Consider the following 58,761-nt stretch of genomic DNA (forward strand, 5'->3'; position numbering starts at 1 on the left):
CTAGCTGTAGTAGTAATTACATGTGTAATACCTAGCTGTAGTAGTAATTACATGTGTAATACCTAGCTGTAGTAGAAATTACATGTGTAATACCTGTCTGTAGTATAAATTATATGTGTAATACCTGTCTGTAGTAGTAATTACATGTGTAATACCTGTCTGTAGTAGTAATGACATTTGTAGTACATGTCTGTAGTAGTAATTACATACATACCTGTCTGTAGAAGTAATTACATGTGTAATACCTGTTTGTTATAGTAATTACATGTGTAATACCTTTCTGTATTAGTAATTACATGTGTAGTACCAAGCTGTAGTAGTAATTACATGTGTAATACCTGTCTGTAGTAGTAATTTCATGTGTAATACCTGTCTGTAGTTGTAAATACATGTGTATTACCTGGCTGTAGTAGTAATTACATGTGTAAAACCTGTCTGTAGTAGTAAATACATGTGTATTACTTCTCTGTAGTAGTAATTACATGTGTAATACCTGTCTGTAGTAGTAAATACATGTGTATTAACTGGATGTATTAGTAAATACATGTGTTATACATGTCTGTAGTAGTAATTACATGTGTATTACCTGGCTGTAGTAGTAATTATATGTGTAATACCTGTCTGTGATAGGGTATACAGGTGTAATACCTTTCTGTGATAGTATATAGCATGTGTAATACCTATCTGTGATGATATATACATGTGTAATACCTGTCTGTAATAATATATACATGCGTAATACCTATCTGTGATGATATATACATGTGTAATATCTGTCTGTAGAAGTAATTACATGTGTAATACCTATCTGTGATAATATATACATGTGTAATACCTGTCTGTAGTAGAAGTTACATGTGTAATACCTGTCTGTAGTAGAAATTACATGTGTAATACCTGTCTGTAGTAGTAATTACATGTGTAATACCTAGCTGTAGTATAAATTGCATGTGTAATACCTGTCTGTAGTAGTAATTACATGTGTAATACCTAGCTGTATTAGTAATTACATGTGTAGTAACTAGCTGTAGTAGTAATTACATGTGTAATATCTAGCTGTAATAGTAATTACATGTGTAATACCTAGCTGTAGTAGAAATTACATGTGTAATACCTAGCTGTAGTAGAAATTACATGTGTAATACCTGTCTGTAGTATAAATTGCATGTGTAATACCTGTCTGTAGTAGAAATTTCATGTGTAATACCTGTCTGTAGTAGTAATTACATCTGTAGTACCTGTCTGTAGTTGTAATTACATACATATCTGTCTGTAGTAGTAATTACATGTGTAATACCTGTTTGTAATAGTAATTACATGTGTTATACCTTTCTGTATTAGTAATTACATGTGTAGTACCTAGCGGTAGTAGTAATTACATGTGTAATACCTATCTGTGATAATATATACATGTGTAATACCTGTCTGTAGTAGAAATTACATGTGTAATACCTGTCTGTAGTAGTAATTACATGTGTAATACCTAGCTGTAATGGAAATTATATGTGTAATACCTAGCTGTAGTAGTAATTACATGTGTAATACCTGTGTGTAGTAGTAATTACATGTGAAATACCTGTCTGTAGTAGTAAATACATGTGTATTACTTCTCTGTAGTAGTAATTACATGTATAATACCTGTGTGTAGTAGTAATTACATGTATAATACCTAGCTGTAGTAGAAATTACATGTATAATACCTAGCTGTAGTAGAAATTACATGTATAATGCCTAGCTGTAGTAGTAATTACATGTCTAATACCTGTCTGTAGTAGAAATTACATGTGTAATACCTTTCTGTATTAGTAATTACATGTGTAGTACCTAACTGCAGTGGTAATTACATGTGTAATACCTGTTTGTAATAGTAATTACATGTGTTATACCTTTCTGTATTAGTAATTACATGTGTAGTACCTAACTGCAGTGGTAATTACATGTGTAATACCTAGCTGTATTAGTAATTACATGTGTAGTACCTAACTGCAGTGGTAATTACATGTGTAATGCCTGTCTGTAGTAGTAAATACATGTGTATTAACTGGATGGATTAGTAAATACATGTGTTATACATGTCTGTAGTAGTAATTACATACATACCTGTCTGTAGTAGAAATTACATGTATAATACCTGTGTGTAGTAGTAATTACATGTCTAATACCTGTCTGTAGTAGTAAATACATGTGTATTAACTGGATGTATTAGTAAATACATGTGTTATACATGTCTGTAGTAGTAATTACATATGTAATACATGTATGTAGTAGAAACTACATGCGTAATACCTGTCTGTAGTATTAAATACAGGTGTATTAACTGGATGTATTAGGAAATACATGTGTTATACATGTCTGTAGTAGTAATTACATGTATAATACCTAGCTGTAGTAGTAATAACATGTGTAATGCCTGTCTGTAGTAGTAAATACATGTGTATTAACTGGATGTATTAGTAAATACATGTGTTATACATGTCTGTAGTAGTAATTACATACATACCTGTCTGTAGAAGTAATTACATGTGTAGTACCTAGCTGTAGTAGTAATAACATGTGTTAAACCTGTCTGTAGTAGGAAATACATGTGTATTACTTGTGTGTAGTAGTAATTACATGTGTAATACCTGTCTGTAGTAGTAAATACATGTGTATTACCTGGCTTTAGTAGTATATACATGTATATTGCTGACCATCACAATTTGGATACACTTTTTTTAGGATTTTGGCAGGAGACTGGTCCTTACTCAGTGCCTCTTGTTTATTATAAAATATAACAAAGATCTCTTTACAAAGAAATATTGAGAAGGTTAAATAATGATAGTATATAAGATTTGGTTTACAGAGTATATAAAGCGTGATATGCATAGTAAACAGAAAGTGGTATACAAAGTATATAAAGAATGATATATAGAGAGTGGTATACAGGGTACATAAAAAAGTGTTTTACAGAGTACACAGGGTGGAATATAATTTGTCTATATAGTACACAACGAGTGGTATACAGTATATGTAAGAAGTGGTAAACACAGCATATAGAGTGGTTTACACATTATATAGGGAGTGGTATGCACATTATATATAGAGTGGTAAGCACAGTATACATAGAGTGGTATACAGGGTATATTAGAACTTGTCTATATAGTACACAAAGAGTGGTATACAGTATATGTAAGAAGTGGTAAACACAGCATATAGAGTGGTTTACACAGTATATAAGGAGTGGTATACAGGGTATATTAGAACTTGTCTATAAAGTACACAAAGAGTGGTATACAGTATATGTAAGAAGTGGTAAACACAGCAAAATTATGTTATTATAGTTACATTGATCATTAAAATAATATATGTTTTTTGTAATAATAAAGGCAACATTAACCGCTACAAAAGGATAAAAACAAATCCTGAAAGTAACACCTTAATAATTAATGCAGTAGTTGAAGACTTTGTTACTTTACCAACATGCGGTTTTGACATTAGACCTTGGTCGTTACCTGTGGTGTTAAGGCTGTGTTTGGAGATATTTGACGATCAAATTAACCTCGTTTTATACGTAGTAACTTCACTATTTTAAAAAACGCCTGATTTCGCGTGCAATTGTGTCTATCGTTTGACAGATCTCCCTGGCTGTATTATTGATCGATTGTTTGTGCTACTTCAAAAACCTGATCGAGGTCAAAACTTTTTCCACCTATAATTGAACTTCACTTACCTGGTTTGAAGGATTTACACTTGCTTGCATAATACAAATATCGTGGGAATTTGTTATGTGAAATATCTGCATCAAAATAAAAGACCAGGAATATCAATTTTATAACTTCTTCATTATTTCCATTGTAATAGACAGGTATGATATTCAAAATATCTACAGGACAGTAAAACCTGACTCATACTACTAATTGATATATAGGGCGTTGGGTAAATAAACTGACAATGAGGTTTATACCCACACCTCCATATGACAGATTTATTATAGAGTTGGGAATGTGCTTTCTCTCCACTGTTTATCGTGTTATGGAAGTGGAAGTGTTGGCTGCAGGACTCGAAGTAGAGGAACTCAATACGGATGTGTGTACCCAGGTTAAATGTAGGTAGTATATAAGTCAGGTATATTGCTCCTGTCCATTTATAATCCTGTTTATCTTACTAAGCATACAGTGGGCCTACTTCGTATCACGGAGTACATGAAGAACAAGTGCGTAATATGACGTTCCTTGTGATAAATTAAAACAGCAAATATAACCGCAGCATGAAGAAGAATGTTTCGAATCCGTCCATTACACAATGTCGAAAATGATGTTTCAACTTTAAAAATAAATATTGTTTATAGTATTGTTTGGAAAGAGCAGATGAGAAATGAACAAGAAAAGATAGCATGAACCCAAACAAAGAACTGAAGGTAACACCAAGTGTTTCTCAAAGCTGTATGATGCAATCGGAATATTTTGTTCTTCTATTCGTTGCTTGAGACGATCTTGGAATGAGGTGAAAACGATCTGTTTCACACCCGAAAGGCAACCATTGACCTTTTGATAAGTTGTGACTACGCTTCCAAACAGAAAATTATTCAGCTTTAAACAGTCATATATTTTGTTTCAAATCAAGCTGAAAATCATAGCAACCAAAGAAAAAAGACGCTCATAATTATTTACGATTCTCAATATTGAATTTTCTTTATCTTCCGCATTATCACTATCTTGTCTACGGAAGTAAATTCTATACGTGCTTTAATGACAACAAAAGCTAGATACTTCAAATGACACGCTTAAGCTATTTCTAAAATTTACGAAGGGGTCTTACAAAGACCTGCCCTTGCGTCCTAGGTCAATCGTTCCGATACCGGACTAAAACAGCCCAAATACGATTGTGATCAAACATCGAGGACACAATCCTAAAAGAGGAAATCGCCGGAAATGGCAAGACTTTATCTCCAAAACTTTGTCAAACAGAATTATCGGATTTAAAAATACATTCCTGTACTTCCCCAATACAGTGTTATAACATTGACATATATATTAAGTGCCGGTCCTATCAAGAAGGAAGAATTTCATTCCTGTTTTTTGTTTTGTTTTAGGTTCCTTTTGATATCCTCTCCCACCTTTACCTCATAATTTTCGCTTTTTAAGAAGCGATTTTGATAAAAGTTGTCCTATGAGGTGATGATGTTGAAAAATTAAGTAAATGTTGACTTTGTGTGTATGTGTTGCTGACTGTGGTATATTTGTTCCAGTGTGTTAATGATGTAGTAGATTTTGTTCGTGCATGTTGCCATGTGTATAAGGTAGCAGTGTACAGTAGAAATGGCTTGACTCTGAAAATACAGGGCATATCTCAGATAAACATGGATAGTGAATTCAACCTGCACAACACACCTACATATATATACATATTTTTAAACTACATTTCGATTTCATTTTGTTTAGAAGACTGATTTTTTTTTTCAAAAACTGTTTTCTCCAGATTTGGCACTTGTGAAAACCATAGTTACCACAACAAAAAACACCAATATACACAAAAGAAATCATGATTTTTAAACAAAAGTTTGACTCCCGCAAGTAATTTCTTCTTTTCTTAAAACCTGTCTGATATTAAATATCGCCTGTTCGGTAACAGAAATACTCACGTTTTATCATTGGTCATTCCGGGGGATTTTTCTCAATATTTACACATGTGCTGAGTACAAAATAGACAACATGAAAAGCTAGCTTTTGTTTTATAGACACAGATTTGTAAATGCCCAAAACTGTAGTCTCAAACTAAAATTCGAATTAATATTTTGAAAAATTATGAAGCCCACATAGTCCACTTCATCATGTATAAACCAATTTAAGTGCTGACTTATTTTTTTATTTTGATAAATGTTATATTACAGGGGTTATTCATTGTATAAAAATATCACCCATGGCCATCGTACGCTACTGTACGCTGCTACCTAACTGCCTTAGGTATTGGAAGCTTTACATGTGAAACTCCTCGTTTTATATTCCTTACGTTTGTAACAACGCATTAATAGCGGTTGTGATGTGACGATGCGACATTAACAATGTGAACCATTCCTATTGGTGCATCAACAAAGTAGTCACAGTAATACATCTGTCGATCACCATTAATGCATCAACGACAACTGTTCAGTTCTGATAAACCATTACCAGTGTTCCAACAATGTCTGTGAACATGTGATCATATAAGAGAGTGAAAATAGAAATGTATTACTGTGAGTATATATACATTCACATCAGCACTATGTTCCATAAATAATACCCTTTCAATAAAACATTCAAGCTCACTCTTTTTATCTTGCTTTTACAGATGATAGTAAATCAAAGTCAGGTAACGACGGTAATGTTATTTACATATAAACATAATAACATAACACCAACTAGAACAGTTCACTGGTAAAAAACAAAAAGTAAATTGAAGTATCATTCAATAACAATTACAGTACATGTATGATACACAGTATATACATATTTGGTAATTAAATCGTTACGCGTACTTTATATTTGTTAAATATTGCAATTATAAGAACTATTTTATTGTCTGAAAAATAATTCGCGCTACGGGGAGGGGGCACACATCACTTCATGTGCAATGTTTGGACTCTGCATGGAGGAGAACAATCGAGCACGTAATGATTTACCGTTCTCAAAACATGGTCACTAACACGAAGCGCTAGAGGCCGAGTTATACAGCAATGTAAAGTAGAAGAGACAGCATCTTATCATTACAACAGTTACAAAAGAAACAATCACATCGTTAAAATGTGTATCAATACAACATGTTTAAAAATGCATTTAATTATAAATTTTATACCATTGATAATTGACATTCCCTTTATGTGTGTCAAACAAATAAAAAGGAGAATGCAATTTTGTCCTCTATCTAATATAGAATGGTCAACAAAGTAATGAAAAATATACTCACACAAAGAATAAACGTTCCAATATATTCTGCAATTATCTCTCGGGCTAATGGGTTTTGAAGTCTTGTCATTTTTTTTAAAGAAGACATGTTTATTTCACTGAAAAGCTGCCAGGCGAGGCCGCACGTCGCGCTGGTCTACGACAATCTTACTACTCTTCAGGTCAGCGCGATTTTCTTCAGAGTATATCCTTCTTTATCGCTCCGGCTGATAAACTGGGATATCGTTCGCACCCATGAGTATGCAGCTATGTCCCAACTTGACCCTGCGCATAACACCTGTCCAAAATAAGGCGTGACACGCTATTTGTACACCTGCTTAATTAATGACAATGAACACGAACTACATTACCACTTTTGTATTTTGAAGAACAACCTCACCTTATATCATCTAGCACGTGACCTTTTGCGAAAATTAACCAGCATGTGCATCAACAGTTCTCCATTTATCGGATATATATAATATATTTTCAGTGAAATGAAAGTAAAATATAGCTACCATAATAAACCAGAAAAGATAATTGATACAACAAATGTAAGTCGTTGGATGAATAATAGTGATCTCAGAATAAACCAAAATGTCACCAGGTAAAAATACCACCACCGTGGCCCAGTCATCAAGGTGTACATCACTTTCACGTAAACTTTGAGTGACAGCTTAACCAGACGAAATGCCCTCGGACATCACAGTTTACCTACAAGATTTATCGTCGATTGAAGCAGCTATGAGATAAAAACAAGACCTTTGTGTAACATTCGGACAGTTACATTGTCCGGCGGTGCGCAACAAGTACTTAATGTGATGGGTCAGTTGTACCTGGACATTGGTCATCAGAACAAATACAGATGTTGACAGCTAGAGGATGGTCGGCTAGTCTGCAACATTAGGACTTTATCATGAATATTTGCATTTGATTAAAGGGGTCAAATAATAGTGTAAATAATATGTTATGATGTGAATCATAAATACACAATTACAATTATTTTTATTAAGCTCCTTCAATTTAAATAGAATTGTTTAAAACGCTGTATAATATATATATTCGAAACGCCAACTTGAGAGTTGAAGATTCAGGTGAGACAAAACTATTAAAGGTTATGCATAGAAAATATTACACATTGAAACATCAAGCGTTTATTTGGGAACATTAGACTTAAAAATCTTCGCAATTTCGGAAATTCAGCTCTAATTAGGCAGATCCTTAATGTCAGTCAAATTATGTGAGAACTGTATCACCATAGAAAAAACATTTAGTTCTAATAGAAGGAACTGTTTTACACATCACTCTAACAAACGCGGGTTGAAGGCTTCCTACATTTGTATCTACTGACGGAATGCGTACACTTATGTTTACATTTAATTTTTCTATTTTATTTACAGTGAAATCACTGAAATAATGCAGGTATCTAATCAAATAAAATGTAGATAACATAATCACACAGGTAGTGGACCATGTATAGCGATATACCGTCAATTGATAACCATTTAGGCCTTTCTGTCTTTAACTTGAGGGGTTTATCTATATAGCTTACATTTCATTCATCTGATAACTATAATTCACCTTCATCTCTCGATATTTAAACTATCACTGGATATGTGCCAAATAAATGTGAGATCTGTAAATCACATCTCAGATTGACCTGACCTGTTCAAGTAAAGTAAACGTCATTCGTAATTTGTTCAATAACTCTGAGTGTATCTGTTAATGTGTAAACACTTGATCGGATGGCGGATTAACAGTGAAAAGTGCAGTATGTGGTTATCAATCGTTACCTTGTCCGAATTGTCCAGCACTGCCCTCATTGCTAAGTCAATACGAGAAATAAGTAGAACTACAGTCTTATCAGGATAATGATCGTGGGGGTCACGTGTCTTATACTGAATATGCATCTTGTCAAGAAACACACTGGTGATGTCGTAGTGAACACATCAGTCCTACTTGCACATCGTCAAAAGAAAACAGGCGACGTTGTAGTTGCAGCTAAATAGTGCATCTGTTCTTTAAACGCCAATTTGTCATTAAAAAAGTCATGTTTAGTGAAGATACTTTTTTTTATGGTGTTTTGCAAAAGAATGAGTTTAATGACATTTTCCGAGTTTTAAAATGAGTACATTGTACAGCAGTATATATTCGTATTCACATGGCATATACATTTTTAATTGAAAATGTCGACAATAATGAAGCTTGGACGTAATGAAATTGTAGAATTTAAAAAAGGAAAAAAAAACCTACTTTGTTGGTATTGGTGTTTGGAAAAAGCAATATCCAAGTGGATTTTATTTTGACAATGGTATATTGTTACATGAAGACTAAATGGTATATATATAAAATATTTGTTTTGCAATGCCTTATTAAAGGCCTTGAACTTTGAAACATGTGAAAAAGACGGGTATTGGGGGTAGCATTTTGAAGGTGGACTTTAATGGAAATAACTTAGGAAGCACGTAAACGGAATTTATTTTAAGAACCGACACCATTATCATAGTAAAGATAAGTGTATGTGAGACCGGTACAGGAACCAACAAAGCTGGACGGGAGTTCTAGAGCACACAAGGAAATACAACAGGAACCAGATCACTTATCAGTCTATTGAATATGACCCAGTGCCTACATAAAGACCCAAAGCAAAATTGTTTTTTTCTGTATTTTAGGAATTGGTGATTGTTTATACGTGGAATGTATATATGATAACGGATTACTTTACAGGAATGTATTTAGTTTTATTGCTTATACCTTAAGCATACACATGTTCATAAAATTGTATGCCTGTAATAATTGGTCGGATTTATTGTAGTATTTTCGTACGTGTACATGACATTAACTTCAAACTCTAGTATGAACTATGTCATGAACAGTGTGCACTTAAAACATCTATTTTGCTGTGGTGTGTTAATGTACAAGGGGTAATTTGGTATTTAGGGGATAGTACGTTTTTTTGAGTGGCTATACCTGCGATTAGAACATGAAATTTGGGTTTGAACTCGAGACCGATAGGTCGAGAGTTTAAACCAAATTTCATGTTCTAATTGCAAGTATAGACACGAAAAACAACGTACTATCCCCATTCTAACACACCTTAACACATATACTACATGCACGCTAATATGTTTAGAAACATTGTATTTCCTTGTACAAAAAGTACGTAGTAAAATACTTTGTGACCTGAACTGGCGACGTGTCATTCTGCAGCGGACTGACCAATCGGAAAGAAGCTTTCAAATGTCGGTCATTTGGCCCCGCCCATACTGGCGAGCGCTTGATCTGTATGTTAACGAGGCAGAATATTTGGATTGTTCGTGAACGTCCTGTCATCAAAGTCTATACGACACATTTGGATTAATATTGACATTTCCATGTCAGTATGCATACCAATCTGTGCTTATTTATTATTTGTATAGATTTGTGAAGAGTTGTGTGTAAATGCATACGACACATGTGAAATGTTTCATTTGATTTCGGATCTAAATAAATGCCTTCACACTGATGGAACGAACGTTTTAGTAATAAATGGAGGTAAGAACAAGGAATGTGTACTTTTTACTTTTTAATTCATTCATCAAATACATTTCGTCGGTCGTTTCTGTTCTGTTGCCTCCTAGCCTTATCAGCGGGATTTCGCTAGGCGGCGAGCTTGACGCCATATTGTTTTGGATAGAAACGGGGCGTGGCTTAAGTGCTTTGGGAGGACCTAAACACGATTGATCACGATTCTATGGCAGATTAGAACATGGTCCGTATCCAATCAAAACACGCGTTGCAAACAAATCGTGTTAGAGTATATGTTTTAGTATGTCTTGATTAATATATAACCCTGATAATGAAATTTATGTAAGATATGTTATGATTTCTTCATCGTGTGAGTTTGATATATTGAGATGTCGTAAATCTATAGATGTTAGACGTTGGTTGTTTGTTTGTGTATGGTCCTGAATATCGCTGTTGGAAGTTTAAAGTATGGTTGTCCCTTTGATGTACCTTATTCCTGTACGTGTGACGACGTTTTGGTCCTCGATCAGGAGGTCGTTTTAGCTCGAATTTGACAGACAATGTTGAAGAGACTTGACGACATCGTAAGTAACCCACTGCATGTAATTTACTTACTGTAAGAGATCTTTTGCCAGTTTCTCTACATACTGTTTGATGTAATTTATTTTATCAGTTTTCAAAAGAAACAGCCTTATTTCTTTTCGAATTGCATCCGTATTTACCACGATGACCGACGTCAAACATAGTGCGAGCGTCAATAAAGGAGACACGGCAAACCACTAAATACTGAAACCGCCATATACTGACGTGAGCATGAGACACGGCAAACCACAAAATACTGAAACCGCCATATACTGACGTATGCTCACATGAACGTGTGTGGCATTAAAACTAGGTTAAATTTTAACAGACAATTTGTCGGTTTATCACTGGTATTGGTGAAACGTAATTGGATAATCCAAATATCTTGCGTATCCAAAGTTTAACTGTTTATTGAAAAGATAAAAAAATAAATAAAAAAATGCTTGTAATGTCAAAAACAGTATATAGATTGTATTGTATTTGTTTTCTAAACTAGTTCTGAACATGTTTTATAGGTTGACATAAACATTCAAGATAATCACCATAGGTATTGTTTATATTCCATCCATTGATTCCAAATATTATGATTATGATTTATTCAACACATTTGTTGAAGAAAATGGTAGTATTTGTATAACTTGGGATGTTACTGGAAGAACAAATCCCAGACATGATTTCATTCACTGTGAAAGTGGCCTTTACTTAACTGTTAAAAATAGGCCATTACTACTTTACTAACGATACTAGTGCATGTTCTGAAGAACGAAACGTGCTGTGCAAGTTCAATATCTGTTCAAAAAGGTCTAGTCAAGTAAAAACATCCGGTAAACGGCGAACAACTTGACTTGTGTGAAAACCATAATCTGTCTATTTCAAACAGATGTTGGTCATGGTAAAGCCACTTATAAAGATATATCAGGTGTTAACCACACTATAGTCTCTTCAAATATGTTTAATATCTGTTCAGTGGATGTGGCGGAGTTTGACCAAATTATATCATATCTTGTATGTGCAAATATCTGCCATTGAGTTTTCTTTTAAGGTCAACTTTCCTTGGGGGGGGGGGGTTCAGTCCAGCTTTCATCACAGTCTCGAGGGTCTTTGTCTTCCTCAAATATTTCTGATCAAGAACAACCTGGGCTCAAATATATCGGGGATATTCCGGGATCAGAAGGTTTTGGCTTGTCGTCATATTTTGAATATCAGATATGCTAATGCTATCGCGTTTGCTTACTCATGGATCTGAGAAACTACAGTCAGCCATATTTTTGCCTTCGACAAAAGTTCTCCGGTGACGTCACAATGTCACGTGGGTGTCAAGTATTTCGCTATTTACCTTTTTGAGACAGGTGAGAAAAGGTCGATTCAGCAAATCAAAATCCACGATATTTTTTTTATTAAGAAACTAATCTCCATAAGTTGTTTTTTGGGTATATCTACCGGTTTTTCTTATTGTGTTAATACACCTTAATACTAACAAACACTAGATGTACTCTTTAAAGTAATGATACGAATGTTATTCAAGGGAGATAAGCCAGTGACAATTCTTGAATCTGGAATTCTTGATGATACAAATATACGAGTAATCCCCCTTCCTCCTGAAACTGTCACAAAGGAGACTTAATAGCCGTCGGTCGATGAAATTTTGGCCCTTGCGTGTTTCTCCCTTTTACACCGTACACTGTCAGGTCTATCTCTTTATCATACCTACTGAATAAGTGAAAAATCGGTCTTGAAGTATTTGAGCTCAAGTTTGATATACCTTGAAAATTAGCCATATATTGTAAATATAATGCAAGCGGGCGGAGTCCTCAGCTTAGTGCTGTTGGCATGGTATTGCAGTTAGGTAGCACTCTTGAGCCGGCTTCAGACAACACTAAAATATCGCATCAAACAATGCACGTGGAGGCACGTCCTTATAATACCTCATCTGTTAATAGGACGCTAAACTCATTATACTATGACTTGTTTGCGGATGCAGTGTCACTTGAACCCTGAGCGCTAGTGACCTTTAAGTCTTTGGCATTAAGCGTAACGCCGTCTTAAAGATAATGTAAATTTTTGACACGTTAAATTGTCAAAGAAACGACTTTTGAACGAAACATGTTTACGTCACCTTTGCATTATAAACGTCCATAGAACATCACAACTGACCATGTTACTAAGGTGCGTAACTTACATATTGGTATTTTCGCTTTACTCGTCGTATTTTCTTTTTCATTTTCTGCCATTTTTAGTTATGGCAGCAGGAAATGCATGACAATATGTTTAAAATTAAAAAGGTAAAATTGACGAGAACCAATCATTAACCTAATGATAATAAAAAAAGTTAATCATGTACTAAATGTATCGGGTTTGTGAAAAGATCGTACCCTAATTACACATTTCCTCATCATATACATCTTTTAGAATCTCTATTATCTAATTTTCTTTTTTTCCGTTTTTGTGTGTGTGTGTGTTCATACACTGTTACGTATATGTGTAAGGCCGTTTGCTATAACCTGTTTCTTTCGATGTATTAACCAAGAGGGTGGTCACTTTGTATGCTTGTAACGGGGAAGGGGAGTACGGCATTTTGACTAATTGCAAAAATGTTCTACATAAAGCTGGATATATATATATATATATATACGTATAAAAAGCAAACATATAAAAATGTACATGTATATTGTTTTCATAAATTATGTAAGTCTTCAAGTTAAGAAAAGGCCTTCAATATCATGTCCATAGAACCAGCCGATAGAACTGTCCTGAGCGTGTTGTATTATTAAAGCTCACTCAAACAACATATCGTTTCATGCGTCAGTACACAGATCGGAATAGCAGTCACAAAGAATACATTTTATCAGTCTTTCGTACACGAACAACACAACAGTTGGTACAGCTACCCAAAGACCATCGAGGTAATCAGTGGTTTCAGCATGTTCATTTGTTAATATATTTTTTTCTTCAATGAAACAACATTTAGTAGTTTTCGAGGGGCAAACACTATACCACATTATTTATTTTACACTGTTCAGATGTGTTTTAGTAAATCATAAAATAATATATGCATAGACAAATATCAGCACGTAATAAATGTCACTTTTGTGTCAACGACCGACTATAAACCTAACAGTGGTTCAGACGGAACATTTATACTATGTAAACAGTGCAGAACAACGTACGTATACACTATTCGCCTTATCTGAACAGGTCACTCCGACTATAGACGTTGTCGTCTAAAATAAGCATTCTTCATATAAATGTGTTTCGCAACAATTGCTGTGCTAAGCAAATTACTTCAAACATGTGTGACAAAAAGAGTGATCTCCAGTTATGGTCTATTTCATCTGGAATGCATCCCATTGGCTATTTTGGATTGTCTAGACTCTCTGATCGATTATCGATGTAACTCGTTGCATGTTATTAGTTTAAGCTCTGTACAACAAAACTCAAGAAAGATACAAACGTCCGCGTCCCAAGGTCAATATAGTGCATATTTCAACACAAAAGCCTGAGTACATTAAACCGTTGTGTCGTCATGGATACCATATGATTAATAATGTTGATATGCTACGACACAGGGATATCAGATTCCCTTAAATACCTATGATTAATACGTCAGGACTGAAAGTTTACAAACGATGACACAGTCAAAAAAATATGCCATATTGCATTATCCTCATTCATCAACATAGCAATTGGTGAACTGTCGACATATATTGGAGGGTTACGTCTATCCTTTCACTTCTCAGCAGGATGTGTTGTCACAAACTTCACAACAGGATGCGTTTGCACTAACCTGTTAACCACAGGTTCTGTTACTAACCCTAAACACATTCACGAGTAGTACGTCAGCACGCTTTGTTGGTTTCCGCGAAGTAACAACATGGGTGGCATATCACGTGTAAGTGTTTCCAGCCAACCCATATAGAGTCCTGCCGGACAGTAAGCCTTCCTCGGCACAGGCAAAGTCCTGAAGTCAAACAAAAATTAAATAGGGTTGAAATGTATTTGAAATAATGACCATGTTACCATAAGATGATTAACCACAAAAGAATAGATCGTTATTCACTCTTCATATCGATAAAACAAAGGCAAATTTAAACAAAGGAAATATCTAAAAGATACCTTTGCAAAAGTGTTTAGAGAACAAGACCATATATTCTGGAAGTGTAAGGTACATCTGCGTCATCGACGAAACCGTCAAGTGATATAATAAAAATTCAAGAAATGCCACGTCCTCAAATTATGAACCACGGTAATGACAATGCACACTAATGAATATAATCATAAACATCGACCTTCATATCACACAAAGATATTGCATATCGATGAGATAATGATTACTACGATAGAGCTAACCCAAATACAAAAACCTAAAAAGGACAAGTGCATTTAAGACAGATATTGCGTACACTTTATCAAACAGCTGGTAATTTTGTATTGCCACACCTAATTTTACTTTCGGGTAAAACAGCAGTCGATGATACTTACATTACGATTAGCGACGCCTCTGTTGAATGAATGAGTAGCTGTTCTCGCAAACGGATGTTCCGGTATATCTAAAAACAAAAGGTGACATAGTATGGTTACATATTGTCAGAAAAAATTCACTTGCCTACCCGAAAAAAAACATTTGAAATATCCTTTACAAAATTTGATAACGAGTTCAAGGAAAGAAAAGCGATGATTTTCATATTTTAGTTAATTCATTATAATAGAGGAATTACTATTTTCTTTCTTTTTCAATATACAACATAAAAAATATACCTTTGCCTTGTTTGAAACCATATCACTTTCACTTATTTTCCACGGAAACTCATCTGGGTACTCTCCACCACGTAACCGCCATTTACGAATTGTACTTTCAAATTCCCCACCCGAAAAAAAACATTTGAAATATCCTTTACAAAATTTGATAACGAGTTCAAGGAAAGAAAAGCGATGATTTTCATATTTTAGTTAATTCATTATAATAGAGGAATTACTATTTTCTTTCTTTTTCAATATACAACATAAAAAATATACCTTTGCCTTGTTTGAAACCATATCACTTTCACTTATTTTCCACGGAAACTCATCTGGGTACTCTCCACCACGTAACCGCCATTTACGAATTGTACTTTCAAATTCTTTGTACCTGAAAGAAAATATTGAAGTTTTAGTAAAATGCATTGAAAACTTTCCACTGCATAGGTTATGCTAAGAGTTATCGTATCTGATGGATGATTGTTTGGATTTGGATTTGCGAACTATTTTTATATTTCGAGGTAAATATTTTTATTATGATGTATTGTATACCCGACAGTACAGGTACATACATGTTGAGAGACGGCTTCTTCCACAGGTCCGGTATTACTGTCAGTTGGGAGTACTCTATCCGGAACTTTGCCAGCAGGGAAGCCATTCTAATAAAAAGCACGTTTATCACATATATACTTTTTTTACTGATATAGATTAACGTATATACATATGTATACATGCAGCAAAAAACATCTATAATGTTGTTAAAAAATATTTGTACCATATTTGAAGCATGCATATTTCACACACAATAAAAATAATTGATTTATAAATAATTATCGAAGCGAATATTCAAAGTAGGAAAACAAATGTGGTAAATATCAGCAAACGTTTTACACTGGTGCAATATTGATGTGTCAAAGGGGATATAATGTTTATTTACTTTACCTCATTTGGTCTTCGTTTGGATTGGAATGCTTCGTGCCAGCACAGAATACTCTCAGTTTGCAGTCTTTCCACTTTCTCCGCGTAGAAAGGATGTAAGGTATCAGCAATGTCAGGCCTGTAAGAATATATGAGTAGTTACGGTAAAGATAGTAAATATAACAATTTGGTACGTGCTTGATGGTCATCAAAACTCTCATGCCTTTCATCCGAGTTACATTTTACAGCACGATCTAATGCATCTACATCAACGATACAATTACGCTCGATATCGTCACTGAACATTCTCCTGACAAGATTTAGTCATGAATTGTAGTAAACAATTCATTTATTATCGAAATGCAGAATATTTCGTAATTGCTTGTAAATACTACGTCTTGATTAGAATTACAACTCATCTGTTCTTAATTAGAATTACAACTCATCTGTTCTTAATTAGAATTACAACTCATCTGTTCTTCATTAGAATTACAACACTAATCTGTTCTTAATTAGAATTACAACTCATCTGTTCTTAATTAGAATTACAACTCATCTGTTCTTAATTTGAGGAAATTGAGCGTTTCAGTTGAGGACAATGCCTTCATATTTAAAGATGTTCAACTCTTTGTAATAAGATGAAGCATGTTTTTTTCTAAGGTCACCTTCATTCCATTTTAAACATTTATTTATAAGTTATGTTACTATAAGGTTTTCATACAGTGTAATTTATAGTTTTATTTAGCCTAATATTTCTTTATCAAATGTAAATGGTAAACGTACCAACAGTATATCTATCTTACAATGTTTTACACCAGATAATACTTGTTTTAAGTAATAGAAATTATATGAATGACTTGCAGTTTTGCCGTATAGTTATGAAGGTAATTGCACTAACCTCCGTCGTCGTAAAGCCACCATACATCTATGGTGCCGTACTGCTTCTCTCTGAACCTTTCTGCGTTGGAATCACAGGACAGTGTAGATAGGAGAGTGGTGTGTGTGGGGCGTGCCTCATCCCTCTCCTCCTCTTCTCCCAAGTGTGTCCCTTGGTCCCGTACATAGGCATTGTTTTCCTCCGCCCCTTCCTCTACAGTGTTAAGTCTCTGTAGTACCACGTGGTTCTTAGGTGGAGTGACTTTTGGCTTGCTATTTAAAAATTTGTAAGAACTTTCGTTTTCGGTGTTTTCTCCGGGAATGTCACTATGTCCTGTTGATATGGTAGGGGATTTTTGTGAATCTACCTCCAAGTGAATATCTGTAATTGAAAATAAGGACAGTTTTTCGTGCTTGTTTAAGTTACGCGTATATTTGTTTGAATTTCTAAAGTAATTTGATCGATATAGTGTAAATACCAAATATTCTACTTTTTCCATATTTCGTACTGTTCATTCACTCATCCATTAGAGAAGAAGAAAACGGACAACTAACAGGAATGACAAGATGACATGAAAATACTTTCAAAACCATTAAAATATCACTTCGGAGTGCCCTCGGTCTGTTTTGTGTAACACCTTTAATATTAGGTAACAGAGTACAGTAGAAATGGCTTGATCCTAAAATACAGGGCATGTCTCGGATAAACAAGGATAGCGGATTCATCCTGCACAACACACCTACATATATATATATATATTTATAAACTACATTTTGAATACTTTTTTTTTTAGAAGATTTTTTTCAAGAAGTGATTTCTCCAGTATTTTTTTTTTCTTAAAACCTGTCTTAAATTGAATATCACCTACCCGGTAAAGGAAATACTCATGTTTTAGCATAGGTCGTTCAACTGGATTTTTCACAATATTTACATATGCACTGAATACAAAAATAGACTACATGAAAAGCTAGCTTTTGTTGTGTAGACACAGATTTGCAAATGACCAAAAAAGGTAGTCTCAAACCAATTTTTTTTTCTTCTCAATATGAAGCCCACATAGTCCACTTTATCATGCATATGCCAATTTTAGTGCTGATTGTTTTTATTAAATTTTGATACATGTAATATTACATGGGTTATTCATTATACAAAATTCTCACCCATGGCCAATGTACGCTACTACTGTACCATGGCCACCGTACGCTACTACTGTACCATGACCACCGTACGCTACTACTGTACCATGGCCACCGTATACTAATACCGTACCATGGCCACCGTACACTAATACCGTACCATGGCCACCGTACGCTAATACTGTACCATGGCCACCGTACGCTAATACCGTACCATGGCCACCGTACACTAATACCGTACCATGGCCACCGTATACTAATACCGTACCATGGCCACCATACGCTACTACTGTACCATGGCCACCGTACACTAATACCGTACCATGGCCACCATAAGCTACTACTGTACCATGGCCACCGTACGCTGATGCCGTACCATGGCCACCGTACGCTACTACTGTCCCATGGCCACCGTACGCTGATGCCGTACCATGGCCACCGTACGCTAATACTGTTCCATGGCCACCGTACGCTAATACCGTACCATAGCCACCGTACGCTACTACTGTACCAAGGCCACCGTACGCTGCTGCCGTACCATGGCCACCGTACGCTACTACTGTACCAGGGCCACCGTACGCTACTACCGTACCATAGCCACCGTACGCTACTACTGTACCAAGGCCACCGTACGCTACTACCGTACCATGGCCACCGTACGCTACTACCGTACCATAGCCACCGTACGCTACTACTGTACCATGGCCACCGTACACTAATGCCGTACCATGGCCACCGTATACTAATACCGTACCATGTCCACCGTACGCTACTACTGTACCATGGCCACCGTGCGCTACTACTGTACCAAGGCCACCGTACGCTGATGACGTACCATGGCCACCGTACGCTACTACTGTACCAGGGCCACCGTACGCTGATGACGTACCATGGCCCCCGTACGCTACTACTGTCCCATGGCCACCGTACGCTGATGCCGTACCATGGCCACCGTACGCTACTACCGTACCATGGTCACCGTACGCTACTACTGTACCATGGCCACCGTGCGCTACTACTGTACCATGGCCACCGTACGCTGATGCCGTACCATGGCCACCGTACGCTAATACTGTACCATGGCCACCGTACGCTAATGCCGTACCATGGCCACCGTACGCTAATACTGTACCATGGCCACCATAAGCTACTACTGTACCATGGCCGCCGTACGCTGATGCCGTACCATGGCCACCGTACGCTACTACTGTATCAAGGCGACCGTACGCTGATGACGTACCATGGCCACCGTACGCTACTCCTGTACCATGGCCACCGTACGCTACTACTGTACCATGGTCACCGTACGCTTCTGTACACTACTACCATTAGCATGTTAATCGATTTCATAAATAGACATACATAACATAATTGTGTTTCGGGTAAGTGACGAATACCTTGCTCAGTGTCCTGCTCGTGATCAGACTCAATATCATCGTCCAGTCCGACACAATCGTCCGGAACCTTGTTCAAGTCCAGTCCTTCGGGCACGCGCAATATCCCTACACCGTAGTTCAGATCAAACGCATCCCTGGAATTAAGTCTCATATTTTCAAATGATTTTAGATACCATGTATGACTATTATACATACTGTACACATACCACTTATTTCTCTGCGTCACGTATTCCATATCAGTGACTATACATGTCCATGGGAAGTAGATACAAACCGTTAACGTAACTTCTTTCTTACCAAACAAAACCGCAGACGTACCAAAACGAACAATAATTGAAAATACGTTTAAGCTTTATACAAACATAGATTTTCTTTTGTGACAGTAAAAAGAAACAAACTTGGTTATGAAAGTCGATCGGTATTAAAAGTCCTTATATATCCACATCCACATCCATAGCAAGTAATTGATTTCTAAACCAAATGTAAATCGATTGTTGAGAGATAATATAAAACAAGTATGCATGCAAATTGAATTGCAAACTGTGGGTTAAGTATGATGATAAAGCCCTCACTGTATGATGTTGTAGTAATCGTCCACCTCGTACCCGTCTGCCTTCTGCCAGTCAGATTTGTAACCCATGATAATGGTGTTGGGTCGAAGTTTCCCTATACCAACGGCCTGAAAAAGAAAATAATACAAAAGCAATGTCAAATGTCTAAAAATGACAACCCTTGGACTCTAAAATTATAATTTCAAACAGTTAAAGTATTTGATTTCGTCCTTTCATACTTCTTATTTTAGTTAGTATAGTCACTACAACTACGAGCGGCCCTACCTGCATTAACACCTGCGCGCCTATCCTTAGTGTCGGAGTTACCACACTATTGTAGAAAGCCTTAATACTGCGTCTCTCAAACCACTTGTAGGCCGCGTTCGACCTTAGGTTCTTTACATGGTCGGACAACTCTCCCTGCCACATAAATAAAAATCCACATTGTTTAATTTACATATTCAGGAAAATAGAAAACAATTGATTTGAATACATTTATTAAAAGAGACAATTCAGAATAACGATAGAAATTAATGCAGTAACTAGCTATTAAAGAATTATAATAATTGTGGTGCCTACCCTGAATATGTGACCACACATGAGCAGACTCTGCCTCTTGGTGAGACAGGCCACGAAGTCGATCAGTTGGGGTCGGTTACGAGGGTATCCCGAGAGTACCAACACCTGCGGCCTATAACAAAAATAAAGTTTGATGTAACGGGAAAGTAACTGTTCTACATATGTGTGTGGTGCAGAATACGTATCTACGTATTGCCTTCAGCTCTGTGAAATGGCTGTAATCGCCACTCAATGTGTTCACAGGATAATTCTGATGTTTATAATTGTTTACGCACGATATGTTTAATTGTCATATATATTGCTTTTCTATTCCCGAAATACGAAGAAAATCAAAGAGAAATACATATGGAACACAATTTTTGTAGAAAATTAGGAACACCGCCCATATGGAAATTTAACAATTCTAGAGAAATAAATCAGTAAACGTTGTCTCCCTTCCCGCAGTTCAATCCCTTTCCATATCCGACGTAATTTTTGAATTAAAAAGAAATGGTAAGGTATGAATCCTAAAAATGACCCAATCAAATGTATCGCCGAATCTACCTGAAGTTTTTTACATGCTCGTCCATTTTGATGAGTTTCATGCTGGACTTGAGCGCCTCTCTGTACACGTGAGCCTGTGTCGAGGATCCCCAGTTTACATCTGAAACACAAAGATAACGGTAAAAGCATTTATTAAAATATTTAGTAAAAAAATGTTATGCTACTAACTTAACCTTACATCAAGGATGATGTAGTGGTACACGCAGTGTCAATATCAACATAACGTAAAGTCCGCATTTATGTACATGTATATATCATTTGCTAAATTTCACATCGGCACACGTTTCAAGACAACATTCGTTCTAATGGATATGAAACTATCAATAGTGTCCCACATCACACATATTCTACCTGACCCTAAACCATCTAATATTGTCTGTTAACAAAGTACCTAACACACTTCTGTGTCATACTAAATGCATGTTATACAATGGTGCGAGTTTTCATGTAACCATCTAAAGAATACTACATTTCACTTTATAATATCATGAGTCAGTAGTATTTGATTTTACTGAAATGCTTCATCTGTTAAACCAACCTCCATACACGGTGTGCTACCAAGCGTAGAATTCATCATTTCATTGAATTTTACACTTTTTATTGGGTATACAATACATTGACACATACAAGTTACGCATTACTCGTACCTGGTTTCTTGATCTTGACATACATGTAAAGGGAACACACAAAGACGAATGTGATTAATGCTGACCACCAGTTGATAAGGAACATCACGGCAAGACAGATCAGAGCTCCTAAAAGACTTGTCCACTTGTTGTAAAACCTAAATGCCGGTCGGAACCCTATCAAAAATACATATAATCATGAGTTTTATGATTTACTAAAATGAATACGTAATACGCAAGCAAAGCTTTCGAACTTTTAAAGTATACAGTGAACGGTCGGCTCACTGCCAGGATATGACAAGACGCAAGGCCAGATCGATAGACGTAGTTAATATGTGGTGAAACAAAGCAATTTTGAGGGAAATCAAAAGATATATTTTTGTATTTTTTTGGTGTAGAAAGAATAATCATGTTTGTCGCAGAGAACTTTATTAATAAATTAAAAAAAGTAACACTAGCTTACCAGGCGAGCCAGCAATGGAGGCATCGAAGCAAGAATAGTTAATCAAAGCGTATGCCATCAGAAAAAAGTTCGATATTATGGGCGCGATCAGATCCAGGGCCCCTGTAACAAGACAAATATAACGTCAGTAGACATCACTATACGTGATACAGGAGAATAATTCTATAAGTTAAGGACATTCAGGGGTTAAAACAAATATGTATATTGAATGTTTGTTCAGCTACTTACCGATACATGTCATTGCCACACAGATGAAAAAGGCGAGGAGATAACCACGTCTTGGCTCACTACTGCGACCGTAACCTTTGGCAAAGAATTCAATGAATGGAAACAATTTGTCCTTTCCGAGAGCCTAAGAAACAAATACAGTATGAAAGGTTTGATCAGTTTATCGGCTATAATTGTGAATGATAATTCAAAGGATGCATATATTTGTTTCAGACCAATCACTTATCATATAGTAAATTAACTTACCTGAAACACTTTAGGAGCCCCGACCAAACTGGCTAAAGCAGAGGAAAGGGTTGCAGAAAATATACCAGCGAGGATGAGAGGCCTGAACGCGGAGGCTACACCAACAGCCTGTACAAAAACAAAGGACCACAGAACTGTAAGCGATGTCGATTTCACAGTGTTAGTCAAGAAAAGTTCGATATGATCTATTCCTAAATTTGTATCAGATCATGTTTTATGCCTCACGACCTTCTGAAAAAAAGCAATTGTAAACACGTAGACATTTGACAGATGTTTTATCCTTAAATGACGAGGATACCGTGAGATCTATTAACATTTGATTCATTCATCAGAATTTGGAAGTAATTAGTTGCAACTAATAAAATATGCAAGATGTATTATTCACAAAATAACAAAAGCTGAAAAGTAATTTGTGAGTTGGCAAATATTTACCTTCTTCTTAAAACAAAAACGTTTAAAAATAAAAGTAAAAATAAAACGAACAATACTGCGATCAACTGTTATTTGACAGAAACTGAAATCCCTTAGTTGGGAGCCATGCTATAATATCGAATGCCGTTACTTTCATGTAGACTGAAGCCTCTCCGATACGTTTGAATGTTACTCGATTACACTTAAACGTATTGGAGAGGCTTCAGTTAAACAATGTATAAAATAGATAAATAACTTAATAAATGTTTTTAATATTAACTATACTGATGTCTGTAACAAACAACTTTACCCCGTTGTCATTCATCAGTCCGTACTCGCACGTTTTGTTGAACATGTCACAATGTCGGACGACTTCGGTGGAGGGTACAGTAACTGGGCTGGGGATGACGGTGACGTTGTTTGTGACGTTAGCTATCATTTCCATGGCAACTGGCCCGACGGCATCCCGCATTATACATGACCCGGCGATCCACAGCATCGCCAAGTATACTAAGGTGGTCAAGAAAATGGCAAGAAACGTACCCTTCGGTATAGCTTTCTGTGGATTCTGCAAGCAATAAAGAAAGCGACTTTTACTGCAATATACATTCATGTGATCTCACTTCAATAGATTAGAAACGTATGCTTTGTACTTGAGACCGTTATGAAAATTGGCCTTCTATTTTGTGTGACGAAGTTTTCATATGTACTGAGACGAAAAGAACCTACCTTCAGGTCACCAGATATGTTAGCGCCTGCCAATATTCCAGTAGCAGCAGGAAAGAAGATGGAAAAAACTGTGAAGAAACTATTGCCGTCACGGAAGGCTGGACCGAAGTTTTCCGAAAACACATCAGCTATAGATTACAAATAAAGAAAAGTATACTGTCGCCATTCACGTACGAGGGATCTCAACGGGTAATACTTAACAAATTATAAGTTCTCTGTTTGATATTTTGTAAAAACATTTTTATGTTTAAATGATTGAGCTGTTAACTATATAGTGACTGGCATTTACCTGAATATTCCTACCTAACAAGTCATATCTATCTCTATTGTGGATTTCTGACAATTCCATTATGACTATTAAGCAGCGGCAGTTTGGCATTGTTTTGTTGGGTTTAGCGTGCTTTTAACCACTAAGTTCCTTTAAGCACATGCCTCCATGGATGTAATGTATGCGTTGTGCTAAAACGGTATGTTGGGGACAGGACGCACAGCCTTCCCCGACTTGGATCAACGTCAACATCAAGGTCAAAAGTAAAGTATTGTGAACAATGCGCTAGAAAGCCAAAAGGTTATTGGAAGGAAGAGAGACATATGAAGGCGTCAAATAATGCAGTGGGCGTAGAATATTTATTTTGGTTGCTTTTGAGTTTCTAAACTCAGCAAAACTCCAATTCTGCAAGGGGATTTCCAAATTGGTTGTCCCTTAAAACAAGCAGCGGGTAACAGTAGGTACAAACGTATATACGTTTCTCACCAAACATGGGCGTGAGCGTAGAATGCATGAATTGCATGTTTAATTATATGTCCGGCATAGACACTTTACCATTGTATCCCACGAATCCTTTCAACTGTTTCTCCTCTGTCGGGGGGATGAATGTTCCCACGACGAAGTTGATTATTGCGATCGTCAGAATTACCAGCAGACCCATCTGTGCCTGTAATAGTGCGGGAAATATTAACAAACAGTAACAGTATGATTCATGTCTAAATCGCTCGTTATTTCATAACTTACGTTAATCTTATTAACATATAGAGTTTTGCATCAGCGGGTAAATTGAAACATAGTGACACTTTATAGAACACTAGATTTAAGCATCATTCTAAAACAACAGATAGGAAAAAGGTTCAACAACATTTCTATAATGTTGAAAATAAGATTGTGTAGCTTTTAAAATTGTCAAATTACCAGAGAGTTTGAGAGAAATTTTAAAAGCCAAAAGAGATCAGTCCGCATGTGATATCACTTTTTGTATGTCATTACCAGAAGGAAGACTTTAAATTTTTGATATGTAGATTAATTAGAAAAAAGCACGAACATGGTTTTCTTTCATAAATTGTTTACAAATCCACTTTTTCTCTTCTTATTTAAACAAAGAAACATTAGCACGGAATACCTACTTTGGCCTCCCACTCCATGCCAATGATCACTATCCCCACCAAAAGAACTGACGTGGCACAACCAATAATCCTGACGTCATGCATCCGGTCCCCCGTAATGGTCGTGTCAAACTCCTATAGCAACACAACGAGAGGGATATTTTATTTAATAACCAATTACTCCAAACAATGTTACTGTAATCTCTGTCGTGTGTGCAAACAATTCCGTTTCTAATATATGATGTTTTATGACGAAAGTGTGATATGTTATAATGGGAAAACGTTTTTTGTGGTCAGTTTATACGGAGATGACGTGTCATACCATCATTGTATAGAGTTTTGGTGATGTGTTTGTAAGCCAGTGACGTAAACCCTACCATCATGAGTGACTGAACAGTCTCTGCAAATCCCACGATGTACATGGCCGCCGCGATGGCATTGGCAAGAGAAAAGACAATTCCAATAGATCCACCAAACTCTGGACCCAGGCTCCTCGATATCATGTAGTACGCCCCACCTGTGTCGGCAAATTTGATTTTGAAATAACAAGTACAAATATCAAATTATTTGTGTTGTGCAATAGAAGCTTTCATATCAATAACAATAAATACACTTAGAAATGAAATGATAGGCATTCCCCAGCTTAGTGATGTTATATGAGCGAGTTTAAGCTAATATTGCTCGTCTTCCCTTGCCGTTGCAGCTTGACATGTGATCCTATAGAAAGGTTTGTATTGTATTTACCTCCCTTGACCTTACCTTCCTTTTCTACATCTGAAGCTATTCAGCTCGAGCTATTCGATCGATACATGTCCACTCTTTTTAAGAACGTTTTCTTATTCTATCTCGTATCTGCTTCATGTGTAGCTTCATGAAAACAAGTCCATCAATGACTTTTCTAAGTAATAATGTTTGGCACATAAACTAGAACACTGACAGGCCAGTGAGGGCCCCGTCTTGTGGCAATATATCCCCAATAATTATCAAGAAGCAATCTGCCCATATAGCTGAGCTTGACGTTCGACATTTGAACTTCAAACAGAATCGCAATTAAGCAAAATATACATTTTACATGTACTATGATGCGAGTCTTGTTTCCGTCCACCTCCATATTTGATGGGCTAACAGAAATATAAATACCAGTGCAATACTCATTTGTTAGCTACCTGCACCATCAAGAGCCAGGATTAAAGACAGAGATTCACTATGTCTTTGACCTTTGGATCCAAATGACCTTGACCTTTAATCCAGTGACCCTGATCTTTGGTCTGTTGACTTATTCTTTAATTCCAACCAACTTTGCTTCATAATATCATAACAAAATGTTCATCAGTGAAAAATACAAAACTTGACCTTGACCTTAATTCTTTGGACCTCATACCCTGAGCCCTTGGTCAGTTGACTCCGTGTTAAGTTCTGAACAACTTTTTTTAATTACATAAAAAAAAATGTTAATCAGTAAAAAGATACCATATTTGACCTTGACATTGAGCCAGTGACCTTGACCATAAGTCAGTTGACTCCTTGTTAAATTCTAACCAATTTTGCTTCATAATGTCAAAAAAATGTTCATCAGTGAAAAGATACACAATTTGACCTTGACCTTTGAACCAGGGACCTTGATCTTTGCTCAAATGACACCTTGTTTAATTCCGACCAACTTTGCTTCAAAATGTCATAATGACATTGACCTTTGAACATAATGATCATGACCTTTGAACTTGACTATTTATCTCAGTGTATATTTGTGTAAACTGAACATCTTGACCAAGTTTCATGTAAATCGGTCAATAAATACTTAAGTTATCAGCCAGGAACAAAATGTGTGGACGGGCGGACGGACGGACAGACAGAGTAATTACTATAGGGCACCTGTATCTCCGATACGGAGATACGGGGCCCTAATTATGAATTCTTTTGATTAAATACGTAATAACTCAGGGATTTCTACCACAAATTCTTCAAACTGCGTAATACGCTGGAGAGTAAATATGATTATCGGGACCTGATTTCAAACGATGCAGTAATATGGAAAATAATTATTAAAATAATGCTTGCTTACTGTGTTTTTGATCGTTGGTGACCTAAACATTCTTTCCAACATTTGCCGAAAGACCCTGAATCCCTAAACAGTCTTACCTCCCTTTACCTCACCGTTGGTACATATAGCGGACATGGAGGTTGTGGTGATGATTGTGACGAAGGCGGACAGGAGGACCACGATCGAGGCTAGTCCTATCCCCGCTTGGCCCGTCACCCACGTCAGCCTCAGGAACAGCATCACACCAAAAATATTCAGTAGACATCGCACCTATGGTTACATGTTAACATGAGCATGCTAGGGCATCTATAATAATAAAACTTTCAAAACTTTCCAAACAACGCATATTTTACAACCTCCTCATGCTTTTGACTACACGAACATGAGGGTACTTCATAGGGGAGGATACTATTCATTTTCTTTGCAATGGTTTTTATTTCTGCACAGGATTTCTAGCCATAGAACATTATTCAATCGCCATGATTGTAGTATTATTATTTTTCATGTAGCATTTTAAGCATTCACTTTTATCAATAGTAAACATAGCAACCAAAACGTCAAACATACAGTTCGAAATCAAGTTATATGATGTTAATGTTAAATATCATTTCTACTCAGAAAATATGATATCCACATACATGTAGTAACATGTGAGCACCCTGTCGAACTTCTGACAGCGCTGTAACTAATACGTACCAGTACACCTTGTATCCAGCCAAACTTGAGTGCCCCAGACGTCACCGATGGTCTGGGGGAGGGTTTGGGGCCGTCCTCCACGTCCTTCAGTTCATCAGCGAATAGTCCGTCCTTGATCGATGGGGTATTAGGTGTCCGTGGGCTTGTCGGCTATGAAGGATAAACGCGGTATTTCATATTGAAAGGCTGATGCATAGGGACGTCGTCTAGCGTTACGTGATTTCATCATAAGTGTCAAATGTCTAGTTTCTCTGTTGGTTTCTTACGAGTAAAAGAAGACATTTTTCTTTTTCTTTTAGATACTTACGTAAAAAATGGAAACAGCGATGTAAATCAAGGGATATGACTCGACGTAATTGGTTTCGGGGTTTAAGGAGCCTTGTCCAACCGCAGACAAAACACTAGATAATTCCACTGTAGGTTTTCATATAAATACAATGTACGTACAGTAATTATCTCCCCTTAATTTCGTTTCGGATAACACTGTAGGTAATGCGACTGGTCAATGCTATAGAATAATGACCTAAGATTCATTTCTTTTTTATTTAGTATTAAAACATTTCGTCATGAAACTTCCGCGGGGTATCGTTTTCTTTTCAGAAATGATTTATTAAAGCTATAGTCAAGCTCGAAAAAAAAGTATCCAAATGCTAATTATTTCGGGTTTTTGCAGCGGAACGGATATCTCTAAATCCCAAATGTTTAGTCTGCAGAACAGTAAAGATCCGGGAATGCAGCATACGTCTAGGTTTGTCCATACGTTTGTTCTCGTTACCGTTAATTCAATTGAAATACGGTAAGCAAACTTACGTAAACCAAACATCTACCCTGAGGCACTTTCAGCACTCGTACACAATGTATTACAGTGACTTTGCGTTTCCTATATTGCGTGTAGCTAAAGAACCCCTGGGATGATGCATGGCCCAGGAAGGCCCGTAGGTGTTGAGAGCTATTTATAACTCTAATTTAGCATTGTTTAGTTCTCCCAGACTGCTGAATACATATTTATGTCGTAAACCTGTCATGTCTGCTGTTGATTTCTCTCTTACGCTGACATTTCTCACCAACCATGGCGATTATTCCATCCAACTAGGCAAATTGCATAATTGTGCTTGTACGATACTGAATAAATTCGTATGTTTGAACTCAACATTTTTATTTACATTTTAGAGACTGCGTCAGCTGTACAAAGCTGGTAAGTGTACTCATTGTACTTGGTATAGCTGTACCACATGTCTCCGAATACCGATCATGATTTTGAATCTTGCTAAATATTTACCTAATCCAAAAACACAGGATTATTTATAAAAACAAACAGCACTTTGAAATATCGATAAGGTTTTTTTCTGACATTGATAAAGGCTCCTTTTTTGTTTTACGTTTTTTGAATACAGGTGAATTCCAATCACCATCACCAAAGGCTTACGCCTGATGTATCACAAAGAAATGTGCAAAACATAATGGTTGGAACTCATTCTCACATATCTACATTGTGAATAAATAGTTGTGTGACATTTAATCCCAGGTTACTTATATTAAACATTTATATAACATAAAATTCCTACATAAAATATATGTGTTTAATTTGTTGATTATTAACCAAATAAATGCCAGAGAGCGCCTATACCAGGCCTAATTCATGCATTATGCGTCAGAATTATCTCACTGCTGTACATGGATTGCGACCTATCTGTATATATTACCATATTAATTTATAATTCACACTGTATAACGAAAATATTCATTTTTTTCTATTTGTCTGACACAAATTGCATTGGCGCTGTTATCGTTTTCGTGCATTGTATGTAATATAAAACAACCGTTTGTAAACAACCTGTATTCTGTACTACATCCCATTCTACGTGTCTCGTGGACCGACGTTTTGACGATTACTTGATTGATACATGTTTTCAACAGTATTTTACAAATCAAACCTCATTTGCTTGTTCAAGCCGAGTCATCTCTGACAATCAACTAAATTTGATAAAAAATACATTTGAAAAAAATTCGTTTACTGCCAGTAATAATACGCGCACGACGTGTATAAGGTAAACATAGGGTGACTGACGAACTCTGAATGTGTTTAGCTGTAGGAAATCAAATAATCAAAATAAAACTCATGTCTTGGGGCGTCTCAGAGAGAGTAATATAATGAAAGGTGATACAAATACTATATACGCTCTACATGTTACATAGCAAAACAACACAATATATATTGTACAAACACCATGTTACAGTAGCATGTTTGCTATAGATTGTGTTTCTACCAAAAGTATCACAGTATCATTCAAATATTTAAGATTTGTTTTAATACGATATTACATCGAAATACCTGCATTTCATTCTTTAATATTGTCTGTGGTATTTTTTCCCCATTTGGCAGTCATAACTACGAAGGCTAGGGAGGTACATATGGCCCTGAACCACTCGTGCTCTCCCTTACACACTGTACATTAAATAGGGAGGTACATGTGGCCCTGAAACACTCGCTCTCTCCCTTAGACACTATACATTAAATAGGGAGGTACATGTGGCCCTGAAACACCCGCGCTCTCCCTTACACACTATACATTAAATAGGGAGGTTACATGTGGCCCTGAAACACCCGCGCTCTCCCTTATACACTGTACATTAAATAGGGAGGTACATGTGGCCCTAAAACACCCGTGCTCTCCCTTATACACTGTACATTAAATAGGGAGGAACATGTGGCCCTGAAACACCCGCGCTCTCCCTTACACACTGTACATTAAATAGGGAGGTTACATGTGGCCCTGAAACACCCGCGCTCTCCCTTATACTCTGTACATTAAATAGGGAGGTACATGTGGCCCTGAAACACCCGCGCTCTCCCTTATACACTGTACATTAAAAAGGGAGGTACATGTGGCCCTAAAACACCCGTGCTCTCCCTTATACACTGTACATTAAATAGGGAGGTACATGTGGCCCTGAACCACCCGCGCTCTCCCTTACACACTGTACATTAAAAAGGGAGGTACACGTGGCCCTGAAACACCCGCGCTCTTCCTTACACACTGTACATTAAATAGGGAGGTTACATGTGGCCCTGAATACACATTTTGAACGACATGCATGGTTAATGTGTTGACGTTGGATCACCCCAGGGTTGCTAAAAGAACAAGGCTCGAGTTAACAACATCATCCGTTAACCCTTGATACCATAACAAGTGGTCAGATCGCCCTGGCACCCGAGGGGAGGGTGACGATAGTATAGTGTCAACCTGGTCAGTTGTCCTTCAAAAGTGACCCTGACGTCAATCGTAAGTCACTGTCACTAATAAGTTTTCGCAGTAAGTGGTCAACTGTTTGACAGGAGATAACAAAGAATGTAAACTTCTTCTTAAATCTTACGTTTATTCCTTTATTACCGTTGCTCCCTGCCGACAAAGTCATCTGTCTCCTGACCCCCCTAAGTCACAATTGATAACTATTCTACGTGTAAATGTTAATCATTTTACGTAACAATTTTTGTATTAATAATTTTATGTTTCTTTTTCTTTCTTTATTATTATTTTTTTGAGGAAAACCAGTTATTCCCCCTGACGACCATTCATTTTGACGATAATTAAGTCTGAATATCATTACTATACGAAATAAACGTAACGCTTTGTCAAAATTGTCCTGTAACGGATTACAAATGTAATTTTAGGGAGGTGGGGATAAAATAAAACATAAAAGTGGCGTTTTCTGGAGATTTTCAAAGGATACCACAACGAGAAAACACGTACCTCCTCGTCCCTGAGTTCGTCTAAGGTGGGTCTTTGACGCACGTCGTCGTTAGGGAATACAGAGAATAGGTCCCGGTAATGGTCAACGTGCGGAAGTGCTTCAAATGTGTCCTGGTTCGAACTCATAACAGACACCACCGACATGCGCTGATGCTGCTGTACGAAGAAGGCGTCCATAGATGACTTCCGGCCGGGTGCGGCGGCCCGGCCGTAAGGGGTAAGAAAGTGGTGTTCCGAAGAGGATATCTTGCGGGCAGGGATGTAGTGCCGAATTGGCTCGCCCTCTGGACCCACCATTATGGATACTTTTCTTATCCTCCCAGTTTCCTCTGGTACAGAACCGTCCTCCGAAATTCCCGTCAAACTTGGTTCTTTCCCAGATATTTTCCGTTCCTTTACATGCGACACTTGGAATTTATTTGGGTCCGATTCCAGGTTTGTTTCTGACTTCTCATGTTCTATTCTTATTTCCGGAACCGCCGTTTTCGGCATTGCCGGAGACACTTGTTTCTCTGTATCGTCTGTAGACGACATCACGGTAGAGTTATTCCGTTTTAGTCCTGCGACACCACTCTAACTAGTATTTGTTGTATGTGCCTGGCTCCCGATCCCGACTGTCAGTGTGTAGTGTTACGACCGGTCATTATTTCCTCCAGTAGTCTACAGGTATGAGTTGTATAGGTATTTGTCGTCTGTATACTCCCAATGCGGTCACTACCACCGACACTTCAGCACTGGCCTTCCCCGAACGCCTGTCAGACCCTACACCTTTCCCCGTCATCAATCATAACCGCGCGTGCTCTGTGACGTCACTATAATGTATCAAAACAATTGAATTAATGCTAGCACGTGTAAATATGAGCATTATGCATTCCGTAAGTAACGGTATGTAAGCCGATGTGAGTGAATGCAAATTAATTCAAATGTGAATTAGATTGTAATGTAAACAGGTGAGTGCAAATACCAAGCATGAACAGAGGATGACGTCACGTACAGGCAGTCTAAAAATCCGCTTGCTGCGCCGTGGGGACTACAACATAAATATACCTCTCCGAACGCGAAAAATTTAAAATAAGTAATTTGCACAAAAACAGCTTTCAGTGTGCATCTCCCTGTGTATGTTGTTGACAATGAATATATCTTCCTTCATTCTGAGTGGTTTTTACACATTGATCAATAATGTTTACCTGTTGACCATCATCTGAACCCGAGATATTTCTGTCCGTAAACAGACACCTGCAGGATGGAGAATCACAATGTACACAAGCATCATCGACATTTTTTGTACAATTAAATGATACAGCATATGAGTATACTATGTCAAGTGGTATGGGTAGTACCTGTTTCCGTCTCTGTAGCCGAGAGGCTTTATAACACCGGTAGTGTGCAGTGTGCTACACTGTATAGAAGCACGCTATACTTTATCATAAGGAAGGATCTTTACTGTTTATCAACTCCTTCTTTTATTGTGTAACAATTTTGAGAGTAAGAAAATAAGTGATTAGCAGACTTACATGCCTGACAAAATGTAATTGATGCAGTGATTTAAAATGGTATGTGACGCCTTTAACTGTCTTTTCCTGTTTAGTCTCATTTGAACATTTTAATACAAATTGAACACTCTTGTTCTTTTAAGTGTCGTTATATTGTACCAGTTATAACTTGAACATTTGTGAGACGCCTTGAACAGTCTTTGTAGAAACAGTTCAAGCTTATTCCGTAATTGCTCGAGGAGTATCTAGTCTCTACTTCAAAAATATATCTTCTTGCCGATTAATGCGCCGGAATTAAGAACTCATTATATATAGTTACAACACGATGTATTGCTGATTTTGATACAAAAAAAATACGGTTTCAAAATATTATTAAATCCCTCAGATTGTACTTTTAACCTAGTCTTATAGTTTGTATATCTATATACTTACTCCGCACCTGGTCCTATAGTTTTATATCTGTATACTTACTCCACACATGGTCCTATAGTTTTATATCTGTATACTTACTCCATACCTGGTCCTATAGTTTTATATCTATATAACTTACTCCACACCTGGTCCTATAGTTTTATATCTATATAACTTACTCCATACCTGGTCCTATAGTTTTATATCTATATAATAAGCCCACAAATGGTAGGATAGTTTTTATCTGTATACTTACTCTACAAATGGTCCGATAGTTTTATATCTGTATACTTACTCCACACATGGTCCTATAGTTTTATATCTGTAAACTTACCCCACACCTGGTCACATATTTTTATTTTGTATACTCACTCCTCTCCTGGTCATATAGTTTTATATTTGTATACTTACTTCACATCTGGTCACACACATTGTAGTTCTATATTTGTATATTTACCCCACACCTGGTCATATAGTTTTATATTTGCATACTTACTCGACATCTGGTCCTATAGATTTATATTTGTATACTTACTTCACACATGGTCCTATAGTTTTATATTTGTATAATCACTCCTCTCCTGGTCCTATAGTTTTATTTCTGTATACTTACCCCACATTTGGTCACGTAGTTTTATATTTGTATAATTACCCCACACCTGGTCACGTAGTTTTATATTTGTATACTCACTCCTCTCCTGGTCTTATAGTTTTATTTCTGTTTACTTACCCCACATTTGGTCACGTAGTTTTATATTTGTATACTTACCCCACACCTGGTCACGTAGTTTTATATTTGTATACTCACTCCTCTCCTGGTCTTATAGTTTTATTTCTGTTTACTTACCCCACATTTGGTCACGTAGTTTTATATTTGTATACTTACCCCACACCTGGTCACGTAGTTTTATATTTGTATACTCACTCCTCTCCTGGTCTTATAGTTTTATTTCTGTTTACTTACCCCACATTTGGTCACGTAGTTTTATATTTGTATACTTACCCCACACCTGGTCACGTAGTTTTATATTTGTATACTCACTCCTCTCCTGGTCTTATAGTTTTATTTCTGTTTACTTACCCCACATTTGGTCACGTAGTTTTATATTTGTATACTTACCCCACACCTGGTCACGTAGTTTTATATTTGTATACTCACTCCTCTCCTGGTCTTATAGTTTTATTTCTGTTTACTTACCCCACATTTGGTCACGTAGTTTTATATTTGTATACTTACCCCACACCTGGTCACGTAGTTTTATATTTGTATACTCACTCCCCACCTGGTCACATAGTATTATATGTGTATACTTCCTACACACCTGGTCCTATAGTCCGAATTATTCTGACGTGTTATCGATTATGAAACATATCGGTCTTTCGTCGATTAACGTCAGAACTCCGGCCCTCTATAATATGCGGGAAATGTGCGACCCGCGCCCGGAGCGCACTTCCAACTGATAGTTTAGAAACAAATCGTCACTTTCGCACACACGTCGCACATGGATCGAAAGATCTATTCTTTATGTGTGAAAGTGACGATTTGTTTCTAAAATATCAGTTGGAAGTGCGCTCCGGGCGCTGGCCGCATATTTCCCGCATATTATAGAGGGCCGGAGTTCTGACGTTAATCGACGACAAACCGATATGAAAAAAGTCGATAAAACGTCAGAATAATTCGGAATACTGGTCCTATAGTTTTGTATGTGTGTACTTATTCAACACCCGGTCACATAGTATTATATGTGTATACTTACTCCTCACCCGGTCACATAGTTTTATACCTGTATACTTACCCCACACCTGGTCCTATAGTTTTATATTTGTATACTTACTCCTCGCCTGGTCCTATAGATTTATATCTATATAACTTACTCCACATCTTGTCCTATAGTTTGTATATCTGTATACTTACCCCACACCAGGTACTATAGATTTAATAATATATCTGTATACTTACTCCATATCTGGTACTATAGATTTATATCTATATATTTACCCCACACCTGATCACGTAGTTTTAAATTTGAATATTCATTTCTCTCCTGGTCCTATAGTTTTATATCTGTATACTTACCCCACACCTGGTCCTAAAGTTGTATTCCTGTATACTTACCCCATACCAGGTCCTATAGTTTGTATATCTATATAACTTACTCCGCACCTTGTCCTATAGATTTATATCGGTATACTTACTCCACACCTGGTCCTATGGTGATATATTTGTATACTTACTGCTCGAATGGTTCTATAGTTTTATATTTGTATATTTACCCCACACCTGGTCACATAGTTTTATATTTGTATACTTACTCCACATCTGACGCTATGGTTTTATACCTGTATACTTACTACACACCTGGTCCCATAGTTTTATATCTGTGTACATACCCCACACTTGGTCCTATAGTTTTATATCCGTATGCCTGGTCACATGGTATTATATGTGTATACTTACTACACACCTGGTCCTATAGTTTTATATTTGTATACTTACTCCACACCTGGTCCTATAGTTTTGTGTTTGTATACTTACTCCACACCTGGTCCTATAGTTTTATATTTGTATACTTACGCCACACCTGGTCCTATGGTGATATATTTGTATACTTACTCCACACCTGGTCCTATAGATTGATTTATGTATACAGTGTACTTACTCCACACCTGGTCCCATAGTTTTATATATATATACAGTGTACTTATTCCACACCTGGTCCTTTGGTGATATATTTGTGTAATTACTCCACACCTCGTCCATGTGATATATATGTATAAAGTGTACTTACTCCATACCTGGTCCTATAGTTTTCTATATGTATACAGTGCACTTACTCCTCACCTACTCCTATGGTGATATATATGTATACTTACTCCACACCTAGTCCTATAGTTTTATTTATGTATGCAGTGTACTTTCTCCATACCTGGTCCTATAGATCGATTTATGTATACAGTGTACTGACTCCACACCTGGTCTTATAGTTTGATTTATGCATACAGTGTACTTACGCCACACCTGGTCCTACAGTTTTATATTTGTAAACTTACTCCATACCTGGTCCTATAGATTTATATATGTATACGGTATATTTACTCCACCCCTGGGCCTATGGTGATATATCTGTATACTTACTCCATACCTGGTCCTATAGATTTATATATGTATACGGTATATTTACTCCACACCTGGGCACATAGTTTTATATATATATACAGTGTACTTATTCCACACCTGGTCCTCTGGTGATATATTTGTGTAATTACTCCACACCTGGATAGATTGATTTATGTATACTTACTCCACTCCTGGTCCTATGGTGATATATCTGTATACTTACTCCACATCTGGTCCTATAGTTTGTATATCTATATAACTTACTCCGCACCTGGTCCTATGGCGATATATTTGTATACGTACTCCACACCTGGTCCCATAGTTTTATATATGCATACAGTGTACTTACGCCACACCTGGTCACATAGTTTTAGATATGGATACAGTGGACTTACTCCACACCTAGTCCTATAGTTTTATCTATGTATGCAGTGTACTTACTCCGCACCTGGTCCTATAGTCTGATTTATGTATACAGTGTACTGACTCCACACCTGGTCGGTCCTATAGTTTTATATCTGTATACTTACTCCATACCTGGTCCTATAGTCTGATTTATGTATACAATGTACTTACTCCACACCTAGTCCTATAGTTTTATATTTGTAAACTTACTCCATACCTGGTCCTATAGATTGTTTTATGTATACAGTGTACATACTCCACACCTGGTACTATAGTTTTATATATGTATACAGTGTACTTACTCCACACCTGGTCCTATAGTTTAATATCCGTATACTTACTCCACACCTGGTCCTATGGTGATATATTTGTATACTTACTCCACACCTGGTCCTATGGTGATATATTTGTGTACTTACTCCACACCTGGTCCTATAGTTTTATATATGTATACAGTATACTTACTCCACACCTGGTCCTATAGTTTGATTTATGTATACAGTGTACTTACGCCACACCTGGTCCTATGGTGATATATTTGTGTACTTACTCCACACCTGGTCCTATGGTGATATATATGTATACTTACTCCACACCCGATCCTATAGTTTTATATATGTATACAGTGTACTTACGCCACACCTGGTCACATAGTTTTATATATGTATACAGTATATTTACTCCACACCTGGTCACATAGTTTTATATATGTATACAGTGTTCTTACTCCACACCTGGTCACATAGTTTTATATATGTAAACAGTATACTTACTCCACACCTGGTCACATAGTTTTATATATGTATACAGTGTACTTACTGCACACCTGGTCACATAGTTTTATATATGTAAACAGCATACTTACTCCACACCTGGTCACATAGTTTTATATATGTATACAGTGTACTTACTCCACACCTGGTCCTATAGATTCATATATTTATACTTACTCCACAAATGGTCCTTTAGTTTTATATCCGTATACTTACTCCACACCTGGTCTTTTAGTTTTTTTTTATCTGAATACTTACTCCTCTCCTGGTCATATAATTTTTTATCTGTGTACTTAACCCACATCTGGTCCTATAGTTTAATATCTGTATACTTACTCCTCATCTGGTGCTATATTTTCTTATCTGTATAATTACTCCACACCTCGTCCATGTAACACATAAAAAGTCGTAAAATTGGCGATAAAATCTGACGTTGCAGGCTTTATAACGTCATAATTAAGCTGATTCCAATGGGGTCGAACTTACCCGAATGCATGTCCGAACTTATCCCATTGCGGGCTCCTTCGGCCATCCGATCATCCGACAGGGAAAATTAAATAATGTTCAAAAACGGACGTGCTACCATACTTCCCAGAACGGACTTAAATAAAAATGGGCCGAATTTGCACCGATCTCCCCTATTGTTATGTCGGTCTTAATCTCATTATAGTTAAGGTTTTATTGTTATCCTTCGACTAGCCGACTTTAAATAAATTTTATCTTGCCTCATTCTGAAAGAAGTATCAAAATTATCTCATTCTAAATCAGTAGATATCAGAGATCAACAAAAGCTTCGCTCTTTTAAGGCTTTGCCTTTTCATATTATATCAAACACCGGTAAGACGTTTTTGTAGTATTGTCGGTGAATTATTGCGAAGAGGACACTTGCGGACGCAGAAATTCATCACGCATGTCACATTAGATGTTTGTCTAAGCCTAATAGTAATATTCTATTCTACCGGCAAATCAACATTCGTTTGTAGATTACATGTACAGTAGCTACATTTTGTATTAACAGAAATACACATGCATGTTCTAATAAAACTTGCTTGGCTAGTTTTCAGTCCAAAAGTTAAATTTCATTACCGGTAACTAAATATCCATGCAATCCGGCTGTACGTCACAAGTAATTGTAACTGTTGGCCTATGTGGCATACTGTACAAGGTGCCGTTCTCGCTACGTGTACACACCAAAGATAGCTGTAAATCTTACCTGTCAACATAACTAATTAGTGGTCTATCTTCCTGTCGTTCTTGTGATGAAATGGCTTAATATGTGTTATGATGTCGGTTACGGAATGATGTAAATAAACGTTCATAAACCAACACAGAGCTAATGTCGTACGAATAGTTCAAAAAGGAGCCACTGACGTCAAAAACACATAAATATATGCAGTTAACCCTGTTTTGCAATCAAATCTTTCCGTAAGTTACAATACCATTAATCATTTTAAAACTATAAACTCAATTTAAATAAGCGAGGATGGTATGATGAGCAGACGACGATGGGGAGGGGTTGCTAAGGAAATCCGTCTTGGATCCAAGATGGCGCCTTAGCAACCCCATAAACCTACGACAACCCCCCCCCCTNGTGACGTTGTGACGTCATCAATTTTCGCGTTACCGACAGAATTATCTCCCCCTGTTTTCAATAGGTGTGTGTATTGCGTGTGACGTCATCAATTTGGCATTTACCGACGGAATTAGCTCCCCTTGTTTCTAAATTGTTTACCTTCTGATTTTAGATATTCTCTCCAGGACTCTCTTTCTCTTTCTCTCTCTCGGTCAATTTTCGACGGAATTTTCTCCACCTTGTTTTAATAGGGTGCGTGTGTTGCGTGTGACGTCATCAATTTTGTGTTACATTTGTAACGACGGAATTAACTCCCCTGTTTCAGCATTTTGCTTCTTATTTCAGGTATTCTCTCCAGGACTCTCTCGCCGCTGTTTCGTTATTTTTTCCTCTTTTATTTTATTTTCTCCTCTTTTTCTCCACTTATTTTAATCATGTATTTTCATTTTCCTTAATAATCTTATGCATAACACCTATTTACAAACAATAAATAGTTACAACATAAGTTATTTACAATATAACATTCACAGCATATTAACCATGTTTTCGAGTGTGAAATTAAAGTGAGATGACCGTTTTTCGTGTAGGAAGCGTGTGTGTTGGTGCTCTGGAAGGTGTTGTAGCAGGTGGTGTTGCGTCCTTGTTTGGACTGAAAAGTACTTTTATTTTAATGCAATACTACGTCACTCTTACAACACATGGCGTAGTATTGTAAAACAGTAAGTATAAAATGGAAATTGATTTGAATGCTTTAAAAAAAAATATGTCTTATACATTAATTTAGTGTTGTTTTGTCATTCATTCAAGATTCAGGAAGCTTTATTTAACGCCCCATATACATGTAACATAATAACATTAGCACTGTAGTGCTGTTCTTGCGACAAAACAAATATAAAATTTAACAAGGATCACAGTACTTATGAATAAATATAAAAACAGGACAACAATTCCAATTAGATATGCTAAAATTATACAGTTGAGCATATGATATCACACTTGAATGTCACACAAGTGTTACAAAAGACAAGTTACGACACTATACTAGTGTAATGTACAGATATGCTAATGCAGCAAAGTGTTAAAAATTACAGGATATACACTAATATAGTGTGAATTAAAAAAAGACAATGAAGTCATAAATAGAAACAGAGCTATAATTATGATTTTGTAAAACAGTAATGATCTTTTAAATAATGGAGCTCAAATCTAAAATAAATAACAATTATATAATAAGTATATAACTGAAGTATATTAAATTAAATAACACAAACAGCAGTGAAATTAAATAGTTGTAGTATAAAACATGAAGGTAGATTCCAAAGGGGGACAACTCACACTATATGGTGTGTGCAGATAGCACATGAGCAGACATTATTGTTCAAGGTGCGGAGCAGCCCACGAGACGACTTACAGTTTTCAGCTAATCGAAGTTCATTTGGTAGGCTGTTCGACACCCGGGAAGTAGCAAATCGGAAAGATCTCTTACCATATGTGAAGGTGTTCACCTTTGGAATCTTTACCAGGTTATCTTGTCTCAGGTTTGAAAAAAAACTTCTTTCCTCTCAACAAGATATTGTAAAATTGATGGAGAAATTTCATTTAAAATTTTAAAAACCTCAGACGCCATATCTTTCATACGTTTTACATGTAAAAAATCAAGTTTGTGTTTTCTAAGAATATCAATGACTTGGGAAACATAATCATTTTCAATAAAACGAAGTGCTCGTTTCTGAACTTTTCCATTTTTCGAGTATTTGTCAATGTACAAAAGTGCCAGGCAAGTGGACAATAGTTAAAATTTGATAGAATAAAAGACTTAAAAATGGTTTAAAACAGCAAGTTGTTTAGCAGCATTTCTGCAAAGTCGAGATATATGTACATCAAGTTTAAGAAGAAAGTCAATATCCACACCTAACAGTTTCACATTGTCTTCACATATAATCTCAAGGCTTTCTATATTAAAAAATTTGATAGTGTTACTATTCTTTTTGCCAAAACATATTGCCTGAAATTTCTCTGGATTGGCCTTCATACCATTAAAATCAAACCATTCTATAAGAACTTTGCTCTATTTTTCTAAACAATCTTTTAAATATATATACTGAACACGCAGTGCATGTCCTCCATGCTGACCTTAAGAAAAAGAATCTAGACGATGCCTTCGAAAGCTACAATGATGTTCTGTTGTATTCAAACCTGGCTAAATTTTACACGGAGGCTCGCATACAAAAATCAGAACTTTAGTTTTGTTTTGTTTTATTTTATTGTGGAACCATATAATAAAACAGTTATGGGCTTTTGCGCTGGTAAATATGATGTGATATCAACCTGAACAAGTGATATTGACCTCGCCTTCGCCTCGGTTAACATTATTCTTTCAGGTTCATATAAAGGTGTTGCCCAAAATGTTTAAAGGGGCTGGTCGGGGAAAACAAAAACAAAATAAATGGGTCTAAATGCGTTCTCTGGCTTTCCAAAAGTTATACCACGGCAATATGATGGTCGATTTCTGCTTGCAATGTCCAGTTTTGACCACTGAAATCTCGGGGAAGCCCCGCGTAAATTTAGCGCAGATCTATTTATATATGTCACGTGGTTGTTTCGAAAGTGAGGCAGTGAAGATAGCCATGTCGGACTCAACTAGCGGACAAGACAGCAATACTATACGTAAATAATTGTTTTCAAAGGTCATGTATGATGCAAGTGTAGTATTCCTAACTATATGTTGTTGTTGTATATAACGGTATTGATACCTCGTGCCTGTCATAACTTTTGCATGCATCTTTTTCTTTCGCCGTGATGTTTACATTTGGCCTTGTTGATGACGCGCATGCGGTAAAATCACATCACTGATTTGGGTCAATTGAGAGTTTTAGACTGTCAGGTGACGATTTAGGATTTCTTTAATATGATTATAATTGTTACTCTTAGGGAGTGAATTTCAGCAAAATTTGAATCGGTATATTTCATAAGAAGGTATTTTAAACATGTGTATGCCATTTTAGCAAATATGACATTTTTTCCCCGACCAGCCCCTTTAACTCAGAAAAAGACAGATTTTTGCCCTTATCTAGAACTTTTAAATAAGTATTGTCTTGTCAGTTCTATCAACCAAATACTATATAGAACTTCCCTTTTCTGAGATTTGGACATTTATAATTTATCCGCCGAGCGGAGCGAGTTAAAAAAAAAAAAATCTGATGATGTAATTCTAAACTATTTTAAGCTCTGCCGAGCGTAGAAAGCAAGAATTTTTCGGACATTATTTCCATTGACAAATATTTCTGAGTTTGCGGTATTATTCAAGGTTATATTTTATAACGTAGAGTATTTATATTTCATGATGGCCGAGCGGAGCGAGTGTTAGCAAATTCTGTAAAAACAAATGGTCAAAATGTAGATTTTTGGATTTTGGTTGAACTATTGATGTTTGTGTCAGGCCCTTAAAATGGTCACTTGTCAAAGTTTGGGGGGAGGGGCCTTTCTGAAGATTCACCTTATAATGCGCGTGAATCTATATGTACATGCAGTTTAGGCCAGCATTTTGGCAATTAAATCTTAATTTATTTTGTCATAAATATGAATTATGATTGAACTGTTTATCTTTTATTGTGAAAAAGTATGCATACCGTACGTATGTACAAGAGCAATACCTTAAGAAAAGGATGTACATGCCAGGCTTTGATGCCAGCATTGGTCATTACCAACCTGATAAAGTGATGCTAAGGAGGGTGCTACATTGTCTTTGACATTTTTGAAATTCATATGTTTAATTGGTATAATAAATCACTCCTGGTGACCATGTGTACTTTAAACCACAGGTTAAAATACAGGTATATCGATCTATCATGAAATAGACTCTACCTTTGAAATAACACTTTACCTATATACCTAATTTTAATACTTGGTATAGTCCTCTCCCAACTGACAGGGTGATCACCACACCGTGATATTAGAACAATAAGATTAGGTAAAGTCAGTACGTTGAACTTAATATCTATTATTATTTTATTAACCTCAAGTCAACTGACTCATGGGTTTAATACATATATTACAAAATAAGTACAACATGTTATGCAATACAATACAGAATAACATATGGACATATGTTAAGAGGAGAGTGACTCTTTACGTACACTTGTTGCCGAATGTAAATATTTTTCAAGATTAAAAAGTTCCCTTACATTATTGGTACTTAATAGTTGAGTTAGCTTAAACACACCCGGACTTCAACTTCATAAAATGGACATTTGAGAACAAAATGAAACTCATCTTCAATGTCGCCTAGATTACATCTAGTACACAGTCGATTATGACGGTTTATATTATTCCGCCTCCCGACCTCAATATTTAAACTGTGAGAGGACAGTCTATAGCGAGTAATTTGACTCTTGAATTTTGATTTGATTGGCTTACACAAATAAAACTGTAAGTCGACATTGTCTATCAGGTGTTGATATAAATACCCCTTTGAAGAATTTGAAATATTTGTTAACATACTTTGTCGTGAAACATCGAGCAATCTTTGTTCTATAATCTTTGCCGCAATATTAATAGATAAGTTTTCCTCAAAGATATACTCCAAACCCATACTAGCTAATTCTTGCCTAATATTAATTAACCAGTCACCATTACCGCTTATACGCTAGTCATAGCAAACTTTTAATATACAGTTATCGCTACATTTCACTTTTAACCAGTATTTAAAAATCCTCAATTTCCTTTGGACTATATGGGGGAATCTACCAAGTTCACAATAAACCAGATCATTTTTAGTGCATTGTCTGACTCCCAGATTTTGTTTACAAAAATTGAAATGAACTTTATTTACATCAGGTGCTTTGTGAAATCCCCAGATTTCTGAGGCATAACACAAAATACTGTTTACATAAGAGTCAAAAATAGTACACTGAGTTTCAATATTAAAACAATAATTGCGTAATGAAGATGTTACAAAGGTAAGGCGAACAGTGCCTTTCTTCCTTGATCAGCCACGTGCTTCTGTGCTTTAAGAAATTTTCCATTATGATTAAAAAGCATACCTAGATATTTGAATTCATCCACGATATCAATGTTTGTATCTTTATAAGACCACGTTTCATTATTTCGTAAGTTACCACCATTTCTAAAAACAACTATTTTGGTTTTAGATATGTTGACTTTCAGATCCCATGTGTTACAATAATCCTGTAAGGAGTCCAGCATAGATTGGAGACCTTCTGGTGTTTCTGATAGCAGCACCATGTCATCTGCATACATGATCAAAAATAGGTTTATAAGTTGCAGTTCTACACTTAGAAAATTGTCTTTTATGAAATTGATCTCAAAATCATTAACATATAAAGAAAATAAAACTGTTGACAGTACTTCGCCCTGTAAAAGTCCAATCTTGTTGCAAAAACTATCACTTAGGACTCCATTATACTTTACACATGATTTAACATTATTATATAGGTCAATCAAAATTTGAAGAAACTTACCTCTGATACCACAATTGATCATTTTACACCATAACTTGCTTCTATTAACAAAATCAAAAGCTTTTTTAAAGTCTACAAAACAGCAGTACAAACGCTTTTTCTTTTGTAGGGACTTATTTATAAGGGTTTGTAAAACAAAAATGGCGTCAGTGGTTGACATTCCAGGTCTGAAACCAAACTGCGTCAGTTAGAATACCGTACTTGTTTTCCCCAATTTAATATTCTGGTATTTAAAACGCCCGTAAAAACTTTTCCAAAACAACTAACTAACGAAATGCCACGATAATTGTTGGTGTCATGTAAGTTGCCCTTTTTGTGAATTGGAACAATACAAGCTTTGCACCATGCTTCTGGGAAATGCCCGGACTTAAAAATCACACTGAACAATTTTTCCATACAAGGCAACAAAATATCTTTTCCTTTGATAAAAATTTCATTGATTATTACATGTAAGTCCTCACTGCAACTTTTGTTGTTTTTTAGATTGTTTATGACTTTTAATATTTCATCTTTATCAATATCTTTGTCTAATTCATCGTAGATGGCCTCGTCGATATTAGGTTCGCTGTCATCTACATCACTATTATTTCTCATCGTTAGATTTTTAAAATAAGTATAAAAATCTTCGTTTGATAAACTTAAATTTGCCCATTGGCTTGATTGCTTTTAAATAGTTTGTGGAACTTCTTGGGGTTCGATTTTTTTAACATTTCCAGCATGTCACCTTCGTGTCGTTTGCATTGACGTTCCGGCTGTAACTCCATTTTCTTGTAAGAAGTGATCAATATGTGATGGTGACAATGACCGTTTATATTTATTATACAAATGTTTTACAATTTTCTGTAATCCATGGTTTGTCGGTTTGGTGATTTACATTTTTACGGCTATTTACATTAATAGATGCGTTTACCCTCACATCACAAAACGGCAAAGAACAATCATTTATAATCTTGTATATATCATTTACACAATTGTTAACATCCTCGTGACTAGCAAAAGTCACGTCTAGTTTATCGTTGATCAGTTCAATATTGTCTTGGAGACTCTCTAAGACCAAAGCAGTATTTGTATTATTCCATTTGACAGTTTTACATGGTGTCTTTTCATTATCACAAACAAGGGATGTTTTGTTACTCGGATTAATACATTTTAAATTCAAGTAAAAAGAGACCTGGGAATGGTCAGAAAAAGTATTAAACTGACCAGAGATAAATTTATGTACGCTGGACATATCATATTTATACACATCAACAAGCAAATAATCAATTAGGCTTCTGCCGTTTGAGTTATAACATGTAAAACTTCCGTGTTCATCATTAGGGTGACGTCCATTTAGGATACGAAGACCCAAAGATTTGCATAAATCGATAAGCTTCCTACCAAAAGTATTAACAGAACTATCCATATTTTGACGTTTTGGTAGATCAGGATCCGCTGTATACTTAATCAAATTTCCCAATGCTTTGGCGATACCATCCTGTAAATGGTCATCAGAAATATAATCATTTCTATTACCAGTTCTGGCATTAAAATCACCGAAGATATATACAGTACCAATTGATTTGTATTTGGCCAAATATATATATTCAGTATTAAATGTATCCATTTTGTAGTCCTCGTGCTGCTGATATGATAAGATGAAATGTGTTATTTCCTTTTCTAGTACTTTAAAAATATTAATATAAATAGTTATCGAATAATCTTTATTATTGTAACATTTAATAAGATGCCTACATTACATGTACCTTTTCCAAAATGTAAGAATGTAATGTGTGACTAAGAGTTTGGTGTTTAACAGTTTATTATTCAGTTAATTAATTAAAATTCCTAGATGTTATAAGTATCTTATAACTATCATAAAAATCATTGAACATCTATAATTATCCAAGCTATCATTTCCATCCAGGTGAGCAAAAAGTGATCACAGCCTATGCTAATTACCGAGATGATGATGAGTGTTACCATTATTTAAGCACTCCTAATTTAGATCCAAGCTGATGATGATTATCAAAGCCAAATTGGTTATATTTAGCAAACAATTATTCTGGGGCAGTCATATCCCACTGTACAGCTCAAGCAGTATTACATGTACAGTGAATCTAGAGTATCTACGCAAATTCTATTTTACGAAACTACGAGACTACTACCCACTACTTGACTACGAGACCATGGCGAATGCACAGATTCAGGTCAAGTTTGTGAGAAACAAACGTGGCGGACGAGGTCTTGCATATGATGGTTACATTTATAGTGTTAAGAACAACAGAGGTGAGAGGACGTACTGGACCTGTGTTGATGCCACCTGCCCTGCCACACTGACTACACTCGATGATATTCCTGTACGGTTTGGACAACGCCAGCACACCCATTCCTCAGACCATGCCAACGTCATCGCCAGAGAGATTATGGACAGCATACACAACAGATCCAAATCAGAGATTACGCCAATACCGAGCATCTACAACGAGGAAGTGACCAAGCTCCGGACCGACGAATGGAATGATGCCAGCGAGAGGATTGTCACTGCCAGGGAACAGTTCCTGCTTTTTGAGGATGGAGATGACTCACGGATCATCATCTTCGCTCCTATGGACAACCTTTTCGTTCTTGCCAATGCTGACAACCTGTACTGTGATGGAACTTTCTTCACATACCCTAAGCTCTTCTATCAGGTATACACCATCCACGGACTGATTGACGGAAAGAGAACGACAACATCAATCGACTTGTGCGCTTGGCCGCAGTGTTACCCATGGTGCCCCTCCCCCCCCCCCCCCCNTTTAGGTGAACCTGTGGATGCTGACCTACCCGTGAACACAACACCATTCACATACTACGTCGTAATCAAGTGGATCGAGGGAGATCGTCATATCTGGAACCATTACAATACTGAAGGACCTCGCACCACCAATCACCTAGAGGCCTGGCACGGGAAGTTGAAGAAGGTTCACCATGCACACCCAAACATCTTCGCCATCATCAGAGTGTTCCATGAGATTCAGGCAGCCAACGAATTCAACAAGATACAACTAGATGCAGGAGAAGTCAACAGACCACGCGAGAAACGATACCGAAACACCAGCAGCCGACTGACTCAGCTGAAGGAGCGCCTTGAGAACCAGACGATGGATCTTATGGAGTACGCCAATGCAGCATCACATCTCTTACATTTGGGATAGATAACAACAAAAATGTTTGCCTCTTGGCTGTTGGACTTGAACTTTAAATTGGAGATATGATATACATTTGAAGGCGGACAATTTGAGATTGCTATTACTAAACTGTACTATTCTTAATATGTGAATATTGTTAATGTATTTGTATTGTGTGATTAGTAAATGTAATGTACAGTTTATATTAATGGATTTAACTTCTTAACATGTTTTGAAATGTAATATTAAACTTGTCTTGTATTTGGTGGCCTAAACAGTGTAATATAAATTAATACAATTAATATGCATTGACGGTTGTATGTTTAAAAATTGTAATATAATTGAAATGTAATCATTATGTATAAGTAGTGAAATACTCGATTGTGAACTCTTATGTAGTGGTGTTATATTCTATATTATCTGTTTAAAAGTGTAATGTCAATATTTGACTGTAAACTCGACATATGTATAAGTATAAAAAAATATCGATTATATATAAAGATATTTGAACCCCCCCAAAAAGTATTAAATCCTTATTTATACCCAACATATTCAACAAAGCTACAAGTCACACAGGTAACTTTCACACAGGTAACTTTCACATGGGTAAGTTACCTGTGGGGTAAGTATGAAACAGACTATAATTGGTTTGCCATTGTCTACCTAAATCAACACTTTCCTAAGTTATAAAAAAAGTTCGGAAAACGAGAACACCCTATTTAGGCTTCTGGCAAGGGGAAGCTATAGAAAATCAGAGTTCAAGGGATGGTTGTTATTAGAAGGAAATCCCATGTGAAATATAGGAAAACTTCAACAACCTTTGCAATTGGTCCAGATTATTTTTGGACAGAAAAAAGGGTGTTGCCCGGGCAACTAGGGCAACACCTCTGGATCCGCCACTGTCATAACACAGGCCCCTGTGATTATGCTTAAGAAAATGTATAATAACATTCTTAAGATAATGCACGTTGATATTATTGAAGTGCAGAAAACATGAATTGCCGATTGACTTAGATCTATTTGTGTTTTGAAACTGGAAGTGTAATTACACGTGTAAGTTAGTCTGTACCCCTTGTCCCACCCGCCTGAACCTGGCCAACATTTAGCACGATTACAAACCAAAGAAACGAGAGAGAAGTGACTGAACTAATCGTCTATTACTGCAGGTATCACATTTTTTACGTAGCCACCTCGTCTGTCACCTTCCGTAGCAAATATAAACAATCTACCGGAAGTGAGCGCACCTGATCTCGGAGAAATCCCTGGCGCCTCGATATTAAAGTCGATTAGATTAATTATTGATATCTAAAGTTTATAATATTGTTTTAATAATTAAGAGATAGTCTTCTAGTTGCAGAAGGTGTATAACACTACCAAACAGTGCACCATTAATTGACCATGAAAAAGCCATGACCAGAAGCCATTAATAAACCATTAACACCCACCATTAAAAAGCCATTAAAATGGCTACAATTAAGAGTCAGATTAATGGGGAAACCCATTAAATCAATGGCCATTAACATATTATAGTAATGGCAATGACTTAAGTAATTGATGGCCATTAATGAATTACCTGTTTTCTTGGGAATGGCTTTTTAATTGTCATATAATGGCCGTTAAGCTGTAAATGGCCATTAAAATGGCTAAATTTAAGAGCCATTAAAAGTTTTAGTGAATTTAAAGGGTGATGACAAAATGTTATGGCTATTAAAATATGGTCTAGCTTTGGATTAATGGCACAGAAATTATTATCTAATGGCCATTATATTTATTCTGTATGACCACACCGAATAAATTTAATGGCCATTAAAGAATGTTGATACTAAAGGTCTGACCATTTTCTTGTTGCCTTAATTAGCTTGATCCTGTGATATTAAATTTAACAAACCTTGTGTAATTACGCCATTATGTTTGTTATACAACATCCTTACAAAACTAAATGTTAATGTACTTAAAATCAAAATAACTCCAGACTAACATGTTATTTAGGTAGAGGCAAAAAAAAAAAATGTTGTGTTTCCGCTTTCCCTGCTATACATACCTAACCCAGTTTTTTGAGGCCGACCCTAAACATTTTTGGCATTTGGCCTTAAAAAAAAGATTTTGACAAAAAGCAAAAAATGTCACTATTGAGGATAAACATAACCTGAAAATAGACCAATCACTGTGTATAAAAAAATCAAGGATTTTCCAACCTTGTATGCTACCTTATTTATTTCAGAGCCAAAAACACAACATTTTTATTTTATTTTGCCTAATGATCATGTAAGTCAAATTACCAATGGAAAAAAGAAAAATCATTTAGATCGAGACAATACACATTATATGTCACATCTGTTTATTTTATCAAATAAACATACGCATCATTGAATTAATTCAAGATTGACATTGATACTATATATGCCAGTTGGCACAGTGGGAGATGCCATAAAGCCCTGCCCCGAGACAGAATTAGCACAGAATTAGCATATATATACATGTTCTTTAGGATGTCATGTCCCCACTAATTATAGCACCACTGTTGAAACAATTCTTATGTTCAATCAAATAAATTTGTACATGTTGGAATTTGATTTTTGTTGTTTTTGAAAAAAAAAAGAAGCAATAATCCAATATACTATGACGGAGGACATCTAGATTGAAATCAGAGAGACAATAGAGACAGAAATTGTCCAAGATCTAGACTACTGACTTGATGGACAACGGTGATTGGATGTCGGTACCTCCGAAGAAAAACAAAATAAATAAAATGAAACCATTTGCAACAAAATAACCTGGTAGGCTAATGCCTAGTAATGGAATTACATGTACATGTGTACACCCCTGTAAATCTACCCCCCCCCCCCCCAAAAAAAATGTTTGCAGTTTCCCATTCGACTTGCACAAAAATTAGCACATAGTTAAACTATCACTTGTTATATATAGCTAGACCAGATACTTGAATTGACAACGGCTGTTTTCATGTCTGCAATGAAGGTTGATTGGACATCAATCATAATGTTGTATGACTTTTTACCGGTTATACTGTAAAGTTCCTCGGACGACTTAAGCTTCCAAACCAGAAAATCCATGTCCGAATTATCCTGCACATCTCTGTAGTTTATGGCTAGCATAGTATTGTCAATCTTCTCATTGCTGGTACAAAGAACGTCAAAAGCTGAACCGTCTATATATGTAATCTGGAGTATGGGTTACTTGCGGTTCAATACATGATTAAATGCCTAGAGGAAAATTCCTATAAATCTCCCCAGCAGTCTATTCCATAAGAATGAACTGAAATTATGAAGGCAACAAAATTGGGGTGAAAAACCGTATAAAATTAATGATTTTAACATATAGATATCTGACATTTCACAAAATTAATATTAAACCTACCTACGTACACATACCTACCCACTGAAAAAAATGTGAGTAGCTATACATGTACAGTATATATAGGAAAACTGCAAACAATTTTTTTTTTAAGGATGGCCCTATTTTCAATTTTGGTTTTAAGGATCAAAAGTCAACATGAAAATAATGCACACGAATTTGACATGTTTAACGCATGTGGATATATTTATGATAAAAGTTAAACAATGTTCAAGATCTAAAATCCAATATTGTTGACTATTTTGAATTTTGTCCAACTGATACACTTATTGCAAGTCAATTTCCGGTCCTGGGATTTTTTGTATCTAGGTTATAATGTCAGTAGCTAGGCCAGATACTTCACAACGGCGGTTTTCATGCCTGCAATGAAGGTTGATTGGTCATCAATCTTGATAGTGTAGGACTTTTCACCAGTTATGTTGTAAAGTTCCTTGGGTGACTTCCAAACCAGGAAATCCATGTCCGGATTCTTCTGCACATCTCTTGGGTTTATAGTTAGCATGGCATTGTCAATCTTCTCCTTGCTTGTACAAAGAATGTTGAAATCGTAACCTTCTACGTCGGTGACGCGGATTATGGGTTTCTTGCAGTTCAATACTTTATTAAATGACAAGAGGAGAATTCCCATATAAATCTCCCCAGCAGACCATTCCATAAGAACCAGCTGCAAGTCCGAAGGCGATGAAGTTTTCTCTTTAACTTCTGCACATCGTATTACGTGAGAAGGGGGGGACATTGCCATCGGTATAAGGTTCGCTCCGGATCCTGTGTCATCGCTTTCGTCCTTCTTGCTTTTTCTGTCCTTGTTCTTGCTTTTTTGGATACCTTCTACCACTAATAGATCCAATTTCCAAACAAACTTTTGATGTATTTTGAGATCTGCAAAACTTTCACTTCCATTGGATGCTTCATATAACTCAATGTCGGTTAGTTGCACATTTGTATTCTTTGAAAGGAGGCAGACTTCTGCGAATACTCCGGACACCACCAGTACAATGCCTTTTCCAATGTTCTCTTTGTTCTTAGACTGTATGACCACTTTCGACCCATGGGAATGGCCATTCGAAACTTCGTCTCTAAATAGAGGCCGTACTATAGTTGACTTAGACTTCTCTGGAGTCCGACTTGTCTTATAATTAGCTGGTGCGACTTGTCTGGGCGATTTTGCTGGGGTTGTCTTCAAAGTCTAAAGATGTTCGCCGATTTTGCTGGGGTTGTCCTGCGATATTTTGGGGATCTTGCATCTGATCTACCTGGTGTCTTGGGTACATGTCTGGGCGATTGAGTAAATTTCTGCGAATTCAATGATTTAAGATGTTTCGACGATTTTGCTGGGGTTGTCCTCTGTTTTGGCGATCTTGCACCTGATGATGATATACCCTTTTTCTCTGAACTTCGTTTCCCCAGAAATTTGTCTAATAAATACTTCCTTCTGTTCTGCAAATGCCTACCAAGACGTTTCCAAACCCCGGTTTTGTAAGTGGAAAGCTGGGGCAACTGAGCCAGGAATTTTTCAAAAAAAGCTTCACGTTTTCGACTAGGGATTTCCTCTAGTTTCGGCGCATTTTTCCAGATATGTGCGGCCAGTGCACAATCCCTCAACACTGCAGAAAATTGCTTTTGTGGGGGCCCTGGTTTCTCTCTTCGGATTTTCTTCCTGAACAACTCTTCAGCTGTAAATGGCATGGTTTCAGTAGGAGGGCTTAACGAGGGACTTGACACAGGACTTAAAGACGTGCTCGCGATCGGTGGACTACGGGTTGAAGGCGTCATTAACCCTGTCGTATTTGTCTCTGCATCATCTGCCGGCTGTTCACCTCGACTCGCAAGAAATTCTGAAAGTAAAATAAAATTATATTTAAATTATGTTATTTGGTAGGATTAAAGTAGTTTTTCTTGATATATATATGCTACATGTATTTATACAAAATGTAGTTTAGACTTTAGTGACCGATGTTGTGCTAGTCAAATAATATCACTACAGGCCAACAAATATTGACAGATTTATAAGTCAAAATGTTGTACAATTCCACTAACCCGACACATGTGACGTCCCTCGGCCAAGGGATGTGGGGGTTAGGCCGTAGTGCACGTAAACGGGTTTATATACGAAGCTGCAGCTCAACGAAGGAAATAAATGATGAATGTCTAGCCAATGCACTTGCAATTTATGTAAAGGAGAAGGACCAAACATATCAAGTTATCTAAGATTACAACATACGCGGAAATATGGAATCGCTGAATTCCAATCGGAGGAGGAGGGCGATAGCGATATCGAAGTTGGGGGCCATCCACATCCAGAATTTGCAGAAAAGGTAACATTCACGTGTTTGCATTGACAGTTGATCACGATCGGAGTTTTACAAAGAATAACATCTTTATATATATCCATAAACAATACAATACCGATCTAACAAGTTGCCAATTAATGTAAGCCTGACAGAGCGACGTATCTCGAAAAATATTTCTGCCATGTATTCGTGGAAACCAAGATTGTTTTTTTTTAATTGTGTCATTTCGTATCATGTAACACAACGTCACTGTTATATTAATCTGTCTTTTTATTTAAAATATTGTCGCAACCTGATAATCTAAATCATTGTAATAGAATAAAACTCTTTGTCAATAAAATAGAATTTAAATACAAAATCGTAATGCAAATCTGAACAACAGACAGTATGTAAATATTTAATACAGTATATAAATACAACGGTGTACACTCAGACATATGTACATCCATGAATGATATAAACATACTGTAAACATAATGATACAAAAGGAAAGTAAAAGCATTTCAAATGCAATTTATTTTTTACAAAATTACGATAATTTCCCTTACAATAACTCATCATATAACTGTCTACGTTGGCTTGCTCTGAATAATTTGATGACCACATAATGATATCCATCTATTGTGATAATGTGAATTGATGAAATATATTAACTTTTATTGTATTATTTTATTCCAGCTCTTCTGGTACTAGAGCTGCTGAACATGAAACATATGGTTTTAATGATTATGAGGAGGCCAAAGCTGCACATTCTGATAGTGACGATAGGTGAGTTTCACTTTAAAGCTGTTTTGGTACAAAAATTCCCTTAATGATCAATGTATTCTACATTTAAAAAGAAAAAAACAATATAAAGAAAAACAAAAGAAGAGGGAAATTTTATGTATCGTGAGCGTGGGCTGCCATGGAACCGACAAATTAATTGTTTTTCTTGCGAAACAACACTGCCAGTTTTGCCATGTTTTATCATCAAACTTTCAATAGTGAAGTATTCATGACAAATATAATGACACACATTATATTGTACATCGATTGAATGTAAGTTATCAAATATGGAATGATACTAAATATCATGGACTTATTAAAATTATTACGGTATTGGATATATCTACTGGTAACCAGTCGTCATGGGAAAATGAAATAATTTTAGTATGGTGAATATTACTTTAAGTCGTCATTGATAACATTTAAGATATGGATATATAAATTATGCTTGTGTCCATATTTAGATTATCTAAACCATTTGAGTTCAAACTAATTTTTAAAAATTATTTTTCAGTGATATGGAAGTACAGACGTCACATTCCAGAAAAACTACATATACCTTGGAATCAAATTCAGAATCCTCTGAAAATGAGGACTTGACAGATTCATACTCTGACCCTGAAACGCCTGAAAGCAGTGATGGGTATGAAGAAACCAAACAATCATGGATTCATGTTCAGAAAGACATTATTGAAAATGGGAAATGGTATTTCTCTTATGACAGTAGCTTGTATACTTCTGGAGTAGCTATGAAACAGAGACCTGGATCTGACCTGACTGTTTTACAGTGGATTGCTATGAATTTGAGTGTTTTTACATCACATCCGGGTATGAGTAAGGAAGCATTTAGTAATATGTTAAAAGTACAAAAGAGGCTTGTGTCAAATTGTGAGTATCTTCCATCTTCATATCGTGAGGCGACAGCAATGGTAAAGGATTACACTATAGATAAAGTTACTTTCCATGTCTGTCCAAATGATTGCATCGTGTACAGAAACAGTGACAAATACAAATATGCACACCTTACAAAGTGTCCTACCTGTTCTGAAAATAGGTACAAGAATGAAAAGAACAAAACACCTAGGAGAACATTTCATTATATTCCTATTGGACAAAGGTTAGCTTGGATCTATGGGGAGGAAAATTTATGCAAAATAGTTCAAAGCCATCCAGGTTCAACAAATGAAGTGCTTCAGAAAAACAACCAAATGTGGGATATTCATGACTCCTAAGTGGAAGGAAGTATATGCAGAAAGTGGCTACTTCAGAGGTGATAAATTGGGACTATCTTTTGCACTTGAGGTTGACGGAGTTAATCCGTATCATAACATTGATGTAATTTATTCCATGACCCCAATGATGATGACAATTTTGAACCTGCCACGACAAGTGCGGCACTGCTTCAAGAATATCATGCTGGTAGGAATCATCAAGGGGAAGAAAAACCATTCTGATTCCAATATTGATACTTATGTGGAAATACTTGTAGACGAATTACTCTCCCTAACTGGTTGCACAATGTATTCTGCTTACAGTAAAGCTCCAGTGGATGTCAAGTTAAAGCTATTACTTTATGTGTTGGACTATCCAGGATTATCAAAGCTATTCCACCAACATGGCAGTGGAAGCTTACTCGGATGTCATTGGTGTAATGTGAACGGTTTTCACTGTGCTCAATTGCAGAAGGTTGTTTACCTGAATAATCGGTCATATTTACAGAAAGACAATCCTATCAGATTTGATGTCACAAACTTTTGTGAAAAGAAAGTAGATAACACTTGCAAGCCTGAGCTACGTTCGATTGAGAAGGAGAAGGAATATAGAAAAGCATTTGAAAGTGCTCAAAATAAAACCCAAGCAAAAGCTGTATCAAAGGCAACTGGTTGCAAAGGCAAATACCCTTTACAAAAACTAACGGATCACAACAGACTAGAGGAATGTGTTCCTGATGCATGTCACACCATCAAAGATGTAATACAGAACATAATTCATCTTATTAGCCGTAAAAATGTGAACAAAGAGAAGTTAGCAAGTGCTGAGCAACACTATGAACGTTTTTCAAATTTTACTGGTACCCCACTGGATCAAAATAATCAGTCATCAAAAACTTCAGCCAAGAAGAGAAAGCGAAAGTCAACTGGACAATCTGCAAATGAAGTCGAAAATGAAAGTAAACAGGAAACGGATAGAGCTGAATTTCCCTTTTTTCTGTCTGATGAAGAAATAAAGATAGCTAATGATCGTGCGTTATCACTAACTCTGCCAGAAGGATTTGGTTAAGTATCTGCAGCTTTCTTTTCAAAGACTTTTAGTTTAAAATCGCATGACTGGAAGCAAGTCGCATCTCAGGGAATATTGAAGTTTTGCCTCAGGGAGTTACTGGGAACAAACCAACGAAGGACATTATTCATGTTGTTGGATTGTTTCGCAAGTATGTGCAGTGAAAATCAGTGTTTTGATGACCTGGACAAGATTGAAGAGGAACTGAATATTGCTCTTGCATGCTTGGAACGAGACTTTCCGATTGCTTTACAAAATATCACAACACACATATTACATCATGTCATAGAAGGAATTAGAGTATTCGGTCCAGTCTATGGGACATGGATGTATGTGTTTGAGAGATTCAATAGCTGGATTTGCAAAAGAACTCTTAATATGTGTCATCCGGAGGCTAGTGCCATTGAAACCTACCTTCTGTATGACTGGTGCCAGTTTATGATATCCACTGGTCGTATTGACATGGACTCCAATCTTGAATCAGCTTTATATCAAGAACTTGAAGATGTTGAAAGTGCTAATCATGAATCAGAAAGAAGCATTTCTGAGAAAAACAAAATAATTTTAGGACAACGAAAATTGAGGGTTGTACATAAGTAATGTACACATGAATGTGCCAAAGACAGTTGTACTGTGGGGAAAATTTCAAAGTCTGTTAATGTCAACCATTCAAAGTTTAACAGAAAGGTGAAATACTGTTGTATGTCATGTGAACAACATACCGGCAATCGCAAAAATGTTTCCTCTTATGTGTATGTAGAAAATGACAGAGGTAATCCTAGCCACAAATTAATCAATAACAAATTTGCAGCTTTTGATGGAAGGATACAGTATTTTATGGAACATATTAATGACAAAAATGAAAGTGACACTGTAGCATGTGTTGAAATGTTCCAAGATACAGAATATGACGTTGAGAGTGGTTTGTGGTTTATCTCCTCAGATAATCATGTAAAAAATCAGTATGTCCATGTAAATTCGTTGTCATTACCATTAGTTACAGGCCATGATGTAACAGATGGCTCAATCTGGTTACATTTGTATGTAACTACAGAGGGAAAAGAAAGTGAAATAATAAAAAAGCAAAAGATGGACACAGACCCTTCCTTAAAATCGGTTTTGATGCCTTATTATACTGTCCGAACCTACCCATGTTTACCCTATACATGTACATGTTAAAATCTACGATGACTGCTGGTCATTATCAGAGACTTATAAGAGCTGTTTCTCACTGCACTATCGCTTGTTCCGGAATCCATAGTTTCCCGTTAAATGTGTCGCTAACAAAGAAAATGCAGAGTGGTATTGTTGACGCCAATGTTTTTGCTACCGTATACGTATATATATATATATATA

The 58,761-nt window shown here is 36.3% G+C and overlaps 2 protein-coding genes across 2 annotated transcripts in view; both read right to left on the bottom strand.

Annotated features, from left to right (window-relative positions):
• Nucleotides 1–7,279, bottom strand: part of LOC110462308 (aquaporin-9-like) — a 38,319-nt gene extending 31,040 nt beyond the window's left edge. Inside the window, exon 1 of the mRNA XM_021516266.1 lies at nucleotides 6,922–7,279. Coding sequence (XP_021371941.1) covers nucleotides 6,922–7,008 — 87 coding nt within the window. The 5' untranslated portion in view covers nucleotides 7,009–7,279. The remainder of the gene's footprint in view (nucleotides 1–6,921) is intronic.
• A 5,088-nt stretch (nucleotides 7,280–12,367) lies between these two features.
• LOC110462393 (solute carrier family 12 member 3-like) lies at nucleotides 12,368–39,645 on the bottom strand. Its single transcript, XM_021516374.1, has 24 exons — nucleotides 39,579–39,645; nucleotides 32,293–33,104; nucleotides 28,541–28,690; nucleotides 27,943–28,114; nucleotides 26,181–26,320; nucleotides 25,825–25,938; nucleotides 25,250–25,361; nucleotides 24,427–24,554; nucleotides 24,008–24,265; nucleotides 23,287–23,394; nucleotides 23,041–23,164; nucleotides 22,813–22,914; nucleotides 22,371–22,526; nucleotides 21,724–21,823; nucleotides 21,181–21,292; nucleotides 20,887–21,021; nucleotides 20,623–20,729; nucleotides 20,051–20,184; nucleotides 17,539–17,898; nucleotides 16,665–16,779; nucleotides 16,295–16,381; nucleotides 16,002–16,113; nucleotides 15,468–15,535; nucleotides 12,368–14,946 (listed from the first exon to the last, which is right to left on the bottom strand). Exons 2-24 carry the CDS (start codon nucleotides 32,824–32,826, stop codon nucleotides 14,811–14,813), a joined length of 3,564 nt encoding a protein of 1,187 aa, XP_021372049.1. The 5' UTR covers nucleotides 32,827–33,104; nucleotides 39,579–39,645; the 3' UTR covers nucleotides 12,368–14,810.
• Nucleotides 39,646–58,761: the final 19,116 nt, after the last annotated feature.

The sequence above is a fragment of the Mizuhopecten yessoensis genome, unplaced genomic scaffold (assembly GCF_002113885.1).
Source record: "Mizuhopecten yessoensis strain PY_sf001 unplaced genomic scaffold, ASM211388v2 scaffold207, whole genome shotgun sequence".
Classification (NCBI taxonomy): Eukaryota; Metazoa; Mollusca; class Bivalvia; order Pectinida; family Pectinidae; genus Mizuhopecten; species Mizuhopecten yessoensis.

Bases quoted from the DNA above. Each gene is read 5' to 3' on its own strand.
- LOC110462393 (XM_021516374.1), bottom strand. From the start codon at position 32,826: ATGTCGTCTACAGACGATACAGAGAAACAAGTGTCTCCGGCAATGCCG. The intron at 25,362-25,824 runs GTAGGTATTCCG...GCACTATTACAG, and splicing joins GCATGGAGTGGGAGGCCAAA to GCACAGATGGGTCTGCTGGT. The intron at 24,266-24,426 runs GTAGGTTCTTTT...TATTGCTTGCAG, and splicing joins ACATATCTGGTGACCTGAAG to AATCCACAGAAAGCTATACC.